This window comes from Panthera tigris, chromosome B2 (genome assembly GCF_018350195.1).
Source record: "Panthera tigris isolate Pti1 chromosome B2, P.tigris_Pti1_mat1.1, whole genome shotgun sequence".
NCBI lineage: Eukaryota > Metazoa > Chordata > Mammalia > Carnivora > Felidae > Panthera > Panthera tigris.
The window spans coordinates 38,556,168-38,627,087 of record NC_056664.1 but is presented as its reverse complement, the minus strand read 5'-3'; the positions used below and the strand labels follow the sequence as shown (position 1 = coordinate 38,627,087).

Sequence of the window (70,920 nt, the reverse complement as noted above, 5' to 3'; positions counted from 1 at the left end):
CTTCTTTTTATCCAGTGTATTAGTTAGGATATAGGTAAAATTGCTGTAACAGAGTCCCCAAAGAGAGTGGCTTAAAGAACAGGGAAGTGTATTATACTTTCACACAATGTGCTAGCTGGTTCAGGCTGGTGGGGCAGCTGTGATTGACAAAGTCATTCAGACCCGGGTTCCTTCTGTCTTGTGGCTCATTCTCCCCATGGGTGTGGTACTCACCTGCATAGTGATAGCTGTGTAGAGGGCACATTTGCTTTCTAATACATGAGAATCGGAACGAGGAGCATGATCCCTTTTTAAAGCCCTTTAAAGACAGGGATGTAGAAGTTGCACTTGTCATTTCTGCACCCTTTTCTTTGGAGAACACAAGGTCGCATTGTCACACCTAACCCTATGAAGGGCTGGGAAACACAGTCTCTGGCCGGTACCTTGTGCCGAGTAAAAGCCTTGCGGGAAAGATGGGGTCTGTCAGCATGAAGAAGCAGGGTGCTTAGTGTTTCTGTTCAATCTGGCTGTTGGGCGAATAGAAGAAGTTGGGAGTTATTTCACATGGCTCTGGACCATCACCTACCAGTGGAGCCAGGACTTGCAACCCAATATGTAGCTTGCTGTGGACCTCTCTGAGCTGAGCTCGAAAGAGAACATGGGTTGCTGAGCCCTTTGGGCTTCTGCCACTCCTAAACAGTACCTCGTTTCGTGAGAATGTCCACTGTCCAACCCCCACCCCCTTGCCCTCTCATGCCCAAGAGTCATCCCTGCTTGCATGGAAAAACAGCATCAGGTGACAATGAAGCCTCCATTCTGGGAAAGTGCCAGCCCATTTTCTGATCTAACCTGACACGTGTTCATGTTTGTAAAACAGTTGTCTGTAGTTTCATCCATTCCTCACATGTACCCTAGGATGAAAGCTGGACAGGTTTTCCCCCACATGTGATTAAAGAGAAGATAGGCTCAGAGCAGTTAAGGGACTTATTAGTTAGTCCAAGCTAGTTACACTTTAGTAACAAGCAGCCCCAGTCTCCGTACCTCAGCACAACAAAGGTTTACCTCTCATCCTCACAAAATCCATGGGGTCCTGAGTGACTCTTCAGAATGACCATCCTCCATGTGGACCATAAAGATCCAGGCCTCTAATGGTTCTGTCTTCCTATAGTCTCACCATCTAAAACACACAGCCTCCTTGGGACTCATGGCCAGGGAAGAGAGACACCGGATAATCGTGTCTGACAGTGACACACTTTGTCTGCTTATATTCCAGAGTTCACCTGATAGGGAGTGGTGTTATCATCTTGACTACTGATACCATTGGCTATTATGGCTTTGACAGCTGTGGCTAATTATAGATCCTTGCTGGCTTGAGGTGTCAGCAGGATCATGGGAGCAAATAAATGGCATGGTTGACCCAGGATGTGGTCTTCCTTGGACCTGTGATGTTGACCAGCTATGACTCTGCCCTTGAGAATAGCTGCTACCATAAATGGTAAATAGGCTGTCCTGTACTGTCTGACATGTACTGACATTACATAGGAGTTCTGGTCTGTGCCCTGCCTTCTGTTTCCAGAAGACTTTCACTGAAGACTTCCCAGAAGACTGGACCCTTTGGAAGTCTTCTCAGAGTTTTTATCAATGTGTTCAGCCTTTTTCCTGTGCTTCTGTTTCTCCTTATGTAGGAGGGAAAATAATGATGATCTCTATGGTGATTTGAGGTGTACATAATATTGTTTTCACTGGGAGAGGTACCCTTGGAAATGACAAAATGAAAGAGTGATTGTCCTTGGAAGGCTGTCTACCGGCAGCCTGTGGAGTTACTAATTTTTAGTATGGAAAGAATCAGTGATATGTCTCATCATCTGTCTGCAGCCAGAGCAGCCCAGGCCCAAGGGCGCATCCCAAAAATGCCTTCCTCTTGTACTTTGGGTTCTCCTACAAGGGGCCTCTTGCCTCCCCTGGTCACTTAAGGGCTGCACATGTGACTGGGGAGTGGAAAAGAGCCTGTATGTTTTGAACAAGGTGACGTTCACAAAAGCATGCTGCTTGGCACTCTGGCTCCTTCTCATAATTGTCAGGAAACCAGGATCAACATTGCACCACTGAATTCTGGTAATGAAATGTCTGGTCTCCCCATCACAGGCCTCGTGGCTGGTCCAGAGAGATGCTCATTAAGTGAAAAGGCTGATAATTCAATCACTGCAGGGCCAGACATAAGCAGAGAATGCTTCTTCCTTGGGGAAGAACATGACTTGCTCTTCCCCTGAGTTTTCTACCACCTACTGACTCCCCCAACCCCAAGCTGAGGCTGGTTTAGCCTCTTAGGTAAGTCACATAATGTAGGTCTCAGGAATTAGAACTTGTGCAGGAAGAGCATATCTGGAAATCTCCAACCTCCCTTCATGAAGCAGATACAGTCAGACAAGTAATGGTCTGAGATTCAGTGAGGCCTTATTTCTCACCAGCTTCTAGAATGGGGGTTCAACTTTGGGGGAAGTCGCCTTCACCTTAGAGAATCTGATGAAAGCTGTGGATGCTCTTCCCAGAAAAATGCATAGTCACACAAAATTCAGCACACACTTTGAATAAGTTCACAGGTCCCAGAAACCCTTCCTGTGCTAGATTATGTCACATGTATCTGGTTCCCTCGGGGGCACTTCCCTCTTGTTTAGAGGGAGCAATGATAGTAAAGCTAAGAGTAATGTGGGTGGACATTCCTTGATGCTATCTTTGAGGTGCATAGGACCTTCAACTCACATCTATGCACGTCTAAATGTTGTGCATCCTTCAGGCCTCATAGCAAAGCCTCTGAAATTCTTCCCTGGTTATCTTTCCTCATCCATTTTCTGAGAACCGAAAGAACACAGCACCCCTAATGATGATGGCCATTTTCTTCTTACATTAGATCTTTATACACCTTCTGTGCTCTCTAAAGACCATTCCCAGGAGTTGGGGACCAGCCATATTTGTTTCATTGCTGGGTGTCCCTTAGCACCTACTGCAGTATTTTATACAGAGTGAGTGCTCAGTAAATACTCTCTGGATGAATGGATGGATGATGAATGAGTGTCCTCACTTGGGGATTGCCCAGTCCGCCTGCAGTGGGATGCAGCTGGACATTGACAAACACCACCCACTGGGCCTTCCTTGCAGGCTTCTGACACAGTTGCATATCCCAAGCACACATATTCGGGGACACAGACGAGTCTGTCCCCATGAGGAAATGCCCCTCCCTCCCTTGCAATATGCTCAGGGGCCTTTGACATTTAACTCCAGTGCAATTTGTTTCTTTTCACCCGAGTTGAAAATACCAACAAATGTCACCCGCCTTCGCTCCTCTCTCCTGACATGTGACTTTGATGGGCCAGGAGCTTGCAACACTAATGAGCATCTCGGGTGTCCAGGAACTAGCAGGGGGATGCAGGGCTCTTGGTAGGTAAGAGGCTGGTGTGGAGATGGTTCCCACCTGAGAAGGGTGAGCACAGAGTTAGGGATGGGGGCATTGATGTGTGCAGAGATGGGTGGTGGGACAAGGAGGTAGAAGAGGACAGTCCTTCCTTCTCCCAGCTCCATTGAAGGGAAAGATGACTTAAAAAGAAAACCTGCAGGGAGTCCAGGGCTATGTGGTGGCACCATGGTACCCAGGTTCCTTCTAGTTTCTTGTTTTGTATCCTCAACAAAATAATCCAACTGCTGGATCAAGATAGGTACTCAGGTCTGTCTGTGCATCTACTTTCCAGTTGTTAGGAAAGAGAGAAGTGTAAAGAAGGGTATGCCTTTTCTTTAAGGAAACCTCTACAATACCGCCTACTGGTTTATTTACAGCCCATTGGCTAGAACTTGGTCATGTGACCACACCTAGGTACAAGGGAGGCTGGGAAATGTAGTCTTTATTTTGCATGGCCTCTAAGGCAAATAAGACTTGGGGCTTCTTACTGGGGAAGAAGGAGAGAATGGATATTAGAGGACACCCAGGAGTCTCTGCACTGTCACTCCTTGGAGGAAGAGCACAGCACTGGGCATCAAGGAAGACCTGGTTGATTTGATTGCCCTCCCAGCTGTCCAACTGGACTTTCCCATTACCTCTCTGGAGGGGAGCACTTGCTTGCTGAGCTCACTAAACCCCAGGGGTTGTGGAGAGACAAGAACCTCACTGCCTGAGCCAAGCCCTGATCCTGTTTCTTCCATTGATAGCAGAAAATTGTGAGCCCCTACCCCAAATCAGTAAGCCCCCTGAATCCCGAGGCCATGTGATTATTGTGAATAAGAGGAGGCATTCACACACCAGTGTGAAGGACACTGCCCAGGGGCACCCAGCTCCCTGGTGTCTCACCTGCTTATGCTCTAACCCTCGGAGCACCCTGACCTTAGACATGTCAGGGTGGGGCCTCCTCACCCTGAAACTCTGGGGTGAGCTCCCCATTCCCTGTCCATGGAATGCTTGACAATAAAGTGACTCTGAGTGAAGTTTGACTAGAGCCTTCTGTATGTTTCATTGGTTGACTCTCCTGGAGAACATAGGTGGTCAGTTCTAAAGTCCCAAGACTGATGACGCCCACAAAGCTCTCTGAAGGCCCAGAGGGACCACTGAACACCTCTCCAAGCCTCATGTGCCTCATCTGTAACATAAGGTTATTTACCACACTCCCCACAAGGTGTGAGTGGAAGGGTGAGAGGTTAAAGCATAAAATGGTTAGCAGGTAGTTAACAGTGGACAAATGTTCACCATGAGATGGTGATGATTCCATCTACATTTGAAGAGCCAGAATTACTGAAGCCAATTGCAAGGTGTTTAGCCTGCAAAGTTCACAGAAGAAGAGAGGTTTGGGGGCAAGCTTTTAAAATGTTCTTGAAACCTAGTTCCCCCACTTAGTGGAGGTAGAAGACAGGACCACACACTGATAGCTGTGCCTATGGTGAGGCAAAAGGCAGCCAAGTTTGGAGGAAGAAGAGAGACTGGGGTGAGGCTCACTCCTGAGTCTGTGCCCAACATCATTACAACACAGCACCTTTAAAGCTAATGAGTGCCCATCTTTACACAGGAGAAGCTGAGCCACAGGGTGGGAATGTGCTTAGCCTGAAGTTAATGAGAAGTTCAGTGGGGGGGGATTTGCCCCTTGCAAAGAGGAAGTATAAATAGAGTGTTCCTGAAGAAGTACTCTCATGGTGAAGAAATAGAAGACTTTGTTACCAAGGACCCCCAGTCTGAGGGGAGACAGCTCTGTCTTCAAGGAGCATCAGGGGAGACACAACCCTGTTGCAGGGACCCCAGTCTGAGGGGCGGAGACACAGCCCTGCCTTCAGGGAGACCCAGTCTGAGGGGGGAGACATAGCCCTGCCCTCAGGGAGCCCCAGTCTGAGGGGGAGACACAGCCCTGTCCTCAGGTAGCCATAGTCTGAGGGAAAAGACACATCCCTATCCTCAGGGAGCTCCAATCTTAGGAGGGAGACACAGCCCTTCCCTCAGGGAGCCCTAGTCTGAGAAGAGAGACACATCCCTGTCCTCAGGGTGCCCCAGTCTGAAGGGGAGACACAGCCCTGCCCTCAGGGAGCCCAGTCTGAGGGGGGAGACACAGCCCTGCCTTCAGGGAGACCCAGTCTGAGGGGGGAGACACAGCCCTGCCTTCAGGGAGACCCAGTCTGAAGGGGGAGACACAGCCCTGCCCTCAGGGAGCCATAGTCTGAAGGAGGAGACACAGCCCTGCCCTCAGGGAGCCCCAGTGTGAGGGGAAGACAGAGCCTTGCCCTCAGGGACCCTTTTGAGGGGGAAGACACAACCCTGCCCTCAGGGAGCCCCAGTCTGAGGGGGAGACACAACCCTGCACTCAGGGACCCCAGTCTGAGGGGGAGACACAGCCCTGCCCTCAGGGAGCCCCAGTCTGAGGGGGAGACACAGCCCTGCCCTCAGGGAGTCCCGGTCTGAGGGAGGAGACACAACCCTGCCCTCAGGGAGCCCCAGTCTGAGGGGGAGACACAGCCCTGTCCTCAAGAGCCCCAGTCTGAGGGGGAGACACAGCCCTGCCCTCAGGGAGCCCCAGTGTGAGGGCAGACACAGCCGTGCCTCAGGGAGCCCCAGTCTGAGAAGAGAGGCACAGCCCTGTCCTCAGGGAGTCTCAGTCTGAGGGGGAGACACAGCTCTGCTTTTCTTTGAGTTTGAGTTTGGGGAGGTAGGCAGGGCCGATTTTGCGTCTATCATCTGTCAGCTGCCCCCTACACCTCTCCCTCTTCCCTCATGGCTGGGTCTATCTGGCCTTTAATAGATTGCAGTCTCCTAGAGAACAGAGAGGAACTATTTATTCAGACTCTGTATGGAGCCCAGCACAGCAGGTGCTCAATAAATATTTATAGGTGCTAATGATTTTGCCCACTAAATACACATAACCTAAGTGACAGAAGTGTAATGAGCGTAGCACACAGCAGCTGTGCCAGCGGCCATTGGTAGTAAGAAGCAGGGTAGAGAAGGAGTTTACTAACAAACTGGAAGCGATCAGAGAGAGGGAGTGGAGGGTCCTCCTTTTCTGTGGACGGCACAGCGAGTGAGCAGAAAATACTCCCAGTACAAAAAAAATAAATAAAATAAAAAAAAAAATCTCAGCCTCTTCTCTGGGCCTAGAGGCATCCTATGCCCAAACTACCCCCAAGCCTGACCCTGGAATGGGAGCAGCCAGTTTGGAGGAAGATTTCAAGCATTGCTTCCTGACCCCAGCTTTACTTGCATTAACTTCTACACACGTGACCTACAACAACAGAATTTCTTCCACTAGTGGCAGAGATCCCTGGGTGTGCAGAATTCTAGAATATGTTTTACGTTTTAGCTTTCTATTTCAGTGGCAATCCCAAATCCATTCTTTACCAAAGATGCTTTTGAGAACAGCCAGTTGTGACTTAAAGACAGTCACAGAATAAGAATCATAATGGGTGACCCTGTTTTGCGATTTCACTGTGTGCTCAGCTCCGCTTAAGTGTGTTCTACACGGAGTGACCTAGCTAATCTTCACAACTCTGTGAAATTATCCAGTTTCACAGACAAGGAAACCAAGACCCTGAGAGGTCAAGCCAGTTGCCCATGATCACATGCTAGTAAGAGTCAGGATTCAAGTGCATGAGGTGGCTTGACTGGAGAGTCTGTATGCTTACCACTAGTCACCTTGCTTCTAGGTCAAGCTTTTTAAGACAGCACTTCTCAAACCGGGACCTCCAAAAGGATCTTCCCTTAAAAAAAAATTCTGTAATTACTCAGCTGTGTTAGACTACCACAACACCTTGAATCTGTGTTCTTCTAGAATGTTCTCATTAAGACAACCATCCCTAGCTGCTGAAATCCTACCACCTATCATGTAAGGCCACAATCAGTGCTACCTTCTTCCAGAAGTGTCCCATTGCCCTAGTTAGGAGGAATGTCTTCTGAAGAATTCCCATTGCATTTTGCCATCCTTCTATCTTGAGATCGGTGTTGTCCGTGGTGGGGTAGGGTTTATCTGGGTTGGGAGTCCAGCTCTACCTCTTGCCTTTGTCTTAATTCATTGAGCAAGCTTTGTCAGCTTCCTGAACCTCAGCTTCTCCATCTGTAAAATGGGCAAGTAGTATTACACTGTCAAATGGTTTAAAGGAGAAAACGTGTAGAAGGAGCCAGACTCATCAGACACTCTGTAAACAGTGCCCCCCCAACCCCGCTGGGTTACAGTTATCTAGGTAGTTATTTTTAAGCTCCTCCTGAGAAGAGGGGGGATGTCCTGTCCAGTTCTGTCCACTCCCATGTCCTGCATGCCCACGTCCCAGCAGGTACTCAGCAGAAGCCTGATTAAATGATGAAGTCCCTGCTGCTGAGTCAATCAGGTCCCCTGTCTGGGGGAGTCCGGGTGGGGTAGAGAGTTGTAGGAGGGAGGAATTGGCTGCAGTGTTCCAGATCTCCACTCCAGATGGTCTCCAGGGAAGAGGACAAAGGAGAGAAGAAGGAGAGGACAAAGAAGACTGGCAGAGACAGAGGGAAATGGGGAAGGATGGAAGGTCATGGAGAGAAAGGGGGACAGGAGGAAAAAGGAGATAAAGGGAAGGGAGAGATGAGTCTGTAAACTAAAAAAGAAAAAAGGAAAAAGAGAAACTTTGTGGGGCTTTCAGACTTGAAGACAGAGAGGAGACTTCCATTTCCCACGCTTGACGGGCTGGGGTGATCGTGTGGCCCGAGTCTTCATTGCCCCACCCGAAATCTCATCCAATGGGCTAGAAATGGACTTGAATAGATGACCCCTTCAACACACACACACACACACACACACACAGAACCAAATTGCCCAGATGAGGAAACTGAGGCACAAGGAAGAGAAGGGGCTTGCTGAGGGTCCCGGGCAGGGCCAGGATGGGGACGCGGGGCTTGGAAACCCTGTACCCCGCTCTTCCTGCTCCGCTAGTCCTTACGTGGGAGTCAGGACGCTCACATTCCAACACGAAGAAAGACAATATTAGGAATGCAGAGAGCAAATCCCAGGGTAATGGAGCCTGGTGTTTGCAATAAAAATTTAAATGTGCCGTCCTGGTGGCGACAGTGACTTTTATCTGATCAGCCTGTCAGCGCTTAAGAAGGCCGGCACTGTAAATGGCAAAACCAAATTGAATTCATATTTACTGCCCTTGAATCTGTGGGGTTTATTGCTTCCAATGGATTAATCTCTCTCTTCTCTCTCTCCTCTTCCTCCTTTTCCCGCCGCCCTCCTGCTTCCTGCTTGTTTTTCTTCCACTTCCAAATGGCCTTATTATCTGCCAACTCATTGGGAAAGTTGACAGGAGAGAAGAGCACTCTTTCTGAGTGTAGATGATTTTCTATCTGCGCCTCCAAGTACACTCTCCACAGCCCTGCCCTGCGGCCGGGGAGGCTGACCTGTGTGGCAGCTTCACGCAGGCCCCCTTGTTCTCTGGCTTCCTGAGTTTGGCTGCTGGAAGGTACCAGCAGGCGGTGAGAGGGCAGCATGGGAGAGAGGCCCTTCCTTCCTGGGCCCGCTCCGTCCCAGGCTGCAGTTTGTCAGTGAATGTGTTCTCTACGCAAGCCCCACAACTCCTGTTGCCCGACTCTTCTCCCATGGCTGTAATGCATTCCTAAAACTGTCCTCTGCCTTTACCCCTTCAGGCCTGGGGGGCAAAAGGGTAAAATCCTCTCTGTTGCCAGTCCCTGGGTACTACACCACCCTTCCAAGTCTCCCCTAACCCTGCCCACACCCCTGTACATCGTCCCTTCACTAAACTCCCTTCAGGCAGCCCTTAGACTCTGTCGGCCGTTTCCTCCAAGGACTCTGAGGGATAATGTGTCCCTGCCCCTTGTCCCCAGAACTGGGAGGACACAGGAGAGCATCGTAACGAAGGGACAGGCAGGAGGACCTTGTTCCATTCCCTTATTACAAAGTGGGAGGAAGCTTTTTTTCTCTTATGGCTTTTTCTTAGGCCTTCTGTCTGCTAGGGAAATTGTGGGGGTTATAAGACAGCAAAAGTAGCCCTGACTAAGAAGTCCTCTTGCTTTTGTGTGTCACTTTATAAGTCGAGGTTGGTCATCAGCTGAGGATTCTGTTCCAAGTTCAAGGAAAGACCAGACAGACCTTGGAGGTGAACATGGGATTCTCTATACCCATGTTCCTCCTTGCGGGAAGCAGGCCTGTCCCCGCCACCACAAACAGGCAAGATGAAACAGGCAAAAAAAAAGAAAAACCCTCCCATCAGGAAGCCGATTTGATTGTCTAAATTCTTTCTGTTTTAATAATCAGAGGTGTTATTAGAAGCCCGAGATTAAATATGCCATGCTTGATGTCCTGGTGAATGCATAATAACAGAGCAGGGTAATAACCACAGGCCTTTGTAATGAGACCTTCTCAGAGTAGCCTGTGAACTTGAATGATACTCTGCCCGGGGCTGCCCGGCTGAACCCCAGCTGCCTACCCACCAGGCAGGGCTGCTTCTTGGAGGTCTGGCCTTCACCTGAGCCCCCAAGACTGGGGTGAGGAGAAGGGCTATAGAGGGAACAGAAGGATAATGCTAAGGCTAGCTTCAGGTCCCAGAGACAGAACTGTGAGCAGATGCTTGGGATAGAGACACTAAACACAGCCCTGCCCTCAGGGAACCCCAGTCTGAGGAGGGAGATATTGCCTTGCCCTCAGGGAGCCCCAGTCTGAGGAGAGACACAGCCCTGCCCTCAGGGAGACCCAGTCTGAGGGGGGAGACACAGCCCTGCCCTCAGGGAGCCCCAGTCTGAGGAGGGGAGACACAGCCCTGCCCTCAGGGAGCCCCAGTCTGAGGGGGAGACACAGCCCTGGCCTATGGAAGCACCAGTCTGAGGGGAAAACATAGCCCTGCCCTCAGGGAGCCCAGTCTGAGGGGGGAGACACAGCCTTGCCCTCAGGGAGCCCCAGTCTGAGGGGGGAGACACAGCCTTGCCCTCAGGGAGCCCCAGTCTGAGGGGGGAGACACAGCCTTGCCCTCAGGGAGCCCCAGTCTGAGGGGGGAGACACAGCCCTGACTTCAGGAGCTCCAGTCTGAGGGGGAGACACAGCCCTGCCCTCAGGAGCTCCAGTCTGAGGGGGAGACACAGCCCTGACTTCAGGAGCTCCAGTCTGAGGGAGAGACACAGCCCCGCCCTCAGGGAGCCCCAGGCTGAGAGGGAGACATAGTCCTGAACTCAGCAAATCCCAGTCTGAGGGGGGAGACACAGCCTTGCCCTCAGGGAGCCCCAGTCTGAGGGGGGAGACACAGCCCTGCCCTCAGGGAGCCCCAGTCTGAGGGGGGAGACACAGCCCTGCCCTCAGGGAGCCCCAGTCTGAAGGAGAGATACAGTCCTGACTCAGGGATCCCCAGTCTGAGGGGGGAGACACAGCCCTGACTTCAGGAGCTCCAGTCTGAGGGAGAGACACAGCCCTGCCCTCAGGGAGCCTCAGTCTGAGGAGGGCGATTTAACTTCTACCTCTAGTGACCTTCAAGTCTGATATCCTCATCAGATATCGACCCTAAATTATGTTCTCCAGCTGGAGTGAACTTTAATGCTATCCAGTCATTGCCTACCCTATAGCCTGGATGGCTTCAAGAAGAAAAGCCAATTTTAATTTTAGCCTGAGCCAGACATAATGAGGAGAGTAAATCATAGTGTGAACCTTCCCTAGCCAAATGGAAATGAGTTTTGGATTATCTGCCGTTTTGAATTATCCACCCCACTGCTCCTTTCATTAGCCCAGTCCCAGAGAGGACCACACACGGAGGTTGCTCCCCGAGTGTGGGGACCAGGGAAAGGTCAGGGCTCTTGGGGGCAGGGTGCTGTGAACCCAGGGGTGCTCTGTGATTTACAGCAGGGAAGGATTAAAGGGTTAAGATGGCAGGGACTGGGTCCTTGGACATGAGTTTGTGGCGGGGAGGCTTTGAGCGAGGGAGAGAGGACCAGACAGGCCCTGGTGCCTGGAAAGGCATCCCTGTGGATCCATACCCTCCATATTCTCCCTCTGAGGTACAAAAGGGGTGGTCCACCAAGCTTCCCAGAGCAGGACCGTTGTGTGAGTCTTCAGGTGATAGAATCCAAAAAAGCGTTTGGAATGGGGGCAGGGGGTATTTTAGAGAAAACATCTCGAAAGTCAGGACTGAATCAAAAGCAAAAATCTCTCTGTGTGAGACCAGAGCTCCCACACACTCACCCGAGGGCCGGAATAGAGGCTGACAAGCAAGAACAGGGAGGGAGGTCGAGGCCTAAACTGATGCCGGGAGCCGCCAGCCCTGTGGGCTGTCTGTGTCCCCTAGGCAGGGACAGATCACCGGCAGCCATGGAGAGGAGCACATTTGCGGTGGACAACACGGCAGCAAAACAGCATTTGTTTCCATCAAAGCCGGACAAACAAGCTTGCTCCCTCTCCCTGCCTCGAATGCCATCGGCTCACAGGCAGCCTGATTCACATCCAGGCCCCCGTTCCTAAAAGCAGGCCCTCCTTCACCCACACAGCCCTCCATTCAGGCAAACACACCCGTTCCCTCACTCACTCGCTCACCTCCATTCATGCAGCACCCCCTCACTCACACACGAGGCGCCTGCAGGCGCCTGATCAGTCAGACATGCCAGTTCCCGCACACACACACCCCTCCGTTCGCGTTCCAACCCCGGCATCCACACACCACACGTGTCCACACATGGGCCTCCGTCATCCACGCTCCTTCCCACAGTGGCTCGCACGGGTCTTGAGACCAGAGGGCTGGCCGTGAACACGCTGGGTAGAAGACAGGTGCCATTCATCCATTACCGCCAGTCCTTTGTGTGGGAGCTAAGATCTTCTTCCTTCACCAAGTTGCTAGTTTTACGTGTGTGTTTGTGTGTGTGTGTGTGTGTGTGTCTCATTGACGAGAACGTGTGTGATTTTTGTATCATTTTTTATTTCCGTGTAGCTGACATTTCCACAGCGGCCCAAGCTCAGCTGGTACCTTATGTATGAGAGTAATCACTAAGGAGTTTGCCTCGAGCTGGGTTCCCCAGAAGTGGACCCAAAACAAGGATTTGAATGCAAGTGCCTTATTTGGCTGGTGGCGTCAGGACACCCAGGAAAAGGAGTAGGAGGTGAGAGGGGGAAGGGAAGACAGCCAGTATCGGGTGAGAAGAGCAGGAGGCAGCAAAGGGCATCTGGGGCTCACCCGGGACCACTAGGGGACGGGAGAACGTGCCTCAGCATCATCCCACCCCAGGAGGGGAGGAGCCGAGGTATGTATCCTCCACCCCTCTCATGGGGAAGCATTAGTTGGAAGCTCCCCTCTGGGGCATCGCTTCTCCAGCATCAACAAATCAAAATGGACGGGGTGGCAAAGGTGCCCCCGGGGTTCAGCTGGTCATGCTAGAGCACTCATTCATTCAGTCCACCACTCATTCATTCTCTCATCAAGCATGTCCCACATGCCTGCTCTGGGCCAGGTACTGAGCTTGCTCCTGGGGATTCAGAGCTGAACAAAATATGGTCCCTGCCAAGAAGGGGTTCCCAGGTGAACGGAGTATGAGACAGAGAAACACGTAATTACACTGCAGCACAATAAAAGCTATCATGGATGCATTAACACGGAGGCATAATGCTGTCATTGAGAACAGAGAGGAAGCGGTTCTGAGCTTAATAACTTACTTATGCTAACAACTGCTTATCTTGCACAATAGAAGTTTAAACAGAGCCTAAATGGGCTCATTCTGCCCTTTTGATGTTTGAGACATTATTTCCCTCTTCCGTTCCCATTGCCTGTGCTATCGCAGACCGCATTTTAAAAGTAGTTTGTGCAGAACTTTGGGGGTTCCGGATGTGGCCTCTGCCTCCATAGGTTTGCTTGGGGACAGCGCGGCAAAGGATTTTGCCCATCCTGCTTGAGTGTCTTTCTGTAGCCAAGAAACTAGGACCTTTGGAGGGGCTCCCTTGGGATTTGGCTTTCTCTCTCTCTCTCTCTCTCTCTCTCTCTCTCTCTTTCTCTCTCCTCTCTCTGTCTCTCCCCTTCCCCCATTCACACTAGAAGCTGTGACTCCAACATCAAAACAGGCGTTGCTGCCTGAGGTCAAAGACGATGCCTCTCCCATCAGACTGGGCACTCTGAGGTCTCAGCTCTCTCTCCAGCACATACTCCTTAAGCTTGCTCCCTCCTCTCTTTCTCAGGATTCTAGAAGGATCTCTCTACAGGGCAGCATCAGAGAGGGGGCTTGGGAAATCAGCTCTCTAATGCTAACTCATTTTTCTTCTCCTTAGAAGAAGCCCCAGTCTGTTTTCCTGAGGGCCTGGGAAGTAGAGTTGTTGGAGATGGGGCTGACAGGGCTTGAAAGCCTTGCACTGGAGCCAAACGCGGGGCTGGGGGCAGGGCCACCACCTGCCAACTCCTAGGCCAAAAAAAAAAAAAAAAAAAAGCAGCCCCATCAGCTCTTGTCTGGAAGTGAGGTTTCCTTTCCCCATCCCCTTGCTCCAGAGCAAGTCCCTCCAGGGCTCGCCTGGAGTGATATGATTTATGGGGAGCAGCAGGTGCCCCAGGAGGGGGAGTCTGGGAAGAAGGCGCAAGCAGCGGCCTCTCCTGACAGATCTGAACCCCTCCCACTTTTATTAATTCACACTTTCCTGGCTGGGAGCACCCTGGAGGGGCCATTTCTTTTTACCTGAAGCCGAGGCAGGCATCTTACTTGATTTACAGGCTCCAGGGGCGGGTGGCTCCTTGGCTGGTTGCTAAGGTATCTTTTAAATGGAAATCAGGGTGGAGAGATATCACATATATCGTGCCAGCCATCTGCTAAATGTTGCCTCTTCTGTCTGGAACAGCTCGAGGTGGTTCTGACAGGGAGGCAGGGCCCAGGGGCCGGAGGGAGTGGGGAGGAAAGTCTGTGGTCTCACCATCAAGGGAAGGAACAGGAACTTTCCGTTTCTGCCGCCATGTCCATTAGTTTTCTGATTTCAGCCCTCATCTTTCTTTTTCCCTTTTGTTTTAAATATAAAATCCCATCTGGAGATTCTGATTACAAACCATCAGCCTAGTTCCACACGCTATATTTATTGCCAGTATATTTAAGCATGTGCATGCATGTGTGTATGTGTGCGTGCGCATGTGCGTCCTGTGTGTGTGTGTGTGTGTGTGAGTGTGTGTGTGTGTGAGACCCACTGCCGTGAAGCCTGACAGGTGGGTCTTTCTGAGCCAGTTAGGGCTCTGCCTCTGGGAACACCATCCCTAAGCAGGAAACACAAGAGCCCCAATTTAGTCAAACAGCTGGGCCGTCACAGGTTACTAAGCGATCCCATAGTGGCAGCAGCAGGATTCTCTATGTACACCAGGCACATGGAAGCCTCTGGAGGGACCTGCTCCACTCTAAGGACAGCCTAGAGCCTGACAGTCCTCAGTTCAAACCATTGCTTTTCTCGGGGTAGCTGGGAGAGTTTGGGCCGGCCCAAACCTCTTTGAACCTCAAGTCCCAGTGGTTAAAATGGGGATAGCAATACTTGAGGCCACAAGGTACGGGAGGGTGGGTTGTCTCCTGCACAAGGTTATCCAGCGAAGGGGCCCTACAAATGCCCTGCAAGGACACCTGTTCCTAATTGCACAGGAATACCTTAGGGACCAGGGGCAACACTCACCTTGCAGAGTTGCTGGGAAAACCACCCGAAGAAACCCAGGCAGGGAGGAGACATTGTTCCTGCCCAGAGTTGTGCAGATTCTTGTGGGCACTGCCGGTCCTGGGTAGAGTGTTTCTCCTCCTCTCCTGGGTCCTCTGTCTGCGTCTCCAGGCAGCCCCTGCCCCGCCCCTCCCTCTCTTCCCCTCCTCTCCCCTCCCCAGGCCCAGGCTCATAGACATTCTGAGCAGACGAGCTCTTGCTCCTCTGCAGATAGATTCCTCTGCATGAAGGTTGATGCTGACATTTGATACCAGCATCCATGTCACTGCCTGGCTTCTGATCCCCATGCACCTCTCTCAGCTTTGCCCACAAATAATCCCATAGCCCCTCCTGACTGCTTTCATCCGCTCGCTCCTTTGTTCCTGAAACCAAATCTCTACTCCTAATCTCTCCCTCTCTTAGCTCCCCTCTGCCACCTGCCCCATCCAGACATGCTTAGAGGGATCTAGTGGCTCCTTCCAGCTCAAATCCCTGCTCAGGAGAGGGAGCCCCCACTCTGGGGGTGCGCTAATTACGTGCATCCACACGCTCCCCTTGCCTCCCTCCCGACTTGGGGTTTAAGCTGCTTTTTGTTGGGCTATGGGAGTATTATAAGTGATGGTTCTCGGAATACAATTTTAATTAAGATTCAATAGTCACCTTCTCTGTCAGTAAGCTTCCATGCTGATTACTTAAAATATATTTACCCAGCTCTATTATGTCACAGATTTGAATTCATTAGACACTTGTTAATCCTTAACAAACTTTTTAAAAATAAGGTTTGGTTAACATAATTTACAAAGACAAAACTGTCTGAAACAATGGGCCCTGTGCAGGGTGTACATCCCAAAGTGCCCGGGGCTTCCCTGCTTGCGGCCACTGCCACCCTCTATCAGAGGGCAGGTGACAGGACCAAGGATGGGCAGGCCCAGAGGATGCCGTAGGATGGGGCGGTCTGTCCACATTGCACTGATGCAGCCCAGACAGCAAGCCTTCTAGGGCACAGGGCAGGGTCAGAGAGGGTAAAGGAGGATCCAGAGGGGCAAATCAAAGAGATCTAGCACAGACCACCAGCAGGCTTGGCCCTGGACTCATAGGAACCTGACAGACATTACCACTTCCTATGTACACCGTGTTGTGTAAATGTTGGAAGTGCTGCTTAGCCTCGGGTCACTTCAGTGTTTACTGACAAGAGCTTATAAAGAGGAAGCCTTTCTCTTGGGACCATAGGCTTTCAGCACACTACCCCCCTCTCTACACATGCACACATGCATGCCTCCAACTTAACCAAGGAGGGACATCCTTGGGTGTGGCTGTCCCTGGATCCCCAGTGGGTATAAGGGGTACTGTTCACCTCTACTTGAGCAGACACAACAGCCAGAGACATATGGACTCCCTGACTCCATGACCATGGTGAGTCATGTTGGGCAGTGCAGCTGTTGGTTGCCAGAAGTTGTTTCTGAAGTTTCTGCCGTGACCGCACCTCTCCATAAAGATAGTCTTCTCAGCTGACTAACCAAATGAACCCTAAACAGTGTTAATACAGACCTCGGAACCTTAGTGACAATGCCAGAAACTGGCTTTGTTCAGTACTATACTTCATTCATTCATTTAATTGATATTTATGGGGCACTTACGATGAGTTGGGTGTGTGCAAGGCACTGGAGGACAAGATAGGTAAAGTCCCTGTCTTTTGGAGTTTACGGTCTATGAAGGCAGATAGCTGAGTAATTAAGGAATTATAATGAAAAATGCAGTGAGCATGTATGTAGGACAAGCATAGAATAAGGAGCACATAGCAGAAGGGTTTAATTTGGTTGAGGTTGTGGAGAGGCTTCCTGGAGTAGGTGGTGTTGAAGCTGAGACCCGGAGGTAGAATAGGAACTTGGCCAGGCAGGAGTGGAGTTAGGGAGAGAGGCCAGGAAGAAACCAGAGCATGTTGGAAGTCCTGGAGGAAGATCAAGCATGGCATTTATAAGTGAGAGACGTTGAGCCTAGCTGGGAAAAGAAGAGCGATGGAACAGAGGGTGGTAAGAGATAAACTAGCGTAGTGGCCAGAACCAGCCCTTGCAAAGATTTGTTCTTGTGCTAAAAATATAAGAAGAGGGTCAGCGCAGATGGAGAAGATTCCTGTTTGTTTTATCAGGCTCCAGCTAAGTATGAACCTAGAAAGCCCGAGCTCATTTGAGCACAGGGAAGGTGGCAGGTGGAAATCTTTCACATGCAGACACCTCTGGGCTGGATGTCTCTGGTGAGACCTGGTTCAGGGTCGGTTGATAACCCCTCAGGTCTGTAAAGCAGGGACTGGCAGGGTGGATGGCTGCTCATGGAAACCCAGAGCGGAACTGTGTGGAATTAGGCGTGTTGGCAAAGGCTTGATGAGGGTGATTGTAATGAAGAAGATGAAGAGGGGGAAAAAATCCTCTACAACAGATATTGGCAAACATTTTCTGTAAAGGGCAAGACAATACATATTCTAGGCTTTGCTGGCCACATTATATCTGCTGCAACTACTCACCTTTGCCATTGTAGTGTGTGCCCACACGCACGCACGCACACACACGCACACACACACACACATAAGACATAGCCATAGATAATATGTAAATGAATTGAACATGACCATGTTCTAATAAAACTTTATTTCCATAAACAGGTGGCAGGCTGGATTCGGCCCTTGGCTATAGTTAGCCAACACCTGTTCCAACAACACTGTCCAATATGGTAGCCAATAGCCACATATGGCTAGTGAGCACTTAAAATGTGCTCTAAGTATTAAATACACACCCAGTTTTAAAGACTTAGTGCAAATAAAAGAATGTTAAATATCTTGTTAATAATTGTATGTATTGATTACATGCGAAATAATATTTTGAATATAGTGGTTTAAATAAAATATATTATCAAAATTTATTTCATCTTTTTCTTTTTTACTCTGTATATGTCTGCTAGAACATTTAAATTACATTTATGGCTAGTAAATTACATTTCTATTGGACAGCGCTAAGCAGAAACAACACTCTCCAGATGGAATACAGATTAAGTCTTTGGCCCTTGAAGGGTCTTAGGTGGGAGATTTACCCTGAAATAGACACAATAATGAAATTCACATCTTCACAATAAAGTAATATCTAATTGGAGTAGGTTTTTAAATTTACCATACAGCCTTTCAAATCAGCTGGCTGTTTTTTCTGTGTCTGGGCTTCTCAAACTGGGAGCTATGGAGCCCTACTTCCTCAAGATATTAATGATCGTTGCTCCCCAAAAAGAGTATCTTTAGCTAAAAAAGGCAAAGCAATGTAGAATTAAACATTAATCTATTTTCTTTACTGCACCAGAATTTCTCAACCTTTCTGCACTTGCTAACGCATATCGAGCTTTTGCGAGAGCAAGAGAGAGCAGGCAATGTGTCCCCAACTCGGTGGCCTTAGAACGCCTTTCTTGCAGAACCCTAGCCTGCACTGCTAGAAGGCAGTTTGAGAGCGCTGGTCTGCGTGAGGCTACACAACCCGTGTGCAGGGATTTTCAAAAGTCCAACTCCATTGATGTTTTCAGCACTACATAAATGGAGCCACAGCTAGTACAACATGGAATAGTGAGAAAACTCTAAGATTTGGAAGCACAAAGACCTGAGTCAAAGGCCATTTCTTCCTTCCCTAGATATCCATTCATGCAAAAGCACAGACTATGTGCCAGGCAGTACTTTCGGCCTTTGAGTATGTAGTGGTGAATAAAAACAAGCCCCTACGTCTTGGGGCTCTGTTGCCAGTGCAGAAGACAAGCATTAAACAAGACAAGTAGGTAAAATAAACAGACAGGAGGTTAGATCGTGATCAGTTTTAAGGAGAAAATACAAAGTAAGGAAAAGAGATGTGCACGTCAGGGTGGGGCGTCGGGAGGGAAGGTGACTTTTGAGTGAACACCTGAAGGAGGCTATTCAGCGGTGGACAAGTTCTCATCTATATACACAGATAAGCCCTTCCTTATGACAGATGTTCCCAAAGCCCAAATGAGATGATGTACCTGAAGGTCTGGGCAGAGGACCCAGCACAGAAGAAGTTCATGCCTTTGCTTCCTGTCTCACCCCTCTTCTGCATTTCCCAAAGATTCATCCACTGTATGGACTCTCCATGGTGAAACTTACCTATAACCAGTTCCCCAAAAACCCCAATAACCAGTTCTCCAGGGGTCAGCTCTCTCCCTGTCCATGTCCTTGTTCCTAAGGAATGCTAAGTCTAAACCAATTAAGAAAGGAAAACTGCGGGGCGCCTGGGTGGCTCAGTCAGTTAAGCTTCCGACTTCAGCTCAGGTCGTGATCTCACACTCCGTGAGTTCGAGCCCCATGTCGGGCTCTGCTGTCAGTCCAGAGCCTGGAGCCTGGTTCAGATTCTGTGTCTCCCTCTCTCTCTGCCGCTCCCCATTCACACTCTCTCTCTATCAAAAAAATGAATAAACAGCAACAAAAAAAAAGAAAGTAAAACTGCTTCAAGATACATCCATAACACACTTTTCAAATCTGATGATTATTATTTGAACCACTGGTATGGATTTGTCCCTCCATTCATTCCACACATTTATAGCGCGCCTACTGTGTTCCAGACACTGTGCTAGACGTGTGGGATAGAGCAATTCACAAAACAGATCAAAGTAATCTATCCCTGTGGAGTTGACATTCTCGTGGGGGAGATAAGAAATATTCCATAAATATAATTAGTAAGTAAGTTAAATAGTCTGTTAGAAGGTGATGATAACTAAGGGCGCGGGGGGAGTGGAACTGTATGAAAGGGATTGGTTGGAAGAAGAGGTTAGACCTCGCACGAGCACAGGCCATTCTCTGCTGCCCCCCTAAGGCAGGGGTTTGGGTGACCAGTGAAGCTCTGGTGGGTCATTAGGAAGTGGCCTCTTGACCCTGACCTTGTGTCCCTCCCTTCTAGGCACCACGGCCTGAGTGACCAGACCATGGAGACCCTGCTTGGTGGCCTGCTGGCGTTTGGCATGGCGTTTGCCGTGGTCGACGCCTGCCCCAAGTACTGTGTCTGCCAGAACCTGTCTGAGTCACTGGGGACCCTCTGCCCTTCCAAGGGGTTGCTCTTCGTGCCCCCTGACATTGACCGGCGGACGGTGGAGCTGCGTCTGGGTGGCAACTTCATCATCCACATCGGCCGCCAGGACTTCGCCAACATGACGGGGCTGGTGGACCTGACCCTGTCCAGGAACACCATCAGCCACATCCAGCCCTTCTCCTTCCTGGACCTCGAGAGCCTCCGCTCCCTGCACCTGGACAGCAACCGGCTGCCCAGCCTTGGGGAGGACACCCTGCGGGGCCTGGTCAACCTGCAGCACCTCATCGTCAACAACAACCAGCTGGGCGGCATCGCCGACGAGGCCTTCGAGGACTTCTTGCTGACACTGGAGGACCTGGACCTCTCCTACAACAACCTGCACGGCCTGCCCTGGGGCTCCGTGCGGCGCATGGTCAACCTGCACCAGCTGAGCCTGGACCACAACCTGCTGGACCACATTGCCGAGGGCACATTCGCCGACCTGCAGAAACTGGCTCGCCTTGACCTCACCTCCAACCGGCTGCAAAAGTTGCCCCCGGACCCCATCTTCGCCCGCTCCCAAGCCTCCACCCTGACTGCCACACCTTTTGCTCCACCCTTGTCCTTTAGTTTTGGGGGGAACCCGCTGCACTGCAACTGTGAGCTGCTCTGGCTGCGGAGGCTCCAGCGGGACGACGACCTGGAGACCTGCGGCTCCCCCGGCGGCCTCAAGGGCCGCTACTTCTGGCACGTGCGAGAGGAGGAGTTTGTGTGCGAGCCGCCTCTCATCACCCAGCACACGCACAGGCTGCTGGTTCTGGAGGGCCAGGCGGCCACGCTCAAGTGCAAGGCCATCGGGGACCCCGGCCCCCTCATCCACTGGGTGGCCCCTGACGACCGCCTGGTGGGGAACTCCTCAAGGACCGCCGTGTACGACAACGGCACCCTGGACATCCTCATCACCACGTCCCAGGACAGCGGCGCCTTCACCTGCATCGCCGCCAACGCCGCCGGGGAGGCCACGGCCATGGTGGAGGTGTCCATTGTCCAGCTGCCGCATGTCAGCAACAGCACCAGCCGCACAGCGCCCCCCAAGTCCCGCCTCTCGGACATCACTGGCTCCAGCAAGACCAGTCGGGGAGGGGGAGGCAGTGGGGGCGGGGAGCCGCCCAAAAGCCCCCCGGAGCGGGCTGTGCTCGTGTCTGATGTGACTACCACCTCGGCCCTGGTCAAGTGGTCGGTCAGCAAGTCGGCGCCCCGCGTGAAGATGTACCAGCTGCAATATAACTGCTCCGACGATGAGGTACTGATTTACAGGTGAGCCGGGGGCTGTGGCAAAGGCAGGGAGGTGTCTGGCAGGAGAGGGAGGAGGAGGTGACGGGGAGGGTGTTGAACTGTTCCCACCTACACCCCTTCTCCCCAGAGGTGCCTGTGGGATTCTTGGGGCAAACTGTGTCCTCTGTGCAGGTAAGAGGACATAGAAAGAACTTCGACTACCTGCCCCGGGGGCAGCCCCAAGAGATACATGTCAGAAGGACCAGGCCTCCGGGGGCGTGGCTGTGATAGGTGGGCATGTGGCTCTGAGCCTCTGGACTTTCTGGGTTTTGAGCCCCAGGTGGGGGACACACAAGAACAATGAGGGGAGCTCTTGGCCAAAGGATCTAACTCCTCCAAGGAGGAATGAATCTGGCCTTCATCTGGACTCGCATGTAGTCATGCTTAAGGCTTTGAGGCCAGAAAGAGTAGAATTTGGATCATGACCCCACCACTTGCTACCCATTTAATTCTCCTGGGCTGCCTCAGTTTTCCCTACCTGTAAAATGGGGAGAAGCCATACCTGACTTAGGCTGGACATTTGAATGCAGGTAATCGAATCCAATTCAAACCGGTTGAAAAAAGAAAAAGGGGAAATGGAGACATAGTGTGTTAGCCCAGGTACTGTAAAAGTCAGGAAGCTGCTTCGGGCTCAGCTAGATCAAAGGACCCACCAACGTCCTGTATTCTCAGAGTTTCTTACATTCCCTAAGTTCCATTTTCTTCTGGTTTGGCTCACCCCCATGCAGTCTCTTTCCTCTGAGCTTCCCTCTGTCCCTTTCCCAGCTGGTCCCACAGAAGCCCTGGATGAGCTCTGATTGGCAAGAGAAGGTCACGGTAGCCCCCTGGATATTAGAGGTGGGGCCATCTTGCCCACCTGTGCTGACATCTCTGGGCATGATCTCCTTTAACTGGAAATGGAGACAATGAAGTTGACCTTGTAACTTTACGGTGAGGATCAAGGGGTCATTTCCTGGGCCTGGTAGAAAGGGAGGTTAAGACTAAAAAGCTGCACTTGAGTTGCCCCTCAGTCATTCAGAGGGAGGGAGAGAGGAGCTCACAGAGGGACAGATCCAGGCCAGAGGGTCCAGGCTCTGACCTCGGATGAGTCCCCATCTCAGCCAGCCTTGGTTTGCGTTAACCGAGAAGCATATGGCCTAGTATCTTACTGCTCAAGGAATGCCTGGTTTCTCCTGAAACCCTGTGTATTTTATTGCGTGCCTTTAAAATGATTATTCTGAGAAGGGATCCCATGGGCTTCGTAGACACCCGAGGGTCCATGGTGCAGGAGAGGTCAAGAGCATTGAGATTTCTTCTGGCCTCTGTCTCAGTTGCTGAGTCTCTGGATCAGGATGCCTGAGAGAGAAGAGCTCACAAGGAAGGCATTCATTCACCAAATAGAGTCCTGGAGACTGAAGGGGGGCGCGTCATGGAAACTGATAGAAACCAGGGTACTTCCCTGACTGGCCTATGCTTGGCTTGTCTGGACAGCAGCTCCTCCCCTCAGGATGTGCAGAAGGCAGCATTAGACCCTATTAAATATATACATGTGAGCACATATAAAGAGATCTATAGATAGATCATTAAGCCTAATAATACACATATGTAATTTTCTAATGATAAAAGTAATAGTCTGTAGTAAATTTGAAAAATACAATGACAAAGAGAAATGAGAATTACCTGTAATCCCACCACCTAAAGTTACCCCGTTTTCTTTCTCTACATTTTATCTCAATTCGAAATGATATTTATGGCCAGTCTAGTTTGTACTTCTTAATTCTTTGCACCCAACATTATACTTGCTTAGTTCCCATGGTAGTAAAAATATTTTCCATTTGCCTCTACCACAATTTCTTTAACTAATCTTCTATTGTTGAACATTTGGGTTTCTCATTTTCAGCATGAAAAGCAGTGCAGCGATGGCTGTTTGTACGCAAATAGATTTGTGCAGGTTCAGTGCTGTGCTTGGCGTATTTTTCTAGGGGTTGAATGACTGGTTTCATGAGTAAATTATAATCTTTACACATTCCGTGTAAATATTTATCGACCCCTCCCTATGGAAGGGGACAGTGCCCATTTCGACCACACCTTGGCCAATGATTAAATATATAATTACTTTCATCTTTGCCATTTTATAAGTAAGAAATGGAACTTGTTTTAATTTGCATCTCTTTGATAACTTGTGAGGTTGACCTTTGGAAAATAAGTATATTTCTTCACTTGTGAATTTATTATATGGTCTTGACTTTGGTGAGAAGTGTCAAGGTGAAAGGCGACCAGCTCTGAGGCTTGCACCGGCATAGGGTTGCACAGGCAGCACGCCCCTATCATACCCCTCCCCAGGGGACCCAGAAAGCCGGGCAGGGACACAGGAGGGGTTGGGGCTCTGCTTCTGAAGTCACTCAAGATGGGAGTTCAACCTGCTTGCATTTGGTGATTGAGAACCTGGAGACACTAGGTTCTTAAAAATAAATAAAATGAATCTATCAGAAACCTTGGAAGGGTGCCTGGGTGGTCCAGTGGGTTGAACGTCTGACTGTGGCTCAGGTCATGATCTCTCAGTTTGTGAGTTCGAGCCCTGCATCAGGCTCTCTGCTGTCAGTACAAAGCCCACTTTATATTTACTGTCTCCCTCTTTCTGTCCTTCCCTGCTTTTTCTTTCTCTCTCTCTAAAAAATAAGTAAACATTAAAAAAAAAAAGAAAAGAAAACGGAATAAAAACAACAACAAAAACTGCTGACTTCCTCTGAGCTCAGTCATGGGGACCAGGGGAGACAGAGCTCAGAAAGATTTCCAGATAGTGCATGCACATAGTAGGTGTTCAGGGTACACGCATCACTATCATTATTAGTAAAAGTAATAATAATGGTGAGAGGAAGACCATTATCTTGTCTGTGGCGCTTGGGGGAGGAAAGGAAAGGGAGGGCTGAATACATACTTCGGTCTTTAACAAGACAGATTTCTAAAATTGGAAACAAAAAGTTCAGAGTGAGTCTGTAGTCAGTTGATAGGAGCGGCCCTCGCTGGTCACCTTGGCTGTTTGCTCACTCTGGTCTGACACGTGGCTTTCCAGGCCGTGTCACATTCAGGGCTCCCAGGCATACTGCGAGACGTGGAAAGGGCCGAGAGAATTAGGAAACTCTCCCAGGCTCGGGCAGCCAGAAAGAAGCAGGACTGATTTGAAATGAGGCCGCTCCTGGAGTCACTGCTAGACTCAGCCCTGTGTTCATGCCGCCCAGCATCCTAACAGCAACTCTGAGAAAGAAGGAGACTCCAGGAAGGAAACTGAAGTTTTAGACAATGAACTGTCCCCATAAGAAAGAAAAGACACCGGTGGCTGCACAGTGGCTTCTGATGTGCACCAGAAAGTGTACAAGAGAAGGGAAGAAAGGCCTGTATCCAAAGATGAGGAGGAGAAGGTGCTGTGTGGAGAGAGCTAAAGACAGTTGAACGGGAGCTTTTTAACCCCTGTTCTAGCAGGAAGGAAAAATGACAGCAGTCTGCAGGTTGGGAAGGAGGTTGCAGGGAGACTAGACCAGAAGCTGCGGGCCAGCCTGGCCTTTTCGGATTTGCCCCCACTCTCCCCAGCAAGAAGACCAGCAGCACAAATAGCACAAATCTGCGCTACGAGCTTACTTGTGCCGCGCGCCGTGTTCTAAGGGCTTTATGCACACCGATTCATTTAGTCTTTACTATCCCCAGGAGGTGAGGGCTACGATTATGCCACTTTGCATATAAGAAACTTGCCCAAGGCGTTACACAGGGGTAAGTAGCAGAGACAGAATTGGGATCCCAGTCACCCGGGTAGGAAAAGCCCTATACCTTGCAGAAGGAAACAAAGAAAGTGAGTGCTGGTCCCCAGGCCCTGAGGGTCACGTTCAAGACTAAAGGAACACTAGATGAGGTTCTCGAGCTGTGGGAGTGGTCCCGAGGCAGCATGGACAGAAAGAGAAGTGCCTCAGATGGGGAAAGGGCGGATATTCCGCTTTTCCAAGAATAGACCGCGTAAATCATAGGATGCTAGGCTGGGCATGGAGTCCCTGCCAAGTTCTAGAAAGGATTTCACAACAGATGGCGGCAAGCCCTGAGAAGAGAATGCTGATTGCCAGGCCCCAGCGTGGATTCACATGGGGAAAATCCTGCCTAATTACTGATCTGTCTTCAGGAGACACTGTGGACCCCGCAGCTCTCAGACCCGCATGCCTCCAAGCCATTTACGAGGCTGCACTCCTCGGTTGACACCCTCCTTGTACAGCGATTCTCCGGTAGACCCTACCCCCATGTGGCCCCACAGGGAAGAAGAGTCGAATCTCTGGGGTGCTGAGTGCCCTTGGAAAGCATCCCAGGAGTTTCCATTGGCTATGACTCACAACCGTAAACAGAGCTCCTCACAATTTTATAGGACACTTGACAAAATCTCACACTGTGTTTGGGACAAAATGGAGACACGCGTGCATGGTGAAATGGGCTTGAAACTGTTCAAGTAACCAGACTGATAAATTAATGTGAACATGCAACAAAGCCTCTACCGTGTGCCTCAATTTCTGCCCCCATTTCTGTTCCTCTTGATACATTTCCCTCTTGTCATGGATAACGATGCGGAAAATGTGTCTTCCCTTTGGTTCAAGGATTCCATTGAACAAGCACAAGGTGAAGAAAATCTGGCTCAACTGGAATTCTGTGCAGCATGGGCTCTGGAGTTTTAGTTGATCTCAAGGACATTATAGCCCCAAAGTGATGGAGCCACTAAGACTCCTATGGTTTTGATTGTGTTAACAGAAATAAAAGGCTCAGCTAGGGAGAGATTACAATTCTAACCACGGAATCATTTGAGCTGGTCAGAGCAGCGATGTAGAGTGTTTAGCACAGGGTGGCGCAGTCTTAAGAATCATTTTACCAATTGCAATGTGTCCAGAGATCAGTTGATGAGAGTGGGATTCTAGAAGCTCGTGTGAGATGGACGAAAGTTACCTTGGAGAGGAGAGGACTTAGAAAAGAAGTCGTAACTCCCTGAGCTTATTCAAAGAATTCAGGAGTAAAAGATTGGAAAACACACGCACAAACGCACACGCATGCATATGCACTTACAAAAGTAAGCATCAGCCCATTACAAGAAAAAAGCCCGACGGCAGCAGCTTGATGTACTTTCTCACTGCTGTCCATCTGGCTGCGAAATTTAGTGTTGTATCCTTCTTCCTCTCCAGCATGTGTTTTCACGTGTACTCATCTCTGTACCCCAGCTCCTAGTAAGTCCTGGCCCACCCACAGCTACTGAATCAACCTTCAGTGAACTGAACAGAATGGAAATGAGCATTAGAGCCGCCCAACAGCAGAATAAGTAAGAGCTGTCACAAAACAGCAAGCCGCCCATGCCAGAAAGGTTCAAGCAGAACCTTGCTGACTTCATGCTGGGGACACTGGGTGGGCAGCCTGACGTTAGGTGAATATGGAAACCTTTGACTTAAATGACCCCAGCTCTGGTAGTCTACGACTCTTTTTAAGATCGTTTTAATCCCATGATTGAGGCAGTATGGTTATCACTTTTGCTAAATACACCTGCTTTTACCAGTTGGGGCCACTATGGCATCTTACCTCCCAGGGTTCGGGTGTCCTATCTCATAGGGGTTTGAGCCCCAGGGCCTGAAGTCACAGACAGGCTTTTTGGCAGAGACTCAAATTGTCCAACAAGAACTGGACACAAGTCATTGATGGGTCGCCACTGACCCACACCAAGGGCCCATAGAAGCCCTGGGATGCTGTGAGCAGTGTCTGAAAACATCAGGTTCTATTCTGCGTATCAGGAAGGGGGAGCAGCCAAGGGTAACTCAAACCCAAAACATGGGTAACTCAGGATTTCAATTTGACTATGAAATAGGGTCTTGCTCTTTTATCAGATAATTAGCTCCCTAGTTATCTAATGCTTCCCACTGACCTCCCAAGGCATTTGTCTTCCCTGCGTACACACGGCTGAGCCCCACAGCGCCCTGGCATGTTCCCCGTGTGACTGGGGAGGGCCGACTCTCCCATCTTTATGCCCCAGGGCCTGCCCTTTCAGGAAGTATCCAACATTAATGAGGGCATTGTCAGAGCCAGGAGGGGTCACAAGGGCAAGAGGCAGGGTGGCAGGAGAGGAGTCAGAAAGAGGGGAGCCTCCCTTCCCATTGGAGAAGCCAGCAGCCCATCCAGCTTAGCCTCATCCCTGATGTGACATGGAAAGTTAAGTGCCCTGCGTGTCATTATCAGCCCAAGTGACATTCACAAACACTTGTCTCCAAGAGTCATCGAGAACATCTGTCACCAGGCGTGATGTTGCAACTGTCCCCAGGAGGGCCAGGGGAACAGCAAGCATGCTTCTAAAACACAGTGTGGAATTAGCCAGCCTTGCCTCCCTGCTGTTTATTATGCCATGGTCATCAACATGTAGGGCAAGTGGGGGATGATGAGAAGAGAGACCCCAAAGGTGGGGCAAGACAGCAGCCATTTCATGCCCCACCCCCGTTCCATCTGCAGGCCCCCCTTTCCATGCCGTCTTCTTCCATGAATGTCAGACATGACACCACCACCCCTATCCTGGGGAGACTGTACCACCCTACTAAGTTTTGCAGTGCTGGGGCTGGGGGCATCTTCTACTGTTGTTCTGCCTTCCATCGAGGCAAAGGATAAGAGGGCCAATTCCATCAGGTCCCACCCCATCAGGATCTTATCAATCAACACTTGAATGGAGGTCCGTTCCCTCCCCATGATAATACAGCCATGTCCACCATGGGATGGAGGGAAATTTACTAATGAAGCCGAGACCTTGTGGATGGGGGAGAAACTGGTAGGAGAAACATGTGTTCCCTACACAGAGGGGGAGCCCAGGTCTATAAAACCCTCCCCCTGGATGAAGAGAGGTTCTTTGACTCAGCTGATTCCCCAGACACCCAGCTTCTACTGAAAGTTTTGACTGCGCTCCCACAGGTGAAAGAAGAAAAAGATGTAAAGGAAGAAACAGGGGTGCATGGGTCGGGGGAAGTTCCCTACAGCTTGCTGGTCAGGACCACAATCAAAACCAGCCTGCCTTGGATTTTATAGTTTTCTAAGTTTCGTTCATGCTGTTAAGTTACTGAAAGCTGACATCCACAAGGGAGGGATGGACAGGACAGATGCTCATTTTATAGGTGGCGAAACTGATTGTCAAACGAATTGAGTAGATTTCCCAAAGTTGCAAAAAATCAGACTAGAAGTGTGGTCTCCTTTCTAGTCCCAGGTACCATGGGACTAGTTACCATGCTGTGGGGCACATCTCACTAAGAGCACATGAGTTTTTGTTAAGACTTGGGCTGAGGAGTGACACCTGTAACTTCTCTTTCTGGGAAGGATGGATAACTCAATGGGAGTCTGCTGGGATTGTCTCTTTCAGCTTTAGTTGTTCCACCGTTCTTTTTTTTTTTAATGTTTATTTTTATTTTTGAGAGAGAGACAGAGACAGAGCATGAGCAGAGGAGAGACAGAGAGTGAGGGAGACACAGAATTCGAAACAGGCTCCAGGCTCTGAGCTGTCAGCACAGAGCCTGACGTGGGGCTCACTCATGAACCGTGAGATCATGACTTGAGCCAAAGTCGAACATTTAAATGACTGAGCCACCCAGGCACACCCATTTCCCCCCACATTTCTAAGACCTAGTAGGGTTGAGGGAAAATGACAGGAGTGCCAGTAAGAACCTTGGGTCCCATTCAGAAATAGCCACCTGGGACCAGCTAACAGAAAATAAGGCAAGATGAGATAAGGGCAGGTGAGCCATTGTGGAGTAACTTAGTTGCTAGATGCATCCCAGAGAAAAACAAGTCTGGAGTCAGAAGTCTGGAGTGGCAATTAGGATGAAAAACTAAACTTAATACGACTTAAACCCACTAGGGTTTATATGTCTCTCATGTAAAAGAAGTCCAGTGGAAGAGAGTTTAGGTCTGGTCTTATGGGCAGCATGGCCACCAGCAGCCCAGCTCCTTCTAGCTTTCTGCTCTGCCATCCTCAGCACATGGTTTGTGTCCTTAAGGATCACCTCGTGGTGCAAAAATGGCTGCTGAAGCTCTAGCTGTCACATCTCCCTTTTTAAAAATTTTATTTTATTTTTATTTTAGAGAGAGATAGAGCATGCGTGAAGGGGAGAGGGGCAGAGGGAGAGAGAGAGAGAATCCCAAGCAGGCTCCATGATCTGTGTGGACCCCGACCTGGGACTTGATCCCACAACCCTGAGATTGTGACCTGAGCTGAAATCAAGAGTCAGACACTCAACTGACTGAACCACCACCTAGACGCCTCCACATCTCCTGTCTACACACGGCAGGAAAGATGAAAACCAGAGAGCAAGAGGGCAAAGGGGAGGAAATTCACAGAAGCCCCAGCCAATAACTTGACCACACCTATCTGCAAAGGAGGCTGGGAAGTGTAGTGTTTTAAAGCTAGGCACAATGTACTCCCATTACTATAGAGAAGATAGGGAGGCAGCTAGAATTTCCAGAAATTCAGTTTGCACCCCAACTCCACCATTTACTAGTCCTGGAACCAGGAGCAAATTGTTTCATTGCCCTCTGTCTCTATTTTCTCACCTGTACTTGGGAACAGAGATTCCCCTCTGCATATTTCCTGGGATTGTGGTGCAGACTGAATGAGATCGTGTATTTGAAAACACATCTTTCATTTTCTACTGTGCAGTGCTGGACACATATAAGTATGTATTGTTATTAGAAACCTTCCCACTTTCCCTTCTTGCCCCTCTTCTTGGCCCTTTTCTCCAGGCTGTCTTTTGTGGCTCCAGTCTTCAAAACCTTATTCTAAGAGAGCTGTAAAATTGAAAAATGATCTAATAGGGTTTTAAGAGATAAAGGTATAAGATGTAAACCCTCTCACAAATTTTTGCAGTTCAATTGGGAATTCTGAAAGACCCAAAGGAATGAATCTCTAATGGTGGAATTTCAAAACCCATAGCAGACTTGTGCATAGGGAAGACATTTTTCAGGGGTGCCTTCCAAGAGTATTTCAAATCATAGCGCTACCTTCTCATCCTTTCTTTCTTGTGCTGCACAAAGAAGATGACACCACCGAGATTCAAAAAGCTTCAGGGCATCTGCTCAGAGGTGACTACTTTTTCTACTTGTCATTCCCTCTTCATTCTCAAAAAGCTTTGGCTGGAGACATCTCCGAAGATAGAAATAATTAGCAGGAGTAAAGGGATTATCCAGTGTGCCTTGCTTCTGAAATATGGTTTTCCCCCCACTGGTAAGGAAGAACCAGAGAACCAGATCCTTGTTAATTTTATATACCTTTGGTTACTCAGTGGGTGGAAGAGGGGATATCATTTATTTCACGCCAGCAAAAAACCAAAGAAGGTTCACAGAGGGAGGGGCTATGTCCGGAGGAGTGTCTGGTGCTGGGGGTCAGTACTGGTGGTGATGGTCATCAGAATGCCTCCAAACCCTCATCTGACAAGACTCTGCCCAGGTGGGTTCACAGAAGCCAGCTCCTTTTAGAAAGCACCAGGGGTGGGGAAGGGGTGAAACCCAGGCGTCCTGACCCCAAGCCCCAGGTTCCCACCTCCCCAGTGTTCCTTGACCTTGGCTGCACGCTGGAATCTTTTGGGGAGTTGTAATCTCTCTCCAAAAGATTCTGAGTCAGCTTGGGGTGGCGCCCAAGCATCCGTGTTTTCAAAGCTCCCCTGGTGACTCTGACGCGCATTCAGCATCATGCCACATGCCAGGGAAATCAGGTGTGTGGGCAGCACCGGTGGGCAGAGCCACTGTGCATCCCATGGCTGGGGGTTGGTCTCTGAACTTCCGGTGAGGGGGGAAGCCAGAAGACCTGGTCATCTCACTTCTCAGAGACTTTGCTTCATCCTTAACATCGAAATAAAAATCCCTGAGAATGGGGTTATCTCCCAAGAGGTAAAGTGTGAGAAACACAATGGAAACTCAAGCACCTTGCACGCTTTAGTTGCTGGAGTAACGGTTCTTGGTCTCTCAGTGGAGCCTGAGTGACGAATACAAGGATGGGATCAGGGGCCCCAAACATGGGTTCTCGTTATCTCCCCTCCCTTTCCTTCTCTGAGCCTCCAGCTTCCCATCTGCAGAATGGGAATAATACTAACCATCCTGCGTACCTCACTACGTGGTAGCGAAATGGAAGGAGATGTCAAGACGTGAACAAAGAGCATCTTCATAAAGCGCCAAGTGCTTCTAGTGGCGGAGATCGGACTACAATGGATTAATCAAATTTGAACTTGGAGAGTTTTTGTGTAACAGAATCCTAGAAGGAGGCTGGTATGGGAGCCCCCTGGCCTTCAAGGACTGAGGCTTCTTCTGTAGGTCAATGGCATAATCCTTAACATGTGGCTCATGTCTCCTGTGCTCGGGGCCTCCCCGCCTGCCCAGCCCACAGGTCGAGCAGGCACCGCCTCCGAGAGATGTCCCAGGAGGACTGAGCCCCAATTGCCTACAGTGGTAACCTGCTTAGTGGAACCCCCTGTATGGACTTTCTTCCCCATTTCCTCACTCACCACAGTGTCCTGGGCCCACCTCCCAGATAAACTACTCGTGTTCAAATCCTCATCTCCGGGTCTGCCTCTGGGAAACCAAAACTTAAACAAGCACCGCCTCCTGGATGGGTCAGCCCCTGTAAAGAGGGTAAAGAGCCCCCCAGAAGTCCCACCCAGTGACTCTGCTGAAGGCTGAGAAAGGTAGTCCTTTGTGAGGCACGTCGCCTCCCCAAACAAAATCAGGCCTCTGCCGGGAAGCTGGGAGAGGGGACAGGATGGTGGGGAGGCTACAGCCACTGCAGAGCTTTGGTGGTGAAAAGCTTTGGTGTCATTAACACCTCTTGGCACCTGTCCACTCAATCCCAGAACCCAGTAGCCAACATGTAGCTGAGGCCAGCCTGGGAAAGAAGATGATCCCGGCTGCTTTTCTGCCTCTTTGTGAGTGCTCTTTTTTCATCTCTGGAGACAGTGAGACAGAGAGAAACAAAGAGGGATGTCTTAGTTCTTGCCAATTAGGCCTATGGTCTGGCATGTGTGTGTGCGATGGGAGTGGGGCACCCTGTGGGTGACAGGAGGGCTCGGGACATGAAGTCAAATTAATGCCCATCATCCTCAAAGTCGCCAAGGTGGTGGGGGCGGGGGGCGAGTGGGCAGAGGCACATGAACCACAGACTGCGGTGCGCCAGCCCAGGGTGAAGGCAGGGCCACGGAGACTTTGCAACGTGGACGAACGAGCTCATTTACTATTCACAAGGGAGAGCTACTTCTAGCTGGGGTGGGCTCCCAAGATGGGCTCCGACTCATTCTCTGGCTGCGGGGCTGATGCTGTGGGTGGAAGTGCTGATCCAGATGTGGGAACTAACTTGCACTGCCTCGTAAAGGAGATAAGTGTTGGGAAATTGAACATCACAGGGAACTATTAAACACTTAACCTTGTAACATGGTAATTAGTTAGCAATGGTACCGAGTTAAGAGGCCTTTCAGTGTAGTAATTAGCCGCCTAAAAGGTTAAAATATAAACGAATGGCTTCGTGAACTTTATCCACTTGAGCTTTTTCATGAGCTAACTGAAGTGAATTCACTTGCTTGGGTCAGGAGGGTGTGTTCCGGGAGGGGGGCGGGGAGCTTCCGGGAACAGGTGGAGTGGAGTGTTGGGTGTATCCTAGAAAATAAGTGGAATTGGAGGCAAGAAGGTAAGGCAAGCTATTTTAGGTGGAACTAGTAAAGACAGATGCAGAGGCAAGACCTGGTCAAGGACCTACAAGGGCTCCTGGTATATTAGTCAGCTGCTGCCACAGTAATGCTGCATGACAAAGAACCTCCAAATCTAGGCTGCTTACAGCCATTAACATTTCATTTTCTTACTCCTGTGTCTGCAGGTTTGTTGGAGTTTGGCTGGTCTTGGCCAGCCTGGGCTGGGCTGGGCTGGGCTGGGCTGGGCTGTGGTTTAGATCCTCCCTACATACCTCATTCTGGAGCCCAGCTAGGGGTGGGAGCGGTTCAAGGTATGTTCTTCATTCTTCTCGCAATAAGAGCAGAAATGCAGGAGGGGAAGCCCAACAGAAGAGCCACACGCCAAGCCGCTGGTGACACCACACGTACTAAATCCCATTGGCCGAAGCGAGTTACCTGGCCAAGCCCAAAGTCAAGGGGCAAGGCTTGTACTTCACCCACCATCAGGCCATGGCTAGGCTGGGACGAAACAGGACCGACAACTCAATCCAGCATGCATGGCCTGCCTCATGGAAGAGCCGTCTCTGGGCAGGTTCTCAAACCTAAGCGTGCATCTGAGTCACCCGGCACATTTGTAGGCACCCAGATGCACAACCCGACTGGGTTTCTGACTCAGCTGGTCTGGAGCGGAGTCTAACAATCTGCTGTTGTAATACATTCTCCCAGGGTTGCCAATACTGTCGGCCTGGGGACCACACTTCAAGAAGATCCAGTCTAGGAAAATAATAGGAGGTTTGTTTAGAGAGGATCAGAGAGGTCAGCCTGTGGGTAGCCTTGAATGCCACACAAAATAGCTCTATGTACTGAACCCTTACTACCTTCCAGTTACTGTCCTAAAAACATTCTGTGTGTTCTTTTCGTTGGTACATTAACCCTGTGAGGTGTGGCATTGCCATCTGACAGATGAGGACTCTGAAACCTGGTGGGTGATGTGACTGACAAGTCCCCACAGCTTGGGGCGGGGTGGGGGGGGCTGGAGATAGAACTTATAACCAGTGCTCTATCCTGTCCTGAATGTCAGCCTTTCACCTGTTGACAGTGGGGAGCCAGATCAAGTTCTAAGAGAAGGAATGACCTGCGGTCGAGGAAAGTCTGGATTTGGAACTGGATGGTCTAGGCACAAACCACACTTTGATGGTCGATAGCTAGATTTTCATTTATTCAATCAACAAAGATTTATTGAGTTTTGGGGTAGACTCTGTCAAGACCCTAGGGCTAGAACAAGATAGGCAAAGTCCTTACATTCTTATGAGAGAGGGGGACAAAACATTTTATATGTGCACTAGGAAGACAAATAATTAGTATGAGGGGACACAGACTGAAGGGCTACTGTTGTATATGGGTGGCCAGGGATGGCCCCTGTAAGGAATGACATTGGAAGAGAGATCTCAATGGGAGGAGAAAAACAGTCCAGCAAGGGAAATAGCATGGGCAAAGGCCCTGGGGTAGGAACAACTGGCCTTGTTGGAGGAGCAGCAAGGATTCTAGTGCATCTGGAGGAAGAGTGACAGTAAATGAGATTAGAGGACTGGACAGGGCTGGGTCCTGGAGGGCCTCACAGACTGTGGTTAGGCCTTGGATTTTATGCTGAAAGAGATGGGAGCCACTGGGGTATTGAACGTGGGAGAGTGATGTGATTAAGAAAGAAGATTCTGGCTGCTAGGTGAAGAATAGACCTCAGGTGGTTAGGGGTGGAAGCAGGGAGACCAGTTACAAGATGGTTGCCGAGGTCTTCGCTATGTCTTGAGACCTTCTTGCTCCTTAAGGTTCACATCCAGAAAATGGGAGAAGCATCCCTTCTGTCTTTTGCCCTCAGGCTCTGTATGAGAGCAGAAGGAGATCAGGGTGTGGGCAAGGGAGTGAGTAGGAAAGACTCGGGCAGGGAAATCAGGTAGTGATTTTTCTGGCGGAATCCGTGGGCCTGCCTCTGCCTGGCTGGGGGACCAGCACAAGCCTGGAGTGGAGAGGGGTCCCGTCTCCCCCTGCAGAGCAGACGTCTCACGCATCACTGTCCCAGCTCTGCGCTCAGCGTCCCATCCCCCACCCTCTCCGCCCCCAACCCTCTCACTCTGATAGGGAGTAATTATTTATGTTCTTGTTTAATTAGCTCATTAGGCATGTGCTGCAGTATTTCTGATAATAAATCTCCTCCTCTAGTGGCTCTTAAGTGCATTTTCACTGGTGCCTGGCCGCAGCGATGGACGCTGCAGTTGCAGATGTGAGGGTAGCTGCTGGTTGGGGCTGGGTGACCCGCGTTCGGTCCCCTGGAGTGTGTGTGGACAGGTGGGGAGGCTGCCGAGGCCCTGGGCATGGAAACAGGATCTTGGAAGCTAAGGCGGTGGCAGCAGCCGGCACTGAACGCCAGAGAGATATTTTTACCACCCGTCAAAATGCCACCGTGTGTGAGCCAGTGCCAAGGGCTGCCTCCCAAGGCTGCTTTGCTCTCCTCCCCCAGCCTTTGATTGTCGCTCAAAGGAAGGTCTGAGTGAAACAGAGAGACTTTGAAAATTCCCGGGTTGGGTAGGCTGGTGCCCAGCAGTTCTTTCCCTCTGGCAGGGGCTGGAAGGAAGCTTCTGTCCTACAGCAAAAGTGAGTGGGTGGGAGTTGCCTTCCTAAGGCACAAGTGCCAGGATTTAGACCCAAACCCCACTCTCCCCCATTCTGTCTAGAGTCCCCTCCTTCACAGAAGATCAGAGGGCCTGAAATTCTACCGTTAGAGATGCATTTCTTTGTACTTAGCACAGGCAAAAGCCTGGGTGATGCTGACATGGCTTCCTCCGGGACTGGTCAACAGAGGATACGTGCATGATGGAGGGCACAGTGGAGGTCCCAGCAGCAGGAGGAGGCACGGGGTCAGGGTGGGGTCGTAAGGCAACCTCAGAGCCCAGTTCCGCTGCGTGGACATATTGCCCAGGGCTCAAAAATGCCCAGAGAGACGAAGGGGAAGCCAAGGTCTTGCGATGGGTCCAGCTATTTATCTGTCACAACTCTCTTGGACTCTGTTCTTCTATCTTTAAATGAGCTTTGTTCTTGTTACCCTCACAGATTGAAAAAGGTTCGGAGTTAGAAAGGCATAGTTCAAGGTCATCCAGGCCAGGCCTCTCCTTTCTTTGTGAATCCTCATGATGCCCACCCCTTCTCCCACCCATCACCCCCACCTCCCACCACACCCTTAGGATGTTACCTGGCCCCATAGGGGAAGAACTTCCACATAAGAGAAACTACCCCCTCCTTTTTTTCCCCAGGAGCCCGACTACTGTTGGGAGCTCTAGCTAAAAATGTTCCTATGACAGACCCCCCAAATTCATCTGCCTCCGCCTCCTGCCCTTACCTTCTGCCTGCACCCACATCAGGAATAATATGAATTCTTGTTTCAAAATATGTCCATGTGATGTTTGCAGATAATTCTCAGGGCTTGCCTGCCTAATGCCATTTTTTTTTTTCAGATTCAACATCCTTTTTTTCCTGCCTTCTTCCGTTCTTGCATTTCACCTTTAGACATTGAAGAGGTGTTTAGTTTATGCTTCTAATGTCAGGTCTGGGCCACTCACAGGACCCCCCTGCCCTCCTGCAATTCACATTTCCGAGGGAGACAGACATTAAAGCACTTGGTACTTGAGGAGTAACTGATTCAGTTATTACAGTTGGGATAAGTGCTGTGCAAGCACACGTGAGAGAGTGTCCTGGGAAGGTCAGGGAAGTCTTCCTGGAGGAGGTGATTCAGAAAGTCAAATTAGGAGCACGGTCAATGAAGAGACACAGGAGGCGATTTAGGTCAAGGGCCGCCATGCTTGTCCCTGGAGCAGGAAGGGACCTGGGGTGTATTCTGTGCTGCGTCTCCTGCTCCCCTGCCTCGGAGGTGTGCCAGGTTGTGCCCTCCCTCTGCGTGTGTGGGGTCCAGTGGGCAGTGTGCTGGATGTGGCCTGGCCAGAGCAATGTGGACTAAGGCAGCCCCTCCTGGGTTGGGGGTACCCCTCATCTGAAGGCAGCCTCAGCCCTTTCTGCTCCTATGGTCCAAGTCCCACCCAGACTGGAGGCCCCTAACATACCTGCCCGTCTCACGTTGTTCTGAGACCACCACAGCCCCTCCTCCGTACGAGGCTCTTTCCAAGACAGAATGACCCAGGGCTGTGTGGCAGCTTTGTGGGCACAACCAAGCATCCTGGGGTCCCAGGGCCTCTAGCTCAAACCTTCCTGATTCCTGATCTTCCATAAAATATATATTTTTTTACTTTACTTGTCTCATTTTATGTGCTTTTGTGTGGCAACTTATTTTATATCGTTGGTTGGAAGTAAGTGGATTATAAATCACAAAACCAATGGATGGAAATTAGGTCAAAAGTGCCAAGTAAATGCAAGTGTTTTTTTTTTTCCTCCAGTAATGATGATGACAATAAGAGCCAACCTTTCTTTTTTTTAAATTTTTGAGAGAGAGAGAGAGAGAGAGAGAGAGCATGAGTGTGGGAGGGGCAGAGAGAGGGACACACAGAATCCGAAGCAGGCTCCAGGCTCCGAGCTGTCAGCACAGAGCTCAATGTGGGGCTTGAACTCATGGACTTTGAGATCATGATCTGAGCTGAAGTCAGATGCTTAACCGACTGAGCCACCCAGGCGCCCCAAGAGCCAACCTTTCTGAGAAAGTACTATGTGCTAGTTATGATTCTAGTGGCTACCATGTATTAGCTTATTTAATGTTTCCAATACATCGATGACCAAGGTACTGTTATTATCTTATTTGTTTTTTTTTTTTTTTCTTTTACAGATGAGAAAACTCAGGTGCCAAGAGGTTAAGTAGCTTTCCTGAGGTGTTCTGCCTGGGATTTGAACCCAGGCAGGCTGGCTCCAGGGTCTGGACCTCAATGCCTTAAAAATCTGCAGCTAGCTTGTGAGCGCTTGCTGTATGCTCCCCACTGTGCCAGGCATGTACGTCATGACCAAGAGGCAGCCCTTACTAACATGCTCACTTCACAGGGTAGGAATCTCCAGGATCAGAGAGGGTAGGCAAGCTGTGTGAGGTCTCCCATCTTGGAAGTGGCAGAGCCAGAATCCAAACCCAGGCCTGCCATCCTCCAGAGAGTTCCTGGCCACTCTTCTTCCTCCCCAGACATGACTTAGGGTGGAGAGGGGTGACATGGATGTCTTGGAGTTATAGGTAGTATGTTCAAAATTAGGGCATCTTGCTGGCTCAGTGGGTAGAGCATGTGACTCTTGGTCTCAGGGTCATGAGTTCAAGCCCCACACTGGGGCTTTAAAGCTTGCTTTCTTCTTTCTTTCTTTCTTTCTTTCTTTCTTTCTTTTCAGCTTACCATAAATAAATAAATAAATAAATAAATAAACAGACCAGTGACCGCATTTCCTTTCTAGATCGCCCCCTTCCCAGCCACCTACTCTATTAACAAACCCAGAACCATCAGCCCGCTCTCCTTCAGAACCACCACGAGGAGAAAGGGGAAGTGTGAGCCAGGCCAAAACATCCCAGCCACCCAAACATGGGAAAGCAAGTGGGTGCCTTAAGGAGGGGTCTCAGCTGGGCAGGTGGCAGAACTTCCAGGCAGTGCCGGTGACGTCTCACAAACAAAACCATAGCTTCTGTGAAAGCAGAAGGAGGTCCGCGCTGCAGAAAGGGCCTGGAGGATTCCGTGTGAGGCCTGCGAGCTGAGGCCTGTGTGCCTTCCGCCTCTTCTCCACACTGCAGAAAGGGATGGCCGGGCCCTGGGGCATTTTAATTTATGGCTTGCCATTTGAACCGTGGCCGATCGGCCTCCCCATGGCTGCCTCCTCCCAGGACTGAAATGAAACGCGGGTCACGGGTTCAACCCTAGTGATGGGGTGTACTCAGGAGAGAGGGAGGAGATTTATGGCTTGGTCTCTACCCTTAATGAGCCATCATCCCCCAGAGCCACGGTGGCCACTGCCTTCCCGGCCGGGTGAAGCCCAGAACCAGTGCCAAGGGGCAGGCAGGGGTGCGGGGCTGGAGGATGGTGCCATGAATCTCTGACAGCCACGGGGCTCCCTGGCTCACGGACATCCGGTGGAGGGAGCAGCCAGTGGATCACAGTTGGGCTGTTGACCTTGAGTCTTAAGCAAAGTGAAGAATAAAAGGTCATATTTATTCCGTCAGAGCCACAGGAGCCATAAAATATCTGAATGTGAATCAAGACAGCGATAAATCACTCATCGTTCTTGGGAACTTGGCTGATCTGTCTTCTGGCCTTGTCACCCACTGGGCAAGCTGGGGAGCAGTGTGTTCAGAAACGGGGGACTCCAGGGGATCCCAAACAGTGCTCTCTCTGGAACGCAGAAGTGCCAAGAATCACTGAGATTCATGGGTTCCTAGAATGTAAGATGTCCCTCACTGCAAATAAGACCTTCTTAAGAGGTCTTCCTGACCACCTCCCCACAGAGGTTTTCGAGTGTGAGCGGGGGAGTGACACAGAGGGGGAGACACAGAATCCGAAGCATGCTCCAGGTGCTACGCTGTCAGCACGGAGTCTGACACAGGGCTTGAACTCACGAACCGTGAGATCATGACCTGAGCCGATGCTGGACGCTTAACTGAATGAGCCTCCCAGGCGTCTCTTACTTTCTTTTAACCCAATAGGCTTTTCCTTTTTGCCATAGCATGGTCCACTTTATAACATATTCATTTGCCAATTATGTTTATTATTTATTTTCTGCCCTCACCCTGCCCAGAATGTCAACTCCGTGAGGCAGGGACTTGTATCCCCAGTGTTGTATCCCCACTGCCTCCAGCAGCGCTGGCATATAACAGGTGCTCCGCAGACATTTCTTGGATGAATGGACCAGCCTGAAAAGACTGATCTAACCGTAACCCTTCTCTGTGCCCAGGAAGACCAGAGTCCCATCTGGGACACAGGACTTGCCCCGGGTCATACCCCCGTTAGGGGTTGCAGGACTGGAAAAAGAATCCAGGCATCCAACTCCTGGGCCAGAGATGGGGTTCCACGTGGTCTGAACTGCACTCACACCCATCAGAGGACGTGCTTGCCCGCCACATTCTGCTAACTACCTATAAGATCGGGAGCTGGCAGTCCAGGGTGGGCAGGCTGGGGGTTCCTTGCTTCCTGTCTTGATTTTTTAAAAAAGCAGGAAGTGGGGGGGCAGGGGGGGGGCTCAGTCAGTTGAACATCTGATTCCCGCTCAGGTCATGATCTCACGGTTTGAGCCCTGCATGGGGCTCTGTGCTGGCAGTGCAGAGCCTGCTTGGGATTCTCTCTCTTTCTCTCTCTCTGCCCCTCCCCCACTTGTGCATGCATGTGCTCTCTGTCTCTCTCTCTCTCCCAGATAAATAAATAAACTTAAAACAAGGTGATGAATATACTGATAACTGACTTCCTAACCCAGAGGGGGTCCGATAATATGGGTTCCATGGGTGTGGGAGGTCAGGGAACTCTTACAAGGTGGCTGGGCATACAGCAAGAGGTGTTTAGGGAGCACCTTCGCCTGGTGGCCACCACTGTGCCGGCTTCTTCGCCTGGATCGCTCGTTGCATTCTGACTCCGCGCCGTGAAGGAGTATAATAATAATAGCCAACGTGCACTGAACTATGCGCCAAGTCCTGTTCTCAGTGCTTTTAGGTATTCATTCATTTAATCTGCCCGACAGCCCTATGAAGTGGAGAGCTTTCTATTATCGTCCCTACGTTACAAATGAGAAACCGGAGGCAAATATGCCAGGATATAAATGCTTCCATTCTGGGTGCTTGGGAGGCATCAGTGAACAAAACAACACAAGATCCTTGTCCTCCTGGGGGAAGCGGGCAACCAACACAAGTCCACAAGTTCATTATATAGGTAGGGGAGGCAACGCGTGCTGTGCAGGTAGAGCAGAGCAGGGTAAGGGGCTGGCGGCAGTGGCCGAGTTGCAGTCTTAGGGCAGCCGGAGCAGGCCTCCCTGGCAGAGGCTTGAAGGAGGTGAGCCAAGCAGAGGTCTGCAGGAAGTGAGTTCCAGGCAGAAGGAACAGCCAGGGCCAGACCCCCAGGTCAGAGCACCTCTGAGGAGCAGTGAGGGGCCTGGGTGGCTGCAGTGGGGGAGTGAGGGGCAGAGTCCAGGAGATGGGGCAGGAAGGGAGCAGGGTCAGATGACGGGAGCCTTACAGGCCCCCTCAAGGACATCGTCTCAAATGCTCTGACTCATTCAAATGGTCGCCTCACTTCAAAGCTCACAGGTGAGGTGCCTGCGTGGTTCAGTTAGTTAAGACTCTGACTTTAGCTCAGGTCACAATCTCACAGCTCATGAGTTCGAGCCCTGCATCAGGCTCTGTGCTGACAGCTCAGAGCCTGGAGCCTGCTTCGCATTCTGTGTCTCCCTCTCTCTCTCTGCCCCTCTCCTTCTCTCTCTCTTTCTCAAAAATAAATAAATAAATAAATAAATGCTCACATGTGCTCACAGGCTCATGCCAGCACCCTCCTCTCCTCTCTGCTCACACACTGAGGGTGCTTCCACACTGGCCAGTGGACACACACTCACACACACACACTGGCCAACAGACACACACTTGCACGGCTACCCCTCCCCCCAGAGCTCCCCGGAACTTCATTTTCCACCCTACCTGTGTGTGTGGAAGAAGGACGGGAGGGGTCCTCATCAGCCTTGCCCCATCGGCAGCCCAGCCTGGCTTCTCCACAGCTGGACCAGGTGAGGGAGGAAGGCAAGCCAGTTCCTGAACCTTCAGACCCATACACCCCAACAAACAGTGCTGGAGAGACTCCCAGAAAATTACAGATGGAAGTCTGTGATGTACTCACACCCAATTGACTCACGTGATTACTCCCATATGAGATCATAGACCCACATGGCCATCCTGCAGGGACACCAAAGTGCATTTAGTGGCTCTGTTCTGTGCTCATTGTCGGCATAGGAGCTGCTGTCCCAGGCCTGGGGAGGGGTGGGGACGGAGAAGGTAATAATACTGCTGCTTTTAGGGGCACCTGGGTGGCTCAGTTGGTTAGGTATCCGACTCTTGATTTTGGCTCAGGTCATGATCTCACGATGGGTGGGATTGAGCCCTGCTTCAGGCTCTGCACTGATTGTGCAGAGCCTGCTTGGAATTCTCTCTCTCCCTCTCTCTCTCTGCCCCTCCTTCACTCGCTTGTGCTCTCTCTCTCTCTCTCTCTCTTTCTCAAAATAAATAAACTTAAAAAAAAATACTGCTGCTTTTAGGTAATCCCAGTTAGAACCAGGACGGGGCACCTCTAGACCAGGCCGGCCTCACCTGAGAGCTTCTGGCTAATGAATAAATTCCACAGTAAGGTTCATCTTCTCAGCGCCGAGACCCTGGCCCCCAAGATGACCTACCGGTGCCCCCAGACAGTTCACCTTCTGCCACTACAAGAGCTCCTGCCTGGAGATGGGTTAGGTGGTGTTAGTGTTCTCTATGAAAAAGATGTTGCTGCAGCCAAAGATCAGTAGACAGACAGACAGACAGGGAGAGATGATAGACATGACAAAGTAGGTAAGCGTTCACTATATTTATACATGATGTAGTGAGTACATATTGCATGCCAGTGTTTTGCATGTACTATTTCTAATCCTTATGTGGCTCTGCAAATTAGATTTGCAAACTGCCTTTATGAGCAAGAAGCCTGAAGTTCTGGGAAGTGAAGTAACAGGGGTAAAGATTAGGCGGCCGGTACGTCGGGAGTCAGAAGTCGAGCTCACGGTCCGGGTCACTCCCGGGCCAAATCCTCTGTGCGCTCATGGTTGGGAACGCGGTGCCTGAGCTCCCCGCCCCTCTTTGCTGGCCGTACCCCACCCGCCCTCCTCCTGCTCCGCCTGGCTCCGGTCACCCTCTTCTGGTGATATTCTTATAGAGTTCTAGAATGTCAGAATTGGACATTGAAGCACAGAGAAGAAAAGTGCCTTGCCCAAGGCCCCACAGCAAGTCCATGGCAAAGCCAGGGTTAGAGCCTTGTCCATGCAGTCTGGACCTGAGGCTATTTGATGGCGGGGGACAGCTCTGTTCCCCCACCCTGCCTCCCACTCGGCTGCGCAGAGTAGCCTCCGCACTGCGTCAAGATCTGACTCCAGAGGTCATTCTCTCCCTACCCCTGTTTAATTCCTTCCCGGCCAGCCTGCTTGTGAGAGGCAGAGGTGTCCGGGGGAGGATCAGCAGAAACACAGCCGGGAGAAGTGCTGAGCGGGCTCCCTCCGCCCACCGGCTGGAAAGGACATCTCTCTGCGGGACGAGGCCGCAGCAGAATGATGCCTGGCCAGCCAGGTGTCTGGCACGCCACTTGGTCGTGGGGTCCGGCTTCCAGGCACGCAGCTCAGAGCAGCCCTTAAGGAAGCACCAGTCTCCAGATCACTGATTCGTGCACTGGTGCTGAGTGTCCCTGTTATAAAAAACACCACCTCACATCCGTGACCACCTTACCGCTTAACATGCTGCGTCTGAGGAGACACGTCTTCCTAGGTTTTCCCAACAGTCCAGTTGCAGTAGTATCTTTCCCATGTGACAGACAAGAAAGCGGAGATTCTCAGGAGCGAGACCTCCTTGTTCCCGATGGCTCAGCTAGCCGACGGCGAGGCCAGAAATGGAACCTGATCTTCAGACAGCAAATCCGAGCATTTTTATTACACACACGTGTTCCAAGCACTGTACCCGGTACTGAGCAAATATTGTATTTAATTTTCACAAAGATACCGTACGATCGCTATTATTAACCCATTTTGCAAGCAAGAAAACCGAGTGCGGTTGGGAGATGTGCTGTGAAGAAGCGTATGTACATTGCATGGCCAGTGAGCTTTCTTTCTTCCACACAGCACAGATTCGACCTCGGGATTGATACAGTTCCCTTCCTCGGGGAGCTTCTCATCTGACACAGAGAGGGGATTATTACTGGGGGGAAAGGCAGGACCCCAAAACTCACCCATGAATAACTGAGGGTTTCACATCATCTTGATTTCTTCTATCAAGGGTCAGCGTTGACTTCAGCACCATCATCGAAACAAAACCTCCCTCCTACCCTCCTGGCAGAATTTGCTTTGTGATGGCATTTTGCGGGGGGAAGGGGGGGGCACTGATTTTATTGCGCCAAAATATGCGTAACGTGAAATTGACTATTTTAGCCATTTTCAGTGTGCAGTTCGGTGGCACGAAATGCATCCACACTTGTGCTACCGCCGCCCATCCCCCAACTTTCCGTATTCCGGACCGTAACTCCGCATCCATCAAACACCAGCTCCCCTTTCCCTTCCCCCCAGCCACCCTTCTACTTCTTGTCTCCCCCCACTCTCAGAACTTCGTATAAGTGGAATTGTGCCATTTTGGTCCTTTTGTATCTGGCTTATTGCCCTGAGCGGAATGTCCTCAAGGTTCACTTACGGTGTAGCGTGGGGCAGAATTTCAGAAAAATATGGAATGCGTCATGAATTTTCACATCATCCTTGTGCAAGGGCTTCACTAATCTGTGTATCATTCCAACTTTAGTATACATGCAGCTGAAGCAAGTACTGTGATAACATTTTTTAAATGTTTATTTATTTTTGAGAGAGAGAGAGAGAGACAGAGCATGAGCAGGGGAAGGGCAGAGACAGAGAGGGAGACACAGAATCTGAAGCAGGCTCCAGGTTCTGAGCTGTCAGCACAGAGCCCAAGGCAGGGCTTGAACCCACAGACCAGGAGATCATGACCTGAGCTGAAGTCAGACGCTTAACCAACTGAGCCACCCAGGTGCCCCACTGTGATAACATTTTTAAGAAGGCTGGTGCCACAGGTGACTTTGCCGCTGGGTGGTGCCACCGTGAAATTATGGATCTGACAATGCGGGGAACTGTCTGATCAGGGACATCACTGGGTGGCACTGACCTGGGTCTGCCAGTTAGCTTTTCCGGTGCATTTTGGACGCAGCTGGTGGGGAATCTTCGGTTTGAACACTCCTGTGTTTACAGCGAGGTGTAATTGGTCTGACACCTTCTGCATTTTTTCTGTAAGTGATGAATTGTTAGTGAGCAAGCTTTCTCAGCTCCTCAAGGAGATGAAAGGCAACTATCATCGTCATCTTCACGGGGGTAACCAGCCGCCCTGGGAGGGGGCGGCCATGCTTATCTCCACTGCATTTCATTTTTCATACCCACACAGGAGGTTGTCCTGCTATCCTCATTTCACACATGAGCGAAGAGGTTCGGAAGGAGAAAGTGATCCGGAGTCCCATGGTTGGGGGCAGAACCGGCCCTCAAAGAGAGATTTCTGTCTGATTCCGAAACCCACGCTTTTTCCTCTGAGACATGCCAACCCAGTCCTTGGGGGCTGGGAGCGAAGGACAAGTAAATACAGGGAGAAGTTCCCCATCCACAGAGACCTGGATCAAGAGAGATGGAGAGAAATTAAAGACCCAGAGAGAGAGGCCCGACACGGGCGGGAGAGCTTGCTGGGTCGGCTGCGGTGGTAGAAACAAGTCTGCAATCGTAGAAACACTGCTTCCAGGGAACAGAATGGAACAACATGACTTAATAGCAGCCTGGGGGAAATCACAGAACGTTTCCATTGACCGTGCGGAGCCACGGATGGGATGCAGCTTCCAGAAACTCTGATGCAATCTTGGGTGGGAATGGGAAGAGGCTCAAGAGAAGTAGGATGTCCCATTGGGGGAAGGTGGGGTCTGACTCTGTTCTCTGTGCTCAGACCGCCCCAGAGAGAAGGGCCAAACCCACCCTGGCATGCTACTGGAGGGGAGCAGCCGGGTTGTACGTGGAACCCGGGGCCCTGAGGAAATTGGAAGGAATGGGAATGTTAATTCTGCAGAGGCAAAAAGCTCAACGTGGGATGGGAGAGCAAAGCCCAGTTTGAGGAGCACTGATGTGTCCACACAAAATAAATAAATAACGCCTTGTTCTGAGTGTTCCCAGGCGGGTGGCTTGGGGCCCATAAGAAGAAGGCCCAACGTGGGCCAGGACTCTCCTCCACTCAGGGTTGTGAGAAGCTGGAGGGGCTGCCTGGCCTGCCCCTGCGGAGTGGTGAGCACAGTGCTGATAGCCAGAACAGTCTGTTGCAGAGGGACCCATGCCCCTCTCCAGCAGCGCTCCTGAGGTCTGTGTGTGGAGACGGCAGGGGAGGCTGGAAAGACCAGCAGACGTGGGTGAGTCACCAAGCTGGGCCAGCGGCCACACGGAGACAGACCATCAGGTCTCAGATGGCTGCCTCGGAGCTGGGCTGCATGCTGCCTAGCTGGCCGGAACTTGATCTCTCCGTCCCCATTGAGACCAGATGACTCCTCAGGTACCAACTAGCATACGCTGAGTGCTCGCTATGGACCCGGAACTGGTCAGAGCACAGGTGCTGACTCTTTAGTCCTCATAGCAACCCTGTTGAACTGTAAACCTCCCTCTTTACGGAGAGGTTGAGCGGCTTGCCCAAGGTCACACAGTCGGTAAGTGATGGTGCTTGGCTTTGAACCCTGATGACCCAGTATCAGCACTTTAACCCCTCCAAGAGGAAGAGCACCATGGAGCGGAGCCAGCCTCCCCCAGTGACACTATAGTCTCAGCCAAACCCGAGGCCTGGCGATTTCCCATACCCTGACAGGCAGCCAGATCTGCCACACTTCCCAAGTCAGAGAGCAAAGGAAGGGTCTCCCCCGGGTCAGACCCTCACCTGTCACCAGGTAAGCCCTTCCTCTGGGGAGGGGAGCGAAGAGGCAGCCTGCTGGAGCTTGGCTCACTGTGGCCTGATTTCCAGCCATCTCTGCAATCACTCAGCCAGGGTTTAACTAACACTTGTCACCACCTGTCTTCTGGAAAACACTCTCGGAGTCACGTGGTAGGTGGGGACACATGTCCTGCAGTGAGTGTTGCAGGCACGATGCCTCCCTGCCGACCCAGCCAGGACCCAGGCACAGCCCAGGTCTTCAGCTTTCTAGCTTGTGTGAGGTTTGTTAGGCACAAATCCCCGAGGCCTGCATTTCCACCGTCAGAGGTACGTTTCTTTTGGTTCAGCATCACCAACTCCTTTATATAACAATCCCTCAAGAGGAGCTTACTCTGTGCCAGACACCGACCTAGGTTCTTTGTGAATCATGACTCGTTAAACCTTATAGCAACCCTATAAAGTGGAGCTTATAAATGCCCCATTTTACAGAAATGGGGTATTTTTAGGAAACTAAGGCACAGGCAGGTTAAGAAATTGCCCACAGTAAGTTATTACAGCTGGGAAACGGCCGAGCCAGCATTTGAACCCAGCAGGCTGGCTCCAGGGTCTGCTCATCACCACTGCCCTCGGCTGCCTCTGAAGCTTCTCTTTCTTTCTAATGGTAGGTATTCCTGGGAGGGGTGACATCTATCGTCGGGATTGGATTTATCAGGGATTTTTCTTAATAGAGACTTATGCAACAGAACTGTAACTAACAGGCGGAAAGTGGAAAAACAGGAACAACGATGTAGAAACAGAGGACCAGAGGCGGGGCGGGGGGGGGGGGGGTGCTCAAACTTCAGTTTGGCAAGGCAAAGAGAGCACTCTGGGAGCACACGAGCTTGAGCCGGGCCCAGGGAAACCAGAAGGATCCCAGTAAACCCTGAGGTCAGAGGAGTCAAGAAAAGCTGGAAAAACCAGAAAGAAGGGATGAAGCTTTCCAAAGTCACCGAGACAGCTTGTGGGGAGAAAGAGAAACACAGGCATTCTATTGAAACCTTTAGGAGTGGCCTCTGAACCGGACAGCGTTCCCTGGGCTGGCCCCATCCGTTTGGGGTGCCAGGGCTCACGCAGGAAAGCACCTGTCTCCTGCTGGAGCACGTAACAAAGCTGTCCAGCATGCTCTGGAAGAGCAGCATCCTACTGCCCTGTCCGGTGTGGCAGCCTCTAGCCACATGTGACTAGTGTGACTGGGGACCTGAATTTTTTGTCTGATTCCATTTTAACTAATTTGAAGTTACATTTAAATAGCCACATGTAGCTACTCTTTGGTGGTGCAAATATAGAACATGCATTTCCTTCACCTGCCCAACAAATGTTTTTAAGGGCTGACTTTGTGCCAAGTGTTGTTCTAAAGGCTGGGGAAATATCAGTGAACAAAAGAGGCAGAAAAAAAAAAAAAAAACCCTGGTCTCCAGAAGGAGAGCTGGGATTCTACTGGAAGGAGAGAAAAGATAATTAAGAGGAAGCGTAGGAAGGGGCACCTGGGTGACTCAGCTGGTTAGGTATATGACTCTTGATTTCGGTTCAGGTCATGATTTCATGGTTTGTGAGTTCGAGCCCCACGTTGGGCTCTGCACTGACAGTGTGGAGCCTGCTTGGGATTCTCTGTCTCTCTCTCTCTCTCTCTGCCCCTCCCCCACTGATGCGTGCTTTCTCTGTCTCTCAAAATAAATGAACATTAAAAAATAGTAAGCATAGTAAGTAAGCCAATGACAGCATCTTTCTCTCAGGCAATAAAAGTGGACTGGGGTAAAAATAGAGCAGAGTAAGGGGCATGGGGGACCCAAGATAGAGGCGAGGGAGAGCCTGTGGTGTTAAATGGGTGATCAGAGAAGGTAACATTGGAGCAGAATTGAAGAAGGTGAGGTAGTGGGCATATGGACACCTGGTGGAAGAGCACTCAGGTAAGGTCAATGGCCAGTGCAAAGGCCCTGAGGCAGGAGCACCTTTGGCAGGTTTGAGGAATAGCAGGGAGGCCAGGCCCTGGTGCAGAGTGATCAGGGTGAGTAGGAAGAGAGGAAATAAGAGAGGAGACGTGCAGATCACATGGGACCTGTGGGCCATGCCAGGACTTTGACACATGAGACAGGCCTCACTGGGGGCATTGAGCAGAGGAAGGACTTGATCTGACTGGCTTATAACAAGATCCTCTGGCTGCTGTCTCAGAAGACGCAGGGGGAGGAGAGCCAGAGAGTTCACCCAGAGGCCAAATAAACAAGGTCTTTGATCCCCAACCCTGCCTGCTCTCCCAAGGGTGGTGGGAATGGGTAGCAGGGGGGCCTTTGCCTCAGAATCTCAGTAATCTTGAATGTGGCTTCTTTACTTGCGGAGGCCCTCAGGGCACCCGGAGGGGGTGGGGGGCCTGTGTTCTCAGCAGTGGCAAAGGCAGAAAGGCAGAGACAGAGCCTGGTCCCTGGCCCCTGGCCCCTGGCCCTTGTCAGAAGTTGGTAAGAGGCTTCTGATTCTTGGAGCCCTCACCCAGTCACGCCAGCTCCATGATAATCCCATTCTAAAGAGTGGCCATGTGCCTTCCCCTGCTATCACTCAGGGCCAGGCATTTAGGGAAGACCGGCGTCTGGCATGAGACACCAGAAGGGTGGCCACCACTTGCATCGGTACTTCCAGTAAATTCTCTGTAACTATTCTCTGATCCCTAGACCAGAAACAACAAATCTGAGACACAGATCCTTCCTGCCCCATGCCACTCTGTCCCACGGAATTTGAACACAGCCTCAGAATCCTTCTCGACCTCGGCACTCAGCCAACACTCGGGATTGGAACACAGCACTGAACGTATTTGCGAGCCTTCCAGAACCTCGCTCCTGGCTACTACTTTGATGACCCTATTTCCTGTCACTCTTCCCTCCCACCACTCTATTACAGCCATGCCAGCTTCCTCGCTGTTCCTGCCTCAGGGCCTTTGTACTGGCAGCTCCCTCTGTGAGGAAACTGCCCACAGATACCCACATGGCTCCCTCACAGTCTTCAGACCTTACAGAAGCATAAGGAAGCAGCCAGACAACCCTCATCCCTCCCTGAAATCCCACCTCCACCTCTAATTAGCTGTGCAACCTCGGGGCAATTCAGTTACCTTCTCTAAAATGGGAGCATAATTGTGAAAGGAACTTCTCAGGGCTATCATGAGCATTACTATCATGAAGTAATGTGAGAGCGCTGAGCTCAAGCCTTGGCTAGGTGCACATGTTCCCTCTGTGAGACCTGGGGCAAGTCACTTCTCTGCACTTCAATTTATTTATCTGTACATGGAGGATAATAGTACACCTCCCTCCCAGAGTTGCCATTAGAATTAAATCAGTTAATGTATGTAGCATACTCAGAACAGTGTTTGACATACAGCAAGTGTTCGATAAATATAAGCTGTCGTGGTAGCAATACACGATTTTTTTTTTATTATTGCTGTCAGTTAGCCTGACTCTTAAGACTCACTTCCTGCCAAAGTCGGATTCTGCACAGTTCAGTTCAAGGTAATTCAGTATAGGGAGGCTCATGCTCCACGGTCTGACGACCCGGGCTTACAGCACTGGCTCAGCCATTTTCCGGCGGTGTGCACTTGAGCAGGTGACCCGTATGCCTGAGCCTCAGTCTCTTCGTCTGTAACATGGGGATAATTATTCCCACCGAGAGCGCCCGTGCACGGAATCAAAGAGACCGTGTCTGTCAAGTGCCCAGCACGTGGTAGGTACTCCGTAAGTTGTATGCAGGATAGAAGCGGCCTGGTCTCCTTTCCACCTTGCGGTTTGTGCAGGATGCAAACAGGCCCCTTTGGGGGCTTGTGGAAAGAAGGAGAGGGTGGGGAGCGGGGACGCTTGCCTCGGTTTAATGAGGCTCTTTCATGTGCCCCGAGATCTCGCGGCCGGCCAGAGAGGTTGGCAGGCTGGCGCTTCTCTGAAGAGCCGGATAATGAGGGTGCAGAGCCGGGGAAGTGGAGTAAGGCAGCTTGACGTGGCTTCTCCAAATTAGTGCTGGGGCTCAGCGGGCAGCCGTGGTGCATCACGGACGAGGGGACCTGCACCTGCAAAGAAGTGGTGCTGGGGGAGCTGAGGGGCTGGGGGCTGGAGATAAAAAGAGGTGCATTTGCTGACAACTCCAAGAAAGCAGAGATTGTGTTTCTTGCGTCGATACCAGCACCAGTGTCTTCCTCTTCCACACATACACACTCAGCCCTCTGGGCTGTCACCCATGTACGCAGGTAGCAAGCCCCCCAGGCCCTCCCTGTCCCATCTGCAGAGCCTGCACTAGTCAGGAGAGCCTAAGGCTGCTGCAAATGGCTGCAAACACAGAAAGCCTCAAACGCAATCAAAGTTGATGTCTCGCTCTCCTGAGAGTCCAGGGCGGTAAACCGGGTTAGTCAGGAGGCCTTCTTCACCTGGAGATGCGGGCAGCAGCTTCCACCACCCCTCGGGCCTTGCTGTCACCCACCTGGTCGGGTCACCACACCCCGAGTCTGGCCGCAGAAAGGAAAGAGAGCTCGGGGCAGGCAGTCCCTCTCGTTTAAGGCCTGGTTCGGGGCGGGGAACACATCCTGTTTGCCAGAATGTACCACTTGGAATCCCCTAACTGCAAGGGAGACGGGGGAATGTGGTCCAGAGCGAGCTCAGGGAGGAGGGAGTAGGTCTGGTAGTCAGCTCGCAGGCTTTGTGCTGAGACCCAGGCAGAGACTCAGCGTGTCTCCCATTTGTTCCCGGATGCCCCCAGTGCCTTTAACGGGAGCAGTTAGGAAAGAGCAGGCCTGGTCTGCAAGTGACTCTGGGAGAGGTCACACGGGAGTCACCTCAGAAGTGTCAGGGACATGCAAGAGTGTCTGAAGGGGGTGAGGCCTGGGCCGCAGAGGGGCAGAGCAGTGACTAACATTGCCTGGGACCAGAACCCTTACGTACTATATATATATGTGTGAACACCTACACACACACACACACACACACACACACACACACTCAGCTCTCAGATGGCACTGAGACACACAGATGTGTTCTACACACTTTGTTTCACACATGCACACATGTGCCCGCACTGACACACCCATACACATCCCTAAAGGTTGCCAGGAGGCCACGCGGTGAGCCTCAAGGCTATAGAAAAATGCCTCTCTGGAAAGACCTCCGCAGGACCAGCCGGTGTCTGAGAGTCACCATTAGCCAGCCGTCATATTTAAATAAGATTCGCTCGCATTTGTCTAGACCTTAACATTTAACATAGCACTCTTTCATTCACTCAACTGTGGGGTAAATATTTACTCAGCAGTGACTCTGGGCCAGATACCATGATTGACAGTGGGGATAGAAGTGAGTAAGACATAAGACGTGGCCCCTGGCCTCCAGGGAGCCAGAGAAGAGCTCTAAGGGAGGAATGCAGGGAGGGCGCTGGGAGAGGAGGGCAGGGGCAGCTCTCGGTGGGGGGGCGGGGGGGGGCAGACATGACGTCTGGGTCAGGCCTCAAGGGCCGTGGTCACCAGGTGGAGAAAGATAGGTGATTTCCAGGAAGAGGGGCTGCTAGATGCAAAGGGGTCAAGGCGGCTTATGTGGGGAGTGGGGAGTCACTCAGAGAAAGTGGCACAGTGCTTCCCGAAGCTGGAGTTTCCACGAGGTTAGGCCAAGATGTGCTGCCGCCGACAGGAAGCCATGATGGTCTTTTCCCAAAGTGAAAGGGGAAAATGATAATAGGCAGAACATTCTCGTCATGGAAAGGTTACCTCCTGTGCCACATAGGATTCAGTCAGGATTTATTGAGAAGAATAAAGCTCGCTTTAGATCTAAGGGGGAATTCAGTACAGGGGTTGGGCTACACAGGGGTTGGAATTGCTGGGGAGGGGTGTCAACAACAGGGCACAGTGAGGCACCCAGGGATTGGCTACAGCTACTACCACCCATCCACCCCCACCCAGTGGTGGGAAGCACTGGAGACGGAATGACCAGAACCTGAGATCCAAATCTATCTGGCATGAACCAGAACCCCAGGAGCTGGGATCACAGAGTGGGCTCAGGAACTGATGGGAAACCACCACCAGAGGCAGAAAAAGAGGAAGAAACAGCTGGCGTCTCCTCTTCCTCCCACCCTCCTTCCAGTGCCCCCATTGGCCAACTGCTCCTGGAAGCCCCGGGCCAAGGAGCCTGGGAACAGGCAAAGGAGCCTGGGAAATGTAGTTCCTTGCCACACAGAGTGGGGACAGGTGAAAGGAAGACAGACCTGACAGCAAATAGTGGGATAACCGGCATGCTCCTATGATTCCCTCCTAAGCCTCCGGCATCAGCTGTAGACAACAGCTATAGATATGTCTGGCAGTATGAAGCTGAATGAACGAATGCCAAAGGAATATTAATAGGGAAAAAGAAAAACAACCCAGGAGCAGCCACGTACTCCTGTTTTGTTTTTCCTGGGTAAGTGCTTGGGGTTGCAGCCTTAAATTGTGCTTTAGAACACGCGAGCTTAGTTACATTTAATGTGTTGGGGCAACTTAACTTAAAATAGCAATTCATGTTTTCTGCTAACAGAGATGTCGCTGGTTTCCGTGATGGAGAGAAACCTATGAGGATTTCAGCATGTGTCTTTTGCAAGGAGGGCTGTGACCTGATGGCTGTGCCAGATATACTGCGTGGCCTCTCCAGATCCCCTCTTCTATACTGCTGTGTGCCCTGGAAGGCTGACCAGTGTGCAGCCACGAGCCCCAGCTTTTGGTTGGGGTCAGCCAAAGAGAGCAACAGCAGAAGGTGGGGAGGAGGGAGGAGAGGAGGATACTCATTTGGCCAGTCCCCGCGCTGTAAGGTTGCCCCTGGCTGCCTCTGTCCCTCAACCAAATTTTCTATTCCAGTGTGTTGGCCCCAGAGGACATCTGGCAATGTGTGGAGACATCTTTGGTCATCACAACTGGAGATGCTACTCATGTCCAGGCAGTAGAGGCCAGGGATGCTGCAATCATCCTACAGTGCCCGCGACAGCCCCAACAACAAAGAATTTTCGGCCCAAAGTGTCATCAGTGCCGAGGCTGAGAATCCCTACTCTGGATCAGTCCCTCTCAAGCTAGTCATAGTGAGGGATTTGCGCTGTTTCCCAATCTGTTGGAGACCAATGCTTTTATAAGAATGTAATGGAAATAAGTTATCACAAAAAGTGATCATGCACTGGGATGTCATGCCGATGCCAAATTGCTAGAAAACTTTCATAATGCTTACTCTGAATTTCTGTACTCTCTGTTCATGGACCTGTGGGCCACACACAGAGTAGCTCTGCTTGGCCTGCATGGGTCTTTCTCCTTCCTGAATCTGGTGACCTCCCCTTGATATGCTCAGGGCTAGATTGAGTAACAGCTTGGCTGCTATCAACCCTGGGTTATGACAGGATCCCTTGTGGTCCCCCATCCCCAAATCTACCCCTTTGTAATGAGGTCCTTGTAACATATCCCTCTGTGTGTGTGCCTTCTGCCCCTAAAGAACCCAGCTGATTCCGAGGTGTTTTCCTAAAGACCGTGGGCAGAGTCAGAGGGTGTGTGAATGGAAGGACAAGAGTGTGATGGGCAGTCCGGTTTGGGAGCCCAGCTCGGGAGCTTGGCCTGTCTCTTGTAGGTCATGGGCAGCCCTTGAAGAATGTTTCAGTGGGCAAGGGGCATGGCCAGAGTTGTTTCAGATGGAGCACTCTGGGGATGGCGGTGCTGAGCATGGACTTTAAGGGAGCACGGGTGGAGGCAGGGAGGCCGTTTGGAGGCTGCTGCATTCAGGCACACCAGAGACGGTAGGACCTAAGCAAAAGTGTGTGTGTGGAGAGGGAAGGCAGGGAGAAGTCCAGAAGGAGAACCTGCCACCACAGTGCCCGTGGGGCATGGACAGCAGTGAAGGGGGACCCAGGCTCTCCACCTCTCACGGGGAGGATCGGCAGTTGATTGTGTTGTGGGGCATGAGCAGGTAGACAGGGCCACCCGGGCCAGAGATGAGTTCAGTTCTGTCACTAGAGTTTTAATAGTGCCCATTTCACATGACTTTCTCACGCAGCTCATCTCCCTGACTGCCTGGGGTGGGAAGCAGTCTTGCTTAGAAGTGTGGGCTCTGAGTCCCCGAGGATCCAGATCTGGCCTCAGCTCCACCACTCCCCCAAGGGAGGGGAAGCGACAACTGCTTAACGTCCCCCTTCCCTAAATTGGGAATGATGATAATGACTCCCTCCGGGGGCTGTCAGGAGGGTTAAGTGAGATAATGTGCGCAGACTTCCAGGCACAAGGTTAGTGTTCGGCAATTACCGTTTTTTTGGCAAAGGCGGACTTGACTGCCAAGGCTATTTGGAGCCAGCTGGCTCTGGCTCTCCTGTAAGTAGACACACACACGCACACACACACACACACACACAGGAACCAGGAGCTGCTTCCCTGCTCTTAATCCTGGAAGGTAGTCCCTTTCCTCCGCCTTGTTGCTGACAGGCCAGTTAAGGTCCAAAGCTTTTCCAGCCCAACCCCTCATCCCTGGTGCCAAGGATCTGCCTCGCCCTATCGCACCTCTGTCAACAACACAGCCCTTTGGGGCTTCATCACCTTCTGATCTTGCCTGATTTGGGAAGCAGGGACTGGGGGGTGGTGGGGAGAGGCCAGGCAGGGTCCTGCCCAAACAAAGTTGCCCTGAGGCCTCAGGAAAATAGGGCAGTGTCTGAGAGGCAGGATGGCTCAGTAGTCAGGAGTGGGGGCCCTGAGGCCCAACTGCCTGGTTCAGATCCCAGCACTGTCAGTTACTAGCTGGGTGCCCTTGGGGAGGCAGCTTAACCTTTCTGTGCCTCTGGTTCTTGTCTGTCTAATGGAGATGACAATTGTTATTATGAGTATTAATCCCCTTAAAGATCTCAGAACAGTGCCTGGCACGTAGTAAGCCAGCCCTCGGTGTTAACTCCTCTTTTTCTTTATTATTAATCAGCAGTAGTGGTAGTCTGCTTTCCAGGAGGAGACAGCCAAACTCCGATAGGATTTCTGGGCTCATGGTCCATCCCCCGTGTCCTGGGATCGTTGCAAAGGTTGAATGCCATACTGAATGTGGAAACCCTGTCACACAACAGGTGTTCAGTAAACGAGCTGGGCCATCCCCTCCTCGAATGGACGTGCTCTTACATTACTCATGTCCCAGCAAGGTGCTGGGTGGCGCGAATTTGGAGCCAAATGCTAGCTGTATATGTTTGCCTCTTACCTCAGCACCTCTTCCTTCCTGTCTGCAGAGTAAGGATTGCGAGAGTGGCCACCTTGGAGAGTTGCTGTAGGACTAAGGGAGTTAATAGACAGAAAATAGGGCCTGGCCTACAGTTGACACGTAGTGTTGGCTCTTACTGTCGTCTGTGTTCTGGGTGTATACAGCTCCTGCCTCTCCAACTTACATCATTAGCTTGGAGGGGAAGCGAAGTGGGGCCTGTGGGGCCCTGGTCACATAGGACTCCTTGGGCTCTGCCCAGTGGGTGGCCCAGCAGACCAGAGATCCTATTGGAGGAGGAGTGTGAGCCCCGGTGGTGTTCTGGGCGCTGTTCCAAGGAAGGGGTGGCTGACAGGCCACAGGCTGGGGCGGGCTTTTCAGTGAGATGAGGAAAAATGCCCCCATGTTTATCACATGGTAAGGAGCAAGCCCAGACTATGGGCCTAGAAACTAGCGTTAAAGGCCAGTGGCCCCTCCTAGCAGTCCTAGCTGTGTGACTTCAGGCCAGTCACTTCACCTCTCTGAGTCTTGGCCATTCCTCCTCTGTCATGACAGCACCAGTCCCTATCCTCACAGGGTTGCCGTGATGCCCAGGTGAAACAGATAGACCCAAGGGGCTGGCCTGTAGGCCTGGCAATTGTGCAACTCCCCCTCCCCCCTGTCCCGTCCCCCACCTCTCCCCCCCCCCCGCAGCCCCAGCCCCAGCCCCACCACCCTACCTCTTATAGCTATGGGCCAGGGGCGGGGCTGGGGACAAAGTTTCCTCCCCTGTGGCTTCCCCATCAGCAGAGCAGGCTGGGAGAATGAGGAGGGAGGCAACAGCCTCTGGGGCTGCCCACTGACGGGATGTCAATAAATGCCTGTCAGCTCCGATCCTGCACGCTGAGTTCCCTGGTGGAAGTTTTCAGGCTCCGGTATTTCATATTTGAGATCTCAATTAAGCTGCCTGGCTCTGGTTTGAGGGGTTGACGGGTGCTGATGGAGCCCTTGAGTAGTAGGGGACTGGAGAACAGAGGGCCCTTTGGGAGGAGGGGCGGTGGGAAAGGCAGAGAGGGACGTGGCCCCTCCAGGTCTAGGTGAATCTCTCTGCAGGAGTGTTTATGGGGTGACACAGGCATGGTCTCCTGAGATGTCACAAGGCCTGATACCCAGACAGGGCCTTAGAGATCAAGGTTTACCTCCAGGCTGCCGGAGGGGCCAGGCGGGAGAGGCCCAGGAGAGTGGACGGGCCCCAGCATGGGACACTGCTGCCCCACCAGAGCCTCCCAGAGCCGAGGGACCAGTCCAGGCCTCCCCAAGCAGAGAATCTCTTTCCAGGCCTCTCTGGATGAGGCTGGCCCGCTATGCCCATGACGGAGGAATCATCCCTTCTCTCTGGGAAGCAGAATCGCCCTCCCATCTTCAACGTCGTGTGGTGCCCCTCACCTCTGTCAACACCCTCGCCCCGCTTCCAGTTCTCTTCTGCTTAGACTCTTTCTAGCCGGTTTGCAGCAGCAAGCATTCTCCCTGCACAGCGCAGGCCCAGGGAGGGGCTCCGGTCGGTCGTGTGGATGAATCTCCAGGACACAAAAAGGGGTAGAGTCCCCGGGCGACTCGAGCAGGGCCAGGGTGGGCCTGGCGCCCACCACCTCCCAGAGTCTGAGGGAACCATGGAGTCAGGCTGGGGGAGGGGGCTCCCTTGGTTTAGTCTCTGCTTCTGCAGCCTTTAACCTCTCTGCCTCTCTGTGTCTCTCCCTCTGCCCCTCCCGTGTTTCCTCTCCCATCTCTTTCCCCGAGGCATCCCCCTTCTTCTCTGTACCTCCATCTCTTAACCACCCTCCACATCCCTGGCCTTTGTATTTCTACACCTGGTCTGCGTGTGCACCTCTCGCTGACCCCTCTACCCCCGAAACTCTGTCACTGCCTTTTTCATCCCCCCTCCCCCCCCGTCCCTCTCTGGCTCCTTATCTGCACCCCTCACCTCCCACCTCTCGGACTCCTTCACCACTTCCTGTCAACTTCCTGTCACCTGCCCTCCCTTCCTTTTCCTGTCTCTTCACCTGTCCCTCTCTCCTCTGCTCCACCTCATTCCCTCTGTGTCCCTGTGTCTGTCTCTCCCTCTCCCTGCCTCTCCTGTCCTCGTCACTCTCTATTACCGCCTCTGCCGACCCTCACCGTCCTCCCCCTCTGCGTCCACCCACCCCAGGATGATCCCAGCCTCCAACAAGGCCTTCGTGGTCAACAACCTGGTGTCAGGAACCGGCTACGACCTGTGCGTGCTGGCCATGTGGGACGACACGGCCACGACGCTCACAGCCACCAACATCGTGGGCTGCGCCCAGTTCTTCACCAAGGCTGACTACCCACAGTGCCAGTCGATGCACAGCCAGATCCTGGGTGGCACCATGATCCTGGTCATCGGTGGCATCATCGTGGCCACACTCCTGGTCTTCATCGTCATCCTCATGGTGCGCTACAAGGTCTGCAACCAGGAGGCCCCAGGCAAGCTGGCAGCTGCCGCGGTCAGCAACGTGCACTCGCAGACCAACGGGGCCCCGCCGCCCCCTCTGGCCAGCGCGCCCAGCGGGGCACCCGTGCCGGGGCCGCCCAAGGTGGTGGTGCGCAATGAGCTCGTGCACTTCAGTGCCAGCCTGGCCCGAGGCAGCGACTCCTCTTCCTCCAGCTCCCTGGGCAGCGGGGAAGCCGCAGGGTTGGGACGGGGCCCCTGGAGGCTCCCCCCGCCTGCTCCCCGCCCCAAGCCCAACCTTGACCGCCTGATGGGGGCCTTTGCCTCCCTGGACCTCAAGAGTCAGAGAAAGGAGGAGCTGCTGGACTCCAGGACTCCGGGCGGGAGAGGGTCTGGGACATCGGCCAGGGGCCACCACTCGGACCGAGAGCCGCTGCTGGGGCCGCCTGCGGCCCGGGCCAGGAGCCTGCTCCCCTTGCCCCTGGAGGGCAAGGCTAAGCGCAGCCACTCCTTCGACATGGGGGACTTTGCCGCTGCAGCTGCGGCAGCCGGAGGGGTCGCCCCGGGTGGCTACAGCCCCCCTCGGAGGGTCTCGAACATCTGGACAAAGCGCAGCCTCTCTGTCAATGGCATGCTCTTGCCCTTTGAGGAGAGTGACCTGGTGGGGGCCCGGGGAACATTTGGCAGCTCCGAGTGGGTGATGGAGAGCACGGTGTAGGCCCGTAGGGCGGGAGGTGGAGGGGGGCTCCTCCTCTCACCCTTGCAGGGTGGATAAAGGGGAAAGAATCTATACTGGCAAGTCTTTGTGGAGTTTCCATGGTGATGTTTACATCCAGGGACAGTCTCGTCTCCCTGTCAACGCCCCCACCACCACCCACACCCCCTTCCAGGCCTGTCCCCCCCCCCACCCACCCAGCCGGGGTGTGCTCAGGGAAAGCGGACTCGATCGCTAAAATGTCGGACTGAGCCCTGAGTGTTTGGAAAGGCGGACTCCCTCCTTTCTAATCACGAATGTAGCGTGTAAGCAAGCGGCTTTGGATTGCTTATGGCTCCAGTGTTGTTTTTATTCTTCAACTTATTTTTCCCACTTCCCAGACTCCTCCTCTTCATTCACACAGATCACGGAGAATTTACTCTTCGTGCGAGAGCGGGTTCCCAGCAGCCCCGGTAGTGGGAGATTATCTACTGTCAGTTGACAAGAGAAGGGAGCGATTCTGGTCCCACACTTGTTTGGAAGGAAGACTAGGGCATCCCCTGCCCAGACTCCTCATTATTCCCAACCACCTGAGCACTGGGGAGGGATGGGCCCCCACCGCCATGCCTGACCCAGCTTCCTCTGCTAAACATGATGCCCCACAGCCATCACATCAGCTTAAGCCAGAAGGTTAACTTCCAGGACTTATGTGTGGGAAAGAGAGAAGGGCTTTATGAGACCTAAGGGCATAAAGGATGTTAACCTTTGGAATTGCTTTAGGATTTTTACCTCTTTCAGGGGAAGCTGGGACAGAAAGTCCCCATGAGCCTGTGACAGGCCAAGAGGGTTTCTGAGGAAAGCAGAGTGGGATGGCCAAAGGAGCATTGGACTTGGAGTCCAGTGCTCTCCATTCGGGTTCTGGAGCCACCACCGGAGAACCAGCTGATCATACTGGGCAAGACCCTTTTTCTCTTTGGACCTCAGTCTCTTAATTCGCAAAATACTGGATTGTACCAGCTCTTGGGATTCCCTTTAAGTTCTAAGGACAAATGAACTCTTCCATGCCTCTAGATGTTATGGTTTCCAGATCAGCAGTACCAACAGCACAAGCTGGTAGAGCGTCGCTATGCTTCCTCCTGGACACAGAGGAAGTCTTCTAGAGGTTTTGGAGGGGGAGAATCTGAATCTTTTTAGGATGGTAGGGTTTTGAAGTTTGAAGAGGTGTTTGCAAACATCTCATCCTTAGCCCTCTCTCCCTTTCCCCCAGAGCATAAAGGACTTGGCCAAGTTCACACAGTGAGTTAGTGACCAAGTCAGGCCACTTCCTGGGGTGGTGTTTGGGATTCATTATGCTGTCTACACCCTGGCTCGGGCATTTCTGTGTCCAGAGTCCATCCCTTGTCTGTCCTTGAGGAAGGTGGCTCAGGGTGGCACATGGGGGGACGCCTTTCCTGGATGACATCCTTGAGGAGGATCCATCTGTGGAAATGACATATGGCGATGGGAAGGGTACATGGGCTCCTTTCCACAAGGGGCATTAACCTTCACACCCCAGACCATGTCAAGAGGGGGCAGAGGACATATGGCCATGGAGATACTGCATGAGAAGCATCTCGAGGGCTTTCTCCTACATCTCTGTCTCTCTTGCTCTCCATCTTTCAGGTCTCTCCTCATTGCCAACATACTACCTCTCCCTCGGTCTCCCCAACCCATCCTTTGCTCTTCTGAGTCTCCTGCCATTGATCTTTAGCCTCTCTTTTTTTCTTCTCCCTTCTTCCACTTGCCAACCACACCACATACAACATCCAGGTGAGTCCCCTTCTGCTGAAGGGTTCTAATAGGCTCAGACCCGGAGCTGAGCTGGCAGCCCCCAAACCCACCTGGAACACACAAGGAGCTGGTGCGGAACTGTCTATGCAGGATTGCCTTCTGGCTCCAGCCCAGGAGCCTCCAAATCCCTTGTCTTTGTCCTTCTCCACTGACCCAGATCCCTCCTGCCTCCTCTCTCCTCCCTTCTACTCTCCTGTCTTCATACTTGTCCTTCCTGTGACTCTCTGCCTTCCCCAGTCCCTTTCTGGTCCTGACAAAGTCATTAACAGATCAGGCCAGTCTCTTCCCGACACAAGTTAATTTTCCAGGACAGTCCCGGGGCCAGAGCACATGTCTTCCCCCATCATGGTGGCAACCACAAAATTGGGTGACTAGAAAGGAAATCTCTCCTTCCCTCCCTCTTCCCCTGCCCGAGTTTTTCTTCTCTCCTTTTCCTCTCTGAACCTTTCTCCTTCAGTCTTTCTAAATGTAGCCATTGAGGAATTGAGCCCAAATACCACCTTTCTTTTTGCCTTTGGGTTCAGACACCCAGAGGGAAAATGGTGGACACCGGAAGAGGAGGAACCAACTGTCTACTCCTGTCAGTGACCCCAAGCTCTGTCGTGACATGATATGTACTTGCACTTCTGTTTGTCATGTTTCTGACTGGGGCTTTTGGAAAGCAACATCCCTGTGGTCAGAATATAAATGCCAACTTTCTTTGCTTAAAAAAAATGTACAGTAAAATGTACAGTCTAAAAAACAAAACCAACCACACTTCTTGGGAGAGAGAAAAAAAAGAACATTCTCATATCTGTGAATGTCTGCTGTTCATTTCTCTGGAAACTGCGGTTTTCCGAAGGTGGCTTTGAAGTGACATTTTCTCTTGCACCTGTGTTTATTACTGCCTGGTGGGAGCCTGCTCCCTGCCAAGTTCGTGTATACGATGGGAGCCTTCTGAAATAAGAGAGAATGGGGTCGTCCTTCTGAAATAAAGAATGGTAGAGGGATCTGGAGTGAAGCTCCAGGCGAAGAAGGAATGGTCCGTCCGCAGCTATTCTGACTGTCCCACCTGGTACCTCTCTGTATCTCAAATACCAGCCCTGCCTCCTTTTTCCTGTACTGTGGCCACCACCACACTTAGCCACCAGGGGTGCACAGGTCCCTCCACCCATTTGGTTGAGCCCTGAATGACACTTTTTCAAAAGGGTCTTTTCCTGGGAAATTGGAACAAGGAACCAAAGCATAAACTCAAAGTATAAAAACGAATAAACTTCTGGAACACAGCTTCCCAACCCTAGCTACATCTAATGGCTAGATTAGCACTGTCAGATAGGAATACAGTGTGATCCACAGTCATTTTAAATTTTCCAGTAGTTGCATTAAAGCAAGTATAAAGAAACAGGTGAAATTAATTGTCATAACATATTTTAGCTAATCCAATATATCCCAAATATTATTATCTCAACATGTAATCACTATAAAATTATAAATATGACATTTAAGTTTAGTTCCCCACCACACCACCAAAGTTTTGGAAATCTAGTATGTTTTTTACACTCAGAACACATCTCAGTTCAGACTAGCCATTTGTAAAGTGCTTGAGGGCCACCTGTGACTAGTACTGGTCACCATATTGGACAGTCCGACTGGACATATAATGATTGACTTTCAAGCACAGCTTTGGGGAGGGGAAGGAAACTAACAGTTATTAAGCACCTACAGTTTCCAGGTACTGTGTTGGTACTTGACAGGCATTTCTTACTGAAGCCTCCCAAAGTAGATATTATTATGCTGATTTTACAGATGAAGGGCCTGAGCCCCAGAGGGGTTAAATAACTTGCCCAAGGTCACACAGTAAGTCTGGCTGAAAAGCCTTCGCTCTTCCCATATCATCGCACTGCCTCACCAGTTCTCTCTTCCTCCCTTCAATCCATTATAGATTATATTTTAGAATGATGGAAGTACTCAGATTTACCGCCTAATCTGGAAGCAATTGGTTTGGCCTCCATGTCTGGTAAAATTCTCAGAATGTTGACTCCAGGCAAAGGTCCCTTTGTTAAGTGGTTTCCTCTGAATTCGCACTGGCCTTTCTGGCCCTTCTTGGCCTGTAATGCATTCCCTCCCCTGGCCAGGAAGATCCCCCCAGGCTTCAGAAGGTCTTGCTCAGATCATCCTTGTGATCACCCCTTCTCCTGCCCTGGTGATGTCTAGGAGGTCCCTTGCTTAATAACCTTCTACCTCCAGTCTCACCTAGTCCCCTCTGCCCTGAAAGCCTGTTAACTTCATCCTCATAAGATAGAAAGCCTCACAACAGCTCACTCCAATGACCACACCCATCTTCCCACCTCTTCTTCTTCCTAAACTCTTAGTCCCTACCAGGAGTATGGCTTACCCACCCAGATCCTTCTTCCTGATTGAGAAAAGCTTCAGTTCTCTGATCTTTTGCAAAGAAGAGGTAGCCCAACCTAATTCTTAAGCTTTCTGACCAATAGTCCAACCCCCCTTTCCCCAAATTCTTTTTTTTTAATGTTTGTTTATTGGGGCTCCAGTGTGGCTCAGCCGGTTGAGTATCCAACTTCGGCTCAGGTCCTGATCCCACAGTTTGTGAGTTCGAGTCCTGTATCAGTCTCACTGCTGTCAGCAAAGAGCTCACTTCCAATCCCATGTCTCCCTCTTTCTGTCCCTCCCTTGTTCATGCTCTCTCTCTCTCTCTCTCTCAAAACTAAATAAAACATTAAAAAATAATAAAATAAAATGTTTATTTATTTTGAGAGTGAGAGAATGTGCCCATGCACCAGTAGGGGAGGGGCAGAGAAAGAGGGAGAGAGAGAATCCCAAGCAGGCTCCGAGATGTCAGCACAGAGCCCGATGCGGAGCTAGATCTCACCAACCGGGAGATCATGACCTGAGCAGAAATCAAGAGTCCGACACTTAACTGACTGAGCCACCAGGCACCCCTCCCCAAATTCTTGATAATGATGCATTCTTCAGTTTCCCCTCAAAGGAGATGCTTTCATTTTGCCATCATAACACTCTTGAAATTCCAAGAGAAATGACACACACTTTTTCTTTTTTAAAAGGGATATAATTTCCAGCCAGGTAAAAGGAAGGTCATTGTCTCAGATTTTCCCCTTCCAACACCAGTAATAACTTCTTTCCCACAGTCTGTAGGTACTGAATTTTCCTAAGCAGGGCCTGAGTCCTTCTGTGTCTTCTATTCTCTGTTGTCTGTCTGTCTGCAGTGAGGGTCTGAGCCAGGCGGGGCTTCCTCTGTTCTCGCCACCATTGTGATAGCTACAAATTGCTGCTGGTAAAATCGACACCCTTCTTCAAAAGACAAGACTTGGCAGACAGCGGGCGAAAACCCAACGCATGGTTTTAAATAGCACACCTCGATCCTCAAACCCAGCCGCTCCCTGCGATGCGGTTGGCAGCAGGAAGTTTGTTGTGACAAGGCTTCTCATGGGTAAATACCCGAGGTTTCTACCTTTGCGTAGTAGAATCCGACCCATCCATGTTGCTCTCCCAACACCTAAAAGGAACACGGCTCCCTTCACAGTTTAAAAATACCTGTTTTTGCCTTAAACCCAAGATCTTAGTGATCTGATCTTCTGTGATCTATTTAAGTTTTCCCACCTCACAGCTGGTCAGTGTTTTACTACAAGACTCAGGGTTTCCCTTCCTTGCAGCCTCTGGCAGAGGGAATTGCTATGTTTCCCAACGGACTGTAGAGGGGAGCCCTTTATGTCTCAAGCTACCCTGTGATGCCCATCATGGCCATTTAGCATCTTCTGATGGGCACAGCCATCTTGCCCCATGGCCTCATTTTAGACACTTGGCATCTTTCTTCAGCTCACCAACTCTAGGCAAATGGGTGCAGATTTCAGGCTCCTGCCTGGCTATTTTCTTGTTCTTGTTGGGATCATTGAGCCTCTGGTTCCTTTAGCCAGCAGTCAAATGTGAGCGAGAGCCAGGATTCTGGGCCCGCATCTGGAGTCTCTGTGGGGCTGGGGCAAGAGAGATCTGATTCTCTAATCCCTTTCTGCGCTGCCGGTGCCTCCTGCAGGCACCCGCTTGGTTTCTTAGTGATGAGGGGGTGAAGCTGGAATTTCACCCATCTCCATGGGATCCCCAAACCCATCTGGTCCACAGCCAGTCAGCCCACTGACCAGCCTCCCACGGCCTCAGGCCGCTCCGTCCAGCTGCCCATTTGGTTAAGTGACGATGAGCACACCCCCTCTTCTTTTACCACCTCCTCTGTACCATGTGTTCATGGGTGCTCCCTGGCACACCCAGCAGCGAGTCTAGCATTTATACACGTTGCGGGAGTGAGATTTTTCCCCTGGACATCCCCTATGCTGTATTCAAGATAGCCCCTGTTCCTTGAACCGTTGTTACCTCTGCTAGCTGAACTTCCTGATGCTGTTCCCACGTTGGGAAGAAAAACCTCAGAGCCTCACACCTCCATCACCGACTGGGTACGTCCTGATACAAAGCAGGTGTCTCATTCACTGAGAAGGAATATTATGAAGAAGGAGTTGAGATCTCAGTTACACCCAGTAATCCCTGTTACATACTTTCCACCCATTCCTTTTGGGGATCTCTGGAGGATTACAATTCTGCCCGTCTACCGAGGATGGGCCCGTTGCCTTACCTACCCAGACTAATTACGGGAAAGTTTTATCCCTTCATTAAGTTGACACAAGGTTAGCATTTTCCAAGTGGATATTGAACTGCAAAATTAAATTGCTAATAATAGCCGACATTATTGAGATTTTCCTATGTGCCATGCACTGTTCTAAGATTTTGTTTTTAATATAATCTCAATTTATCATCAAAACAACACAGTGAAGTAGGTATTATTATTAACATTTCTGTTGGAGAAGCTAAGGTAGAGAGGGGTTAAATATCTTGCCCAACATCACATAGTTAAGTGAGTGGCAGAGCTGGATAAACATTCAATAAATGGATTTGTACTGAAGGTACCTGCAGAGCTGCAGAGGTGAATAGAAACACAGTTTGCTGGGTTTCATGTCAAAGGCCTGAACCCTGGCGTGTGAACCTTGAATTCAAGAAGACTGAACCCAGCAGAAAAAGTGAGAGAGGTGGAGAAATCAGTGCTGCATGCATTCAACATGCATTTGCTGACCTGCTCCCACACTGTGCCTGGTTTTAAAAGAAAGCAAAATAAAAGTAAAGGACACTGTGCATGCCCTTGAGGGCCTTCTATGTTTCCCTGAGGGGCAGGGACATGAGCTAGTTTCTGGATCTCTGATTTTACAAGATGACTCTGTTTTCATTTATTTTAAGATAACGTATAGCTTCAGGGAACCCACTATCCAGGAGGTGATGGATGGATGAATGGATGGACGGATTGGCCAGAACCACATGCCCAAGGCGGCACTTCTGGCTGGAAGCATTAGCTAGGTTTTAAGTTCCAAAGGAACTTGACATGGCGGGGGGGTGGGGGGGGGTGGGGGGGGGTGTTTACTGGCTCTGTGCCAAACACGTGCCCCAGTCAGGACTGAAATCCTGTGTCTTATCAAGCAGGGGTGGAAGGAGGCAAGTGGCTCTCCACGGGAGCTTTTAAACAGGGATGGGGGGCAGGATGGAGAGAACAAAGAGAGGCAGTTGCAGAGAACTGGGTTTGGGGGTCCTGAGTAACCCAAGGCAAGTACAATTGCTCCTGTGGGTGAGGGGCCATTCTGTGGGAGTAGCTGGATTCAGAGCCATTTCTTGGTTCTAGTTTCCTTTCTGGTAAAGTACCAATGGTAAGTATGGACTTTGGTAAGTACGCCTCAGAAGTACTGTGTAGTTCTATAGATCACACTTGAGATTGGCTATTATCATAGCCATTATTATTAATGATATGCATCATTGAAAACATTAGTATAAATTACAGAGAATTAGTGATGATATTAGGTATCTCAGACTCAGAGAATCTCAGGGCTGCCAGAGCCATCAGACGCCATCCACTTGAGCCTCCCTCGATGGGTATTAGAATCTTCTGTTCGATATCCATGGAAACTGTTATTAATCTTATTACAAGCAAGACTGTGCATGATGAATTTCAGAATTCACCCCGGCAGGAAGTGGCTCCCTGTACTCCAATCAGATCAAGGCCCGATGGTTATGGCTCTGTGTTCCTGGTGGGCCTTGCGGAGCCATCATTCCTGCCTTCATAAGAAATGCAGAGGCCAGACAGAAAGCAGCTGTGGCCAGAATAGTGGTAGGAAACTGGGTACAGAGCCAGGACCTTAGCTGAGAAAATCTCGGAGGGGGAGATGCTGTCCCCTTGACAAATCAGCCCTGGTCTCCATGACACTGAGAAAAGGCAGGAGGCAAGAAAGGGGCAGGAAACACATGGTAGCCTCTGCAGCCCCTAATGCTCCTTCATGTTCCAAGATCCTCAGTCCCAACAGCAGCAAGGAGGACCTGAAAAATCTCTGACCTCACCGCTGGGCTCCCTCACTTATCACTTCCCCAATCCCTGCTCACCCTTTATCCTTGTTCCAAGTCTGGCATAAAAGCCAAAATCTAACAATGGGACTCTGGAATGACATAAAGGCTACCACCAAGTCCTCCCAGCCGCTTTCTCCATTTCTCTGGGTTAACAGACATTTTCCCTTATAGGATGTAAGTGCTCATGCTCTGCCAGATGCCAGGTAAATCACCTAGGGACAGTACTTGAGTTAGGGGTGAGTTCTTCCCAATGGGATGGTAGGAGGACCTGAAGCAGCCCACTGACCAGCCCTTTCCACCTCTCCTTAACATCCAGGTCCCCTCCAGCACAAACATGGTGAAAAGTGGCTCCCAGTTTGGTCTTTACTTCTCAGTCATCACATTAGTCCCCACTGGAATGAAGAAGGAATTTTAGAGGAATACTCCACCTCATCCAGCAGTGGATGGCTGGGCAGGCCCCTTGGGTAGAGCTGACACTTCACAGTTACTTGAGGGAGAAGTGAGGTACAGCAGAACACGTGGCTGGGGATAGGGTGACCCCCCACGCAAAGAGCCTGGCTTCCATGATGAAGGCAAATGGAGAGGACTGTGGGTCACTGCAGAGGGAGGATGTGGGGAGGGCCCCAGCAGCCATCAAGTAAAGGAGTCTAATTCTTCCTTGATCCTCACATTTTTTGCAGGGTTCTGATGAGACTCTGCCTTCTGAGGAATTCTGCAAACAGGGTTAGTTTAGTTCAGCCTTGGCCGGTATCATTAGGGAAGCAGAGCTTGGGACTTTTCTGGGACTTTTCCTCTTGAGCTCTAGAGCCCTCTATCTCCCCTGAGGTATGGAAAATGGGGATCTGTGCCAGGTATGAGAAAACAAGATACTCTTGCCTGAGCCCCTCCGCCTTTGGTTTGGGGTAGAAAGCAAGATGGAGGGGGTTGAGACAAGAGTATCTGATTCCAGGGGTGGTCAGCTGGGCTTTCTTCCCTACATCCAGACTTGTCTGCAGAATGGTGGGGGAGAAAGCCAAGTGGAGACATTTGAGATATATACAGTCCACAGCAGAGCTAGAGAGGTTGTACAGCATCCCGCTGTTTCAAGTAAATTCTTTCAGATGGATTACCATGACTTCCATTTCTTTTTTTTAAGTTGATTTATTTATTTTGAGAGAGAGAGAGAAGCAGAGAGAGAATCCCAAGCAGACTCTGAAGTACCAGCGTGGAGCCCTACTCAGGGCTCTAACTCACGAACCATGAGATCATGACCTGAGCCAAAATTAAGAGCTGGATGCTTACCCAACTGAGCCACCCAGGCGCCCCATGCCTTCCATCCCTTACCCCAAAACTCAGATTTACGCATCACTGCTTTCCCCAGTTTACAGCTTTTCCAACCTGAAGATGTAAGTTATTTATTTGGGATTTTTTTTCCAAGTTCTTATAGAGCTTATGGAGCAGAAGGGGTTCTCAAATGAAACCTTCAGACCCCAGAACTGGTGTTCCCATCACACTATACCCCCCCCCCACACACACACACACTCACTCGGCCATTACAGTGATGCCCACTTGCTGCAGAAAATAGAAGTGAAGGCCGAGAAGGCACCCAGAGAAAGGAAACAAAATATCCACACAGCAAGAGAACAACCAAGTCTGGGAGAGATACAAAAGGATATAGGGCTCTTGAGAGTTGCAGTATGAGTCTGGGAAGGGTGGCTCTGCCAGGAATGTTCCATGAGCATGAAGATCTCTCAGCCCTCCAGTCCCACCCTGGGTAGGATAGGGGTCAGAGACCACGGTCCGCTATTGGCTAAGCAAAGGAAGGGGGGAGGTGAGAGGGATCAGGCAAGCACGAGTAAGGAAGAGGTGAGGGGCAGAATCAGAGGAAAACTTGGGAGGACAAAGCTGTATAGGTCCAGCTCATCTTCCATCCACATCTAGAAGAGGGCACAGAGCAGAGGCCTGGGATGGGCCTCCACCTGGATTGTCCCTGTAGGCCCACTCCCTAGTGAAGCCAGGAGGAAGCAGGGGGCCCCCTGAATCTGAGGTCCTTCTCGGGATTTGAGCGTTTGTGCTGTATGTGTTTGATGCTCTTTTTCTTCCCTGTGGGAAGGCAAAGACTTCCCCAGGAAGTCTTTGGAAGCCTTAGGAAGAGAGGCCCATTGGGACATCAAAGCTTAGTGAAGGAGGAAAGGGCTGGCTTCTCCATGAACACTAGAGGCTTTAAGGCATAGACCCACCATCAAATCCACTTGTCTCTTCCAGGTCTTCATGAAGGGATGGACACCAAATGACTGGAGAATGGCTGAGGGTGATGAGCCCCTGGCTTTCCAGATTATTCCAGGGTAAATTTATTGAGGGGACAGCTGTTGCACAGAAGAACAGAAGTGTTCCAGAAAGTTTTACAGAATCTGAGTTGGCCTTGAAGTAGCTAGGGAAGGGCAGACTCAGGACTCTCCCTTCTTGATTGTGAGGCGCCATAGATAGCAAAGCTCTTCACAGAACACAAAGGACTGTGCAAGCAGGGAAAAGGGAACTCATCCTACTTGCCAAACAGAGGAATAAGCATCCATGTGCTATTTCTTATAATCCTCACCCATGACACACAGGTTGGATCACCCATTTTACCACCTAGAAAACTGAGACTCGGAAAGGATAAACAACATGCTGCAGGTCATAGAACTAGTTAGGGGAAGAGCTGGGTAATCAGTCAATCATTGGAGGTGCCCCAAAGTTACCTAACAACAGCAAAGGACATTAGAATCTCAGTGAATCATCTGGAAGGATGATGCGAGCCACAAGGGTTAAAAGAGGACCTGTGACATTAAAAAATGGAAGACATGGAGAAATCTATTGGACAGATATTTAATGCCTTCTCTGTGTCTGTCCCAGTGCCTGTGTGATGAAAAGTAGAAGGCTGTCCTCAAAGTCCTTAAACATCCTGACAAACTGAGGCCTATTGGCTTTTTTGTTCTTGCTTTCTCAAATGTGGGGGCTGGAGAGAGGAGTAAGCCAGCAGGCCCAATGGGGCAAGTGCACTGCATACCCTCTCCAAGGGAGTGGAGTCTTTTTCAGTATTCTCATCTGTAAAATGGCCATGGCGTCTCTCTACCTCCAAGGATTTCTGTGTTTGTAAATCACAGAGCTCTATGTTGATACACAAATAACCCAGCGCATTTGAGAAATCACCAATTCATGATGATTAACGACATGGATCAATGATAACACTGTTATAAATTACAGAACACTAATGATTATGTGGGTATTAGGCCCAGAGTCTTGGGGCTGGAAAGATCAGAGGTCTCCAAGTAAGCTCTCCTCTGTTCATCAATATCCCTGCCAGGTGGTTATTCTGATTACAAATGATTCCATACTTTTAATTTATAAGTCCTCCAAGGACAAGAACACATGAACTCATTCCCTGTGCTCCGATGAACTCAGTGCTTAATTATGGCTCTAGCTTTGTACAGACTACACCATTCCCACTCCTTAGGAGACCCCCGAGTCTTTACCGAAGACA

At 50.9% G+C, this 70,920-nt stretch overlaps 1 protein-coding gene and 1 pseudogene across 2 annotated transcripts; one reads left to right on the top strand and one right to left on the bottom strand.

Moving 5' to 3' along the window:
* The first annotated feature begins 20,032 nt into the window (after positions 1-20,032).
* LRFN2 (leucine rich repeat and fibronectin type III domain containing 2) lies at positions 20,033-59,344 on the top strand. 2 transcript variants are annotated; one of them, XM_007085225.3, is made up of 2 exons: positions 20,033-21,445; positions 58,193-59,344. In XM_007085225.3, the coding sequence occupies exons 1-2, from the start codon at positions 20,046-20,048 to the stop codon at positions 59,169-59,171; spliced, it is 2,379 nt and encodes a 792-aa protein (XP_007085287.3). In that variant the 5' UTR covers positions 20,033-20,045; the 3' UTR covers positions 59,172-59,344. The 2 variants fall into 2 exon arrangements, with proteins under 2 accessions (XP_007085287.3, XP_042842223.1); XM_042986289.1 differs by lacking the exon at positions 58,193-59,344 and adding an exon at positions 45,290-46,027.
* On the bottom strand, positions 44,559-44,658 carry LOC122238928 (annotated as a pseudogene).
* Positions 59,345-70,920: the final 11,576 nt, after the last annotated feature.

Excerpts from the sequence above, each read along its gene's own strand:
- LRFN2 (XM_007085225.3), top strand. The coding sequence starts at position 20,046 with ATGGAGACCCTGCTTGGTGGCCTGCTGGCGTTTGGCATGGCGTTTGCC. Across the intron at positions 21,446-58,192 it reads GATGAGGTACTGATTTACAG|GATGATCCCAGCCTCCAACA; the intron begins GTGAGCCGGGGG and ends CACCCACCCCAG.